At 41.7% G+C, this 68,352-nt stretch overlaps 3 protein-coding genes and 1 pseudogene across 4 annotated transcripts; 2 read left to right on the top strand and 2 right to left on the bottom strand.

Annotated features, from left to right (window-relative positions):
• Positions 1-7,758: 7,758 nt before the first annotated feature.
• Positions 7,759-8,083, bottom strand: LOC127185584 (60S ribosomal protein L37-like; annotated as a pseudogene).
• Positions 8,084-9,158: 1,075 nt separating this feature from the next.
• Positions 9,159-45,294, top strand: LOC127185950 (A-kinase anchor protein 17B-like). 2 transcript variants are annotated; one of them, XM_051142595.1, is made up of 8 exons: positions 9,159-9,504; positions 14,162-14,230; positions 16,649-16,749; positions 29,351-30,119; positions 35,201-35,331; positions 40,736-40,970; positions 41,344-41,412; positions 42,908-45,294. In XM_051142595.1, exons 4-8 carry the CDS (start codon positions 29,367-29,369, stop codon positions 44,534-44,536), a joined length of 2,817 nt encoding a protein of 938 aa, XP_050998552.1. In that variant the 5' UTR covers positions 9,159-9,504; positions 14,162-14,230; positions 16,649-16,749; positions 29,351-29,366; the 3' UTR covers positions 44,537-45,294. The 2 variants fall into 2 exon arrangements, with proteins under 2 accessions (XP_050998552.1, XP_050998553.1); XM_051142596.1 differs by lacking the exons at positions 9,159-9,504; positions 14,162-14,230; positions 16,649-16,749 and adding an exon at positions 17,508-17,848.
• Positions 16,698-24,367, top strand: LOC127185403 (NADH dehydrogenase [ubiquinone] 1 beta subcomplex subunit 2, mitochondrial-like). The gene is made up of 2 exons (XM_051141875.1): positions 16,698-16,749; positions 23,945-24,367. Exons 1-2 carry the CDS (start codon positions 16,698-16,700, stop codon positions 24,274-24,276), a joined length of 384 nt encoding a protein of 127 aa, XP_050997832.1. The 3' UTR covers positions 24,277-24,367.
• Positions 45,295-50,732: 5,438 nt separating the features above from the next.
• Pgrmc1 (progesterone receptor membrane component 1) lies at positions 50,733-58,214 on the bottom strand. Its single transcript, XM_051141075.1, has 3 exons — positions 57,772-58,214; positions 54,508-54,663; positions 50,733-51,986 (listed from the first exon to the last, which is right to left on the bottom strand). Exons 1-3 carry the CDS (start codon positions 58,097-58,099, stop codon positions 51,883-51,885), a joined length of 588 nt encoding a protein of 195 aa, XP_050997032.1. The 5' UTR covers positions 58,100-58,214; the 3' UTR covers positions 50,733-51,882.
• Between the last annotated feature and the right edge of the window lie 10,138 nt (positions 58,215-68,352).

The raw sequence follows: 68,352 nt of genomic DNA, 5'->3' as shown, positions 1-68,352 counted from the left end.
TTTACCAGGGAATACACTCTTAGCGAAAATGGTCTCTCTCTTTCCCAGCAGCTAACAATTGTAACTAGCACCACAGTCAGGGATGGCTTATGTGCCCAACTTCCCCTCTCCATGCTGACATTTGGTCAGGCTTGAGCTTGGAAAAGTTTTGTGCATACTGTTGAAAATGTTGTGAGACCATAGGTGCAACTGCCCTTGCTGCGTCCAGGAGACAGTTTTGTTTTGTTTTTTTACCCCCAGGAGACAATTTTTTCGTAGTCATCCACCACCTCTGTCTCTTGCACTCTTTCTGCCTCTGTTCTGCAATGATCCTGAGCCTTGGGAGGGAAGGTATATATACATATATATGTATGTATGTACGTATGTATATGTATATGTATATGTGTACACACACACTTCCTTTAGGAATGAAGATTCTTACAGTCTCTTATACATACACTCACCTTGTCCAGTTACAGGCCTCTGTGCTCATCACTGTCTACTGCAAATAGAAACTTCTCTGATGACGTTTGAGAGATGTATTAGCTTATAGGTATAATGATAAGTTATTAGGAGTCAGTTTAATATTACATTAATTTAGCATCATAATAGGATGTTCTCTCATAGGGCCTATGACCTCTCTAGCTATATAAATGCTTGGCCCAATAATGGTGCCAGCTATAGATTTTATCTTGTGGAGTAGAATTCAATCAAATTAGAAATTGGATTTCTAATGGTTGGTTACTCCCATGATGCTCATGCCACTATTTCACCAGTGGGTATGTCCTGCCAGGCCAGTCATTAGTATAGCTTGAAGGGTTCACAGCTGGGTATAACTGATAATTACTTTTCTTCTCCAGTAGCTTGCATAGCACCTCCAGCACTATGAAAGCTAACCAGTAGGGATGAAGTTTCCAGGTCTGTAACACCTTGATTTCTCCATGTTCTATGATTCAAGTATGTGGTGTCTTTAGTACTAGGGTCATATTGTCAAGTTCTAGAGTGTAACCAAGAGTATTGGCAATAGCAGCTAATGTTGGGGTATCACTCTACTTCCTTTTCTTATATAATTAAATTAAAATAAAATTTATGAAAATATATCAGTATATACATGATGTGTGTATGTGTTCTGATTAGTAACCAGATACATGCCCATTACATTTTGTTTTATTTATCTGTTTATTTGTGACAAGATCTTGCAGTGTTGCTCAGACTGGCCTCAAATTTCTTGGCTCATTCGATTCTCCTGCCTCAGTTTCCTGGGTACCTGGGACAACAGGCGCTCACCACTAGTTTCCCTTAATGTATATGTTTGAAAAGCTAAAGCAAAGGGGACAGTCTACTATCTAGACACCAGTACTATTGACATTTTGGGTATAGTCATCCCAATTTTGGTATATGTTAAAGCCTCCTCTAAATTATATATTTCTTTCTACCCAGTATAATGTCATTTTCTTTAAAAAAAAAAAAAAACACCCAAAAGCAAACAACCAACTTTTCCCAGTCTTCTTATAAATAGCGATAGTGTTCCTGGAGTTGGTAATGAAGATCTCTGACCCATTTTACAGAAGAGACAGTTTAATGAGATCCTTGGAAAACAAAAGCACAGGAGAATGGATGGGAATGAGGAAGTGTGGACTTGCAACGATAAACAGTGCCTTCTGTTTCCTCGTTAATGAACACACATCTAACCCCATTTGCTTTCCCTTCTTTTGTATCTTCATTACACTGTGTCCTGTTGTCTGCAAAGATTTTTGGAGGGATAGGTAGGAGAGCAGTAGACTCTCTGTGAGACTGGCCCAAGCTGGGCTCCTGAATGTTCCCACCACACCTAACTTGCCAGTGTGCTCTGTTCTTCATTTGATAGTTTTGCTGAGGTCAGTATGTTTAACTGACTGTGTGGGGAATGACAAGACACTCTGGAAGAAATTCAGGAATCCACGGTTTGGGGCACTAGGAAGTATTCTGGCAGTTTTCATCTCCTGAAAAGTGTAAGATGATGGTGAGGTCTAGTGTGTTCAAATGCTAGACTCAAAAGTATCCAGTGGGTCTTAACCTTCCTGATGCTGTGACCCCTTAATACAGCTCCTTATGTTGGGGAGACCTTCCACCGTATTTTTGTTGCTACTTCATAACTGTAATTTTGTGGCTGTTATGAATCATAATATAAATATCTGATAAGCAGGTAGTCTTAGACAACCGTGTGCAAAGGTCCTTTGACCCCCAAATGGGTTGCAACCCACAGATTGAGAACCATGGTTGTAGTTCCAATTCTTCCTCGTTTTTCAGTTGGGGAATCACTGTAGGTTCCACAGCCTCTGCAGGCAGAACCTGAAGTAAAATGTGACTCTCCAGAGTTCTAGGCCACGGTTAGAAGAGTCGTAAAACCCTTCATATTAATTAATTCTTGTAAAAACTCAGTGAAATAGGTTAGCATTATTTGCTCTGACTTCGGAGTCATTTACTGCAAAGTGATTAAGTGTGTGTAAAGCAGAACTGATTCCAGTATAATTAAATGTTTTTAATCACTCTCAAAAGAACAGGCTAGTAAGTAGGGCTATTATTTCAGGAATCAGCTTTCGGTTTCTGGTCCAGCCAGTTTGAAGATCACTTCTCACCGGGTATCATGGATTCCTTTTATATTAGGCATAAAGCCCGTGTTTTCTTAGTAAGATTAAGCAAACACATCGTGCTAGATTAGCTGACTCTTTGGGCTCCTACAACCTTCTCAATAAATGAATGAATGTGGAGGAAGAAGTGCTTGTCACCTGGAGACTTATATAAAGTAATGTTGACCTACTGATATTACTTCCAGATGAAGACTTTAGCCGGAAATACCTTCTTCTTAAAAAAATAAAAACAAACCAACCTCTCTCTCTCTCTCTCTCTCTCTCTCTCTCTCTCTCTCTCTGTGTGTGTGTGTGTGTGTGTATGTGTGTGTTTGTAGGTCAAATGACAGCTCATGGGAATGGGTTCTGTCCTTCCACTATGTAAGCCGTAGGACAGACCTCAGGTCTTCAGGCTTGAGGGAGCAAGCATCTTTATCCACTGAACCATCTTACCGGCCACTTAGGCCCCAATTTCTTAACTGTCCTCATTCCTACACAGACTATTCAGGGGGTGCTTGATAGATAACTAAATATAATTTGTTTTGGTTACTATTATCTGAATATGATCAAATAGTTTCTAAAGCAGTCCTTAATCCAAGTTTGCTTAGACAGCAAAGCACACAAGTTACAGGTTTTTTGTTCATATCTGCAGCGGGACAGGTGAGTTTTGAGTTCAGAACTTCTTGTCTGAGATTCCTAGTTTCTTTCCTTTTGCTTTTCACTGCTTCTCTGACATCTGCATTGGCATTCTACCAGAACGTGTCCTATCTAGAAGTACTGCTGCTACCAGAGTGATTTCCTGTCTCCAGTGAAATGCCTAATCACCCCCGTGCCCTGCATCTCTATCTCAGGAAGCAGGAGCAAACGGATCCTCGCAGAGACACTATATCCTATAATGGCATTGTCACACTTCCGAAGGTTAATGGTAGAAGATTAGTTCAAATACCCTAAAGTGGTTTAACTTACACATTTTACATTCCCCCCAGTAAAATGAAAAGTAAGGCATTTACTGAGGTTATTAAGTGACATATGTAAAGAACACTAATATTAATCGCGAGGTTATTATGCTGAGAGAAGGGAAACCACTTAGAAAATTGTGATTTGGTACAAGTCCCTTTAATTTTTTCCCATGAAGCAATGCTTCTTTCCTTATGCTAGATGTTAATAATTAACAAATGTAGTAAGTAATTCTTAGTCTAAGTGGGATTTGCACCTGGAAAAGGGACATATGGAGAAGCAAAGAATGGACAAAGGAACATCTGGGGCACCCTACAAATTACTTCAGATGTGGTGAACTCAGCTGTGTAGGCTCCACTTGTTTTAACAGTAACAACAAAGCATGCTTTTAGAGGCCAAGGAGCTAAGAACTTTGTAAGACACACGAGAATCTGCCCACACAGTGGTCGTTCAAGCATCTAACGCTTGATAAAATTCATCGTAAAATCCTGTTTAATCCCAAACCTCTGTGAGTTCAAGATTGCAATCGACTCATTTTGACAATGTACATTCCTGCTCATGTGCTTGCTCTTTGGACCATTAGCAGCTACAGCATGCTATCAATTTCTTATTTGATCTGATACACAAAAAGGGCGGGGGGGGGGGAGGAAGAAACAAAAACATTTTAGTAACATGGGTTTTAAAATTGAAACTGAAGCTGGGCGTGGTGGCGCACGCCTTTAATCCTAGCACTCGGGAGGCAGAGGCAGGCGGATCGCTGTGAGTTCGAGGCCAGCCTGGTCTACAAAGTGAGTCCAGGATGGTCAAGGCTACACAGAGAAACCCTGTCTCGAAAAACCAAAAAAAAAAAAAAAAAAAAAGTAATAATAAAATAAATAAATAAAAATAAAATTGAAACTGAATATAAAAGAAAAAGACCATAATTTCCAGCCCCCAAATCACTAAACTTCATGTTTAAATATTATTCAGTGATATTCACCTCAGTGAAGGAGACAGAAAAGCTGGTTCCTTTTTCCGAACTCGTCATTCATTTGGTCATATCTGAACTCCGAAACAGTCTTTCCAGTTAGCTGAGTGTGTGTGTGTGTGTGTGTGTGTGTGTGTGTGTTTGTAATTGGGTGGTTGACTGGCAATTTTGAATCCAGCCCCTCACCAATCAAAAAAACAATTAGCACCCTTGATGTCTGTTTGCCAATGCTAATGAAGCAGGATTATTACTTACTCCCTACTCAAGAGCTCCTGCCAGAGTCACCCACTCTTTCACGTTTGTATTTTTATTTTACAAGAAAATCAACACACAGAATGTACTACATGCCTAAGCTATCAAAGTATTCAACGCTAAACCTTATACGTTATTTTAATCGTGTACACATTTTTACCCCCCCCCCCCACCGAGGATTTAACACATAGTGAGCGTGCATCTCACATATTTGCGTGTGTGTGTGTGCATGTATTTGCACAGGGATCACAAAGACACATCCATGAGTTGTAGGTCAGGCAGAGGAGGATGGGGATCAAGTTATTCTCGGTTTTGAATAAAAGGCCCGAGAGAGAACACAGCTCACCAGAGAAGCAACAGGAATTTCTGTTTATTTGAAGTTTAGCCTGTTCTGAGACGGCAGGAGACTAGCTAGAGTTGAGCAGCTGAGGGCAGATTACCAAGGGTTTTACATGCAGTGCAGTGGGTTGGGACCTTATTCTAAGAGCAGTGGTGGGGCGGGGGTGGGGGGGGGGGGGGGGGGGATGGGAATGGGGGGGGAAATGGGAGAACATTAGCAGCTGTGGTGGGCCTTTAAGTTGGGTTACAATGTGGAGACCCTATTATATTCTAGAACAAGAGCTGTGGCTTCTGCTGTGAAATGGACAAGAAAAGGCGTGTTGGGAGCCTTCCCAGCCAGGAGCATATAAGTGTGGAGGTGGGTTGGCCAGGTAAGGGGCCCTGTGACAATTGTGTAAAGAGGATCAGAGTGTGAACGTGAAGGCGAGGTGAAGATTTATTTCCGGACAGAGTGAGCAGCAGGGGGCTTGACAGAAGTGATCGAAATGCACATTAACCTCCACACCAGGAAATCAAGCAAAACACAGCCCATGGCAGCTGCTACCGTGAGACAACCAACCCCCTCCTCCCCCCCAGGGAAGGAAGTAAATCTAATAAGTGTCAGCTCTGTGATTTGTCATTTGAGAAAATGAATTCTACCTTGGGGAAGTCAAAGAAAAGGTCCTCCAGGCAAGGGTTGTGGCCATTCTGGCCTTCTCGGAGCTTGGGGCTAAGGAGGGAGGGCCAATCAGTTCCTGATGTCTGTTTTCAAAAGATTTTAGGCACTTTGGCTTACATTCAGAGAAGACTCTCAATCTGTGTCTTTGAAGAAGAGAGCCTGGAACAGTGGGAGAGGAGAACAGTCTTCAAGTTGTTTGATCACTTCCCTTTGGTGGAGGAGGCACTCAGAGGAAGGGGAAACAGGCTGTCAGGATGAGCCCTGATAGGCTGCGGTGAGCCGGTGGGGGAGGAGGTGCCCTACTATCAGAGGTCTAGGGGAGGGGGGGAAGAGGGAGGACGAGGGAGGGAGGGTGAGAATGGGTTAGCAAGGGGCTAACACTTGGGATGTGATATGAATAAACTACTATAAATTAAAATTTAGCCAGGCAGAGGCAAGAGGATCTCTGTGAGTTTGAAGCCAGCCTGGTCTACAGAGAGAGTTCCAGGACAGCTAGAGCTGTTGTTACACAGAGAAATCCTGTCTTGACAAACAAAACAAACAAAAAATTAAAAATTAAAAAATTAAAGAGATGGGACAATGTAAAACAAACAAAAAACAAAAACAAAACAAAAAACCCAACAACAACAACAAACAAAAAACAAAAAACAAAAACAAAAACGCTAGCTAACCACAAAGAAGGAAAGGCCAGAGACTCAAGTGACCGTCACAAAGTGAGGGAGTCTTGGTGGCTGGTCCCTGAAAGTTTCGCACCTTACAAGGTCTGGGCTCCTGTACTGGGATAATGGACAACAAGAAGGAAAAAAAAAATTTTTTTTTTCTGGAAAGATCTGGTCAACCGAGTGGCTATGATGGTGGGTACATGTCTCTCCATGCTGTTTTCTCTCTCTCTCTTTAAAGTGTGTGTGTGTGTGTGTGTGTGTGTGCGCGCGCGCGCACGCGCGTGTGTATGTGTGTGTGTGTGTGTGTGTGTGTGTGTACATGTGTATAGGCCAGAGGTCTAAATCAACTTTCTTCCTCATTTGCTCTGTTCCTTCTTTTGTGGGAAAGGGTCTCTCACTGAACCTGAAACTCACCAGTTGGCTAGCCTGGCTGGCCAGTAATGGTCCACAAAGCCACCTTCTTCCACCTCCTGCCCTATCCATTCTCCCTGCTACATCTCGGCTTTCTGTTTTTATTTATTTATTTATTTTAAGTTTTGGTTTTTCGAGACAGGGTCTCTCTGTGTTAGCCCTGGCTGTCTTGGACTCACTTTGTAGACCAGGCTGGCCTCGAACTCCCAGCAATCCACCTGCCTCTGCCTCCTTCCCCAGTGCTGGGATTATAGGTGTGCATTACCAGGCCCGGCTTTGCAGCTTAGCTTTTACATCTGTGCTAGGATCTGATCTGGGTCTTTATGCTTGCATCTCCCCAGTCTTAGCTAGTTTTCTTTCTTTCTTTCTTTCTTTCTTTCTTTCTTTCTTTCTTTCTTTCTTTCTTTCTTTCTTTCTTTCTTCTTTTTCTTTCTTTCTTTCTTTCTTTCTTTCTTTCTTTCTTTCTTTCTTTCTTTCTTTCTTTCTTTCTTTCTTTCTGAGACAGAGTTTCTCTGTGTTATAGCCCTGGCTGTGGTGGCACTCTCTTTGTAGACCAGGCTGGCCTCGAACTCACAGAGATCTGCCTGCCTCTGACTCCCAAGTGCTGGTATTAAAGGTGTGTGCCACCACGTCTGGCTAATTAAAAAAATTTTTTTTAATTAAAAATTTATTTTTATGTATTTATGCATTTATTTTATATTTTTTATGTATGTATATATTTATGTATTTATTTATTTTTTGGTTTTCCAAGATAGGGTTTCTCTGTTACACAGAGCACTGGCTGTGGTAGCACTCTTTTTGTAGACCAGGCTGGCCTCGAACTCAGAGAGATCTGCCTGCCTCTGCCTCCCAAGTGCTGGTATTAAAGGCATGTGCCACAACACCTGGCTAATTAAAAAAAATGTTTTTTTGAAACCAGAGCATTTATTTTATGACTGCTTGAAATCTTCAAGATGAACTGGCGGCTGCAACAGCTGCCCTCTTGGGTTTAGGTGTTGTTCCTTCACAGAATCCATGTCTGAATCTCCGGTAGACAATTTTTAGGTGTCTCATCCGCCCGGTCCCGGTTGTATTTCGCCTCTTAGCCTTGGCACTCCAGTTATACTTTCTCTTGCGCTTGGCAGGGTAGCCACCACATTTGCCTGCCACAGATCGACTTCTGAAGGTGGTAGGCCTTAGAGCCACAGCGGCGGCACAACGTGTGCGTCTTATTGCGACGCTTCCCAAAGGATGAAGTCCCTTACGTCATCTTGCTTCTGCTGCCGAGGCCAAAGAGCAAAAAAAAAAAAATTTTTTTTTAAGTTTAAATTTAAATTTAATTTTTATGTATTGGCTAGTTAAATTTTTTTGAATTTCAATTTAAAATTTATTTTTATGTATTTATGTATTTATTTTATATTTGTTATGTATTTGTTTACTTATTTATTTATTTTGGTTTTCCAAGATAGAGTTTCTCTGTTACACAGAGCACTGGCTGTTGTGGCACTCTTTGTAGACCAGGCTGGCCTCGAACTAACTACCGCCCCCCCCCCCCCCCCCCTTTCTGTGACAGGGTTTCTCCTCTGTGTCTGGTCTAGCTTTCTCGCCTTTCTTCAATTTTTTTTTCTTTGTTTGTTTGTTTTTTTTTTTTTGTATATTTTTCTTTGTGTAGTCCTGGTTGTTCAGGAAGGCACTCTGTCGGCCAGGCTGGCCTCGAACTCAGCGATCCATTGGCTGGGATTAAACGGTGTGTGCCGCCAGCCTCGCTTGGCTAGCTTTGTTTAACTAGTTTCTTTGAAAGAAATAACCCTGTAGGACGGCGGCGAGGGTGGTAGTGGCGTCTGCAGTCTTTAAATTACATAATTGGGCTTGAGGCGCTGGGGGGGGAGGGGCGGGCGTCGCGGGGCGGGGACAGTGAGTAACTTGGACAAAACCTGGCTGGTCAAAACCTTACTAAGGCATTAACTTTGGCCCTAGCTTTGCAGCACGGGAGGGGCGGGGCTAGTTTAATTTTTGTTCATGGGAAGGCGGTTGGCTCTGGGGAACCCCCAAGGGGGCGGGGCTATTCGGGTTGCTATTGGTTCTGGCGGCAAGTTGAGGGAAAGGTGGTGAAGGGGGCGGGGCTATTCGTGTTGCTATTGGTTCTGGCGGCAAGTTGAGGGAAAGGTAGTGAAGGGGGCGGGGCTATTCGTGTTGCTATTGGTTCTGGCGGCAAGTTGAGGGAAAGGTGGTGAAGGGGGCGGGGCTATTCGTGTTGCTATTGGTTCTGGCGGCAAGTTGAGGGAAAGGCAGCGAAGGGGGCGGAGCTCACGAGGTGGGGGGAGGAGACAGTTCGTTCCGCTAGAGCCCGCTGAGGGAAAGGAGCTGCCTTGGCGCGCGCGCTCCTGTAGCCCGGCAGCCCTCAGCCGGGATCCAGGAAGCGGCGACCAGGAAGCTTACGGGGGCCCTCGGGAGGCGAGGGGCGCACGGGGCGTTGGCACAGGCGCGCGCGTGCTTGCGTCGCCGCGCGCCTCAGTGTCGCGACCTGAGCCATTCAACAGCTGGCCTCGCCCGTGGCGGTCGCAGGGAGCGACGGGGGAGTGTTGGCGCTTTGACACTGCGGCGGTCGGGAGGCGGCGGCCGGAGCTGTGGCGGTTTCGTTCTCCCAGCGGAGCCCTAGCGTGGAAGTTCGGCGGTTTGCTGAAGCGCCCGGTAAATGTCCCCGTCTCTGTCAGGCGACCCGGCGGCCGCGTCCTTCTGCCTCGCGGTTAGCCGGCCGCTCCGGGCCTCGGCGGCCTACGGGAGTGAGGAGTGCGGGACGGGCAAGGCCGCCATGGACCCGTGTGAGGACTGGGGATGGGTTTTCCCTGAGGACCCGGGTGGCCAGGCCTGCAGTAGCTCGAGGCGGTTTTCCAGAGATGCCAGGAGGCTTTTCCCCCCTCAGATCCCTCTGGGCTGCTCTCTCTCGGCTCTGGGCGCCGCACTAGGGGGCGCTGTGGCCGCTACTGCAGCCCAAGTCACTGGATGCTTTTCCTTAGGGTACCCTAAGATTGCGGGGGGGGGGGGGAAGCTGAAGGATGGCCTCCCCGCCGGAGGCAAAAGCCGAGAACTCTGCTTCTCAGCCTGCTCCCGCGGCGACATTCACCCAGTTAACCACTAGCTTGCAAGGCTCTGTCGCCTCGGGCCCGTGGGTGACCGCGATGGCCTTGTGCGGGTCCTAGGGTGGGTGGAATTAAACTGCTTCTAATTTAACCGAGAAAGCACGGGTCAGCCTCAAAGCCTTTGGAATGCATAGTCTTTGAGTTTGGGTTAGAAGGACAGAGGTGTCAGGGAAGGAAGCAAGTTGGGGAGGACTCATGCTGTGCCTACTGCTGGCCCCCAGCATCTTGGTCACTGGGACTAGTGGCTGTTTTACATTTCTCACCTGCTCATTGTGATTTTATTTGAAGCCAGTCACTGCCTGAGCACTTTGCAATGCCACTAACTCTAAACTTGTGTTGAATGGAACCCTGGATTCAAGCATGGGGACAACCTGGGCCTTTTATTTGTCACAGTGTCTCAAAGATGTTGCCTGGGGTTCTTCCTGTCTCAGCTCTAACTTTGAAACCTCATATGGTTGAAATAGTGTAGGATTGTGCACTGTAATTGATAGGGATGGCGTGTTGGGTTCGCTCAAATTCGGTTTTTATAAGTTTTTTTTTTTTTGGTTTTTGTTTGTTGTTGTTTTTTTTTTTTAAAGCATGTGAGGTTCTAGTAGCCACATTTTTCTGGGTTCTTTTTTTTATTCCTCTCTGTGTGTGGAGTATGTCCTTTCAAAAGTATGGATAACTTCCACGAAAGTATTTTTTTTACTTCAGTTCTTGTAAAGCACACAGAGAAGTGGAATAAGCCTCCAGGCACTGGTGTCCAGGGAATGCCAGCTGCTACACACACATCAGAGGATGGATGGGGCTGACTTGAAGAAGCATCATAAGGTAGAGGGTAGAGTGTGCAGAGACCATCTCTGCAGATGGTGAACCCAAGGTTTTCCATTTATTCTTAGCCAAAGAACACACCCAAAATGTAGCCCATTTGACTATTTTCGATATCATACATTCAGGTAAAGTGTAGCCTTTTACTGGCTTCCTGTGTCACCTCCAACATCAGAAGAAATGGTGAGGCTTGGAGCTTAGAGAATATGGATTTGAAGATCAGGTAATACAAAATAGTGATGATGGTGATGGCGGTACTGCATTATTTTCCCAGCATGCCCCCTGCCTTTGGCAGAGAAAGGAATTTTTGTTTTTCAGGATGGAAAAGCGGTCTTACTTTAATTATAATTATAGAATCCTTCTAAAGAAATAATATTTCTATTAATCCTTTGAGAATTTCATGCATGCTTACAAAGTATTTTAATCATATTTTCCCCCATTCTTTAATTCTTCTCAGAGAACCCCACCCCCAACATCATGTCCTCTTTTTAAAAAAATAACCCATAGAGTCCAGTTTGTGCTGCCTCTGTGTTCATGGGTGGGGACTATCCACTGCAGCATGGTAGACCCTTAAAGAAAACTGTTTCTTCCTCTGTCAGAAGCCATTAACTATCAGTAGCTAAGAGAAGAGTTTTGTTGGTAGTAATAGTTTAAGAATTCTGATTCACTGTCCACTCAGGGATATATTTTTGTTTGTTTCCAACATACCCCTGCCTGGCCTTCTAAGAAGCTTAAAAGCTCAGTTGCAGGTGGAGGCAGGCTAATGCCTGGGTCACAGCTGGAGCAAACATGGACTGCATGGAATTCAGGGGTTATTTCTCAGAAGGGGGAGTATAAGAACTGGGACACATTAAGAAGGGCAAACAGTGAAAATTGAGTACCCATAGTAGTAATAAGGGCTTATATTAATTTGAATGCTTACTTGGGGCTAAGTACTTTATCACGTGAAGAATCATTTCATGTGATTCTTCAAAAATCACAGAGCCATACACTAACACACATGAGGAGAGACTGGCCATGGTGGCACATGCCTATTCAGCACAGAAGTCTTTAAGGACCCTCTTGACTGGATAGACTTAGAGGTTAGCCTGAGCTACATGACACCCTGTCTTATACACACATAAAAGATGAGAAAGAGGAAAGTCCCTGTAAAGTATGTACTAGTCACTATTAGGAGTTGAGTATTTCCAGTTCAATAATCTGAAATCTAAACCACTCCAAAATCTGAAGCCTTTTGAATACTGTCATAGTGCCACAAGTGGAAATGGCCACATATGCCCTCATGTGATGGGCTGCTGTAAAGTGAAGCAGCATTAAAAATACTGTATAAAATTACCTTGAGGTTATGCATAAAACATGCATGTGAAACACGAATGAGCCCAGTGTTTCTACTTGGGTCTTACCCTCAAGATAATATCCTTATATAGAGACACTTAGGATCTCAAACATTTTGGATAAGGGGCTACTCCACATGGATCTCCTATGGTAAAGCCAGTTGTCTAGTGTGACTTACCTGGGTCCCTGAGCCTATACTCCTCCTTTTTTCGAGGATCTTGTTCAGGTGTGAGTGTACTTAATTATTGTTTTTGATATTCCTAAACCCTTAGGGAGTACCAAATGCATGCAACTAAGTAGATTCTTGTGTCTGGTGGACAGAAAGAGGAAGCTGGGAGCCTTGAAAGCCAGCCCATAACGAGTAGGCTTTTAGCTCATATGATTTGATTTTTGTTTTTGTTTTATTTTTTTATTAATTTATTCTTGTTACATCTCAATGGTTATCCCATCCCTTGTATCCTCCCATTCCTCCCTCCCTCCCATTTTCCCCTTACTCCCCTCCCCTATGACTGTGCCTGAGGGGGACTTCCTCCCTATTTGTATGCTCATAGGGTATCAAGTCTCTTCTTGGTATTTTGTTTTATTTTTGAGATGGGACATTAACATGTAATCCAGGCTAGGCTTGAATTCACAAAGGGTGTGAGCTACCATGCCTAGCAGCATATACCATGTGAAAAAGTAATTGAATTAAGGGGAAGTCAGCATTGAAAAGCTGAAGATCTTAAAAAGAAAAAAAAAGATCTTTAGTTTATCTTGAAATTCTAGAAGGGGTCTGGGTTGTTTCACCCACACAAGACTGAGCTCTGCAGAATGGACTCCTTTAGATAGGGGAGCTGGGTGCTGTTTCTCTTGTCCAGTCTCTGTGCCTTACCTAGAAAATTCAAATTCTAGTCTCTCTTTTTGCCTTACTTTGTATTTGTAATCAAGAAATTGCCAGCCCACCTCCTACAGCACTATCTATGTGCATGCAAGGATGGAGCGGATCTCATTGTGGAGGAGTTGCCTAACCGCAACTGAGCACCATCCATAGGCAGCATCTTTCCTCAGGCCCAGGACGGAAAGCCTGCTATACTATGACACATTCTGTTGAATATTCTTTTCTTAGACTGCATTTTTTCTGTTGCATACTGAATGAATCTGGGTCAAAATGTTAAAAAAATAGTTCAGGGTAAAAACAGAAGAAAAACAATTAAAAATAGCATGCTAGTTTGGAGGGAGGAAAGGGAAGGAGGAATGATGTAATCATAGTATAATCTCAAAAAACCAAAAAATTTTTTAAAGAATAGCATGCTAAAAATTATTAACCTAGAACTCTTTGTAAGCATTTAAATCTTTTGTGTGTGAATGCATATGATGATATTCATGTGTGTGAGAAGAGAGTACATGCATGCCACAACACATATGTGGTAGTCAGAAGACAACCTTAGGTATCAGTCGTCAGCTCCTACCCTGTTTTAAGACAGTTTCATGTTATTTACTATTGCATTTGTCAGGCTAAGCTGGTCCTTGAGCTTCTGAGCAGTTTCTTGCCTCTATCTCCCATCTCACCATAGGCGAATTGGGGTTATAGATACATGGTACTATGTCCAGGTATACATGGGTTATGGGCATCTGAACACACATCCTTACACTTATGTTGTTGCCATTTGTGTGCCTTACCCATTGAACCATCTTCCTACCCCGAAAGCACTTTATGTTCTAGGTATGTATAAACCATTTCTCTATTGGCATTGGACAACGTTATACAAGTCTGTCCAGGAACTGCAAGGCATTTAGCATTTGTTGGTCCTCTGCTTGCCAAATAATGATGATGCTCCTTCCTAGGGCAATTGTCATGATAACTAAAATTATTCTTATGCACATATCATTGCTCTTGAAGCGAGCAATAGTGGCACATTTAAAACCTACAAAGCATATTCTCAAGAAGTCTAACATTCATTTCACGTGAACAGATGTTAACAGTAGCACTGCTAATCTCTGGTGCAGTGTTCTGGTCCTCTTTTCTCATTTTCTGCATCAGAGTCCAGTTACTTGTCCTAATTTCTATCTCTTTTTATACTCAGTTCTTCGAGGGTGAACTCATTTTAACACATCACTACAGCCTCCAAAGTGTCTGATGGAATAGGTGATTGGTAAGTACACCTGAATTACTCTCAATGTTCATTAGTGTTAATACCTCTAGTCTATCCACTGGGTGTAGCGTGGGTATATCACACCTGTAATCTCAGGGAGACAGAGGCAGGCGGACCTCTGTGAGTTCGAGGCCAGCCTGGTCTACAAAGTGAGTCCAGGAAAGTCAAGGCTACACAGAGAAACTTGTCTCAAAAAAATCTCTAGTCTAAAAGAACATGGTAGCCTGCATTACCATTGCACTCTTGGCCTTGAGATGCTGTTCAGCAATAGCATCTCTGAGGAGACGACACCGAAAAGCAAAGGAGCCAGGCAAAAGCCATAAGCAGTGTACTTAATGCACTTGTTTCCAGTAAAGAGGCCAATGGGACTGGGGTGGACAGGAAGTTCAGGAGGGACAAGGAGGTGAAATACATTGAAAGAAGCAGGCAGAAGCTTATTTCAAAGGAAAGAAGTTTAGATTTCCTTTAAAGCGTGGTTGGAAGCCACTGGAAGGTTTTGAGCAGATATCTAACATGATTTGGCTTAGGGTGTTTTAAGTTGGGCATGGTGGCACATACCTGTAACCCCAGCACTCAAGAGCCATTACTGTGAGCAGGAGGATTGCTGTGAATTTTGAGGCCACTCTGGGCTACGTTGTGTATGCCTGACTCAAAAAAAAAAAAAATGTGCAAAAGTTCTGTTTTAAATCACCTTGGCACTTATCTAGGATAAGGATGGAAGAAGAAAGGCTAGTTAGGGAGCTTCTAAAATGATTCAGTTAGGGTGATGAAGGATTAGACCTATCTAGGAGGTAGCAGCAAAGGGGAAATGCATTTGGAATATGTCTTAGAGGTGAGGGTAATGAAATGGAGAGGGAGGGAGGGATAACTTCTAGGTTTTCAGCTTGATCCCCGGGGTGGAGGTGCCTATACTTAGGGAAGTGAAAATTATTGGATGAAAAGAAGCTAGTGTGAAGTGGAGGGCAGGCTTGGGGGATGGGAATTAAGAATTCGGATGCACTTGTTTGGCTGAGATGCCAAGGAAAAATTCCACTGGAGACAATGAATAGGCAGTTAAATATGAATCTCAGGTTGGCACATCCTCAGCCTATATAAAATTAAATGCAAATTAAAGGTGCCTCAGGGTGCCAAAATACTCTAGCAATAGGCATCATACCTAAAATGATGATCCAGAGCAAGCAGGGTTGGAAGGAATCAGACACAGGGATTCTGCTGATGGCCTGCTTCTTTGACTTAATGTTGCAGGACACCAATTTGACAATAGCTAATGAGCTGCATACGATTATCCCTGACCTTTGATATAATGTGTGTATGTCTGTCTGTATGTATGTGTATATATATATTTTGGTTTTTCGAGACAGGGTTTCTCTGTGTAGCCTTGTCTGTCCTGGACTTGCTTTATAGACCAGGCTGGTCTCAAGCTCACAGTGATCTACCTGTCTCTGCCTCCTAAGTGCTGGGATTAAAGGCGCGCGCCACCACCGCCTGGCCTGATATAGTATATTTTGAAGAAACAAATTTTAAAAGCTTTATACAGAGCTTTTCATGCTAAGTGTTCATTCTTAAAATAATAGATATAATATAAATATAAATATAATATAAAAATAGAGTAACTCGGGGGTAGTGTGCTCTTTCAGAAAAAAAAAAAAGAGCCAAGCATAATATGATGGTTCTGGCCTATAATTCCAGTAAGAGGGTGAGGCAGGAGGATGGTGAGCTCAAAGCCAGCCAGGGTTGCATAGTGAATTCTAGGCTAACCAGGGGTAAAGAAAACACCAGGGGAAAAGGAAAACACACACAAATCTCTATAAAGAGAATGAATAGCTAACCTTTCTTGTTTCATTCTGTTACGTGATAAAACAGTATGACAAAAAGCAACTTAGGGGAGAAACAGGTTTATTTGGCTTGTACTGCCAGGTCACAATTTATTATTGAGAGAAATTAGGGTAGGAATCTGAAACAGAAACCATAAAGGGATATTGCTTGCTAACTCACTCACAAGCTCATGCTTTCATATATAGCCGAAGATCTATTGCCTAGGGATGGTGCTGCCTGCAATGGACTGGGACCTCCTGCATCAATTAATAATAAAGACAAACCCCCACAGACATACCAATAATCAATATAATCTAGGCAATTCCTCAATTGAGGCTTTCCTTTCAAATGACTCTAGGTTATAACAAGTTGACAGTCAAAGATAACTGGGACACTAACCAAAGCTATAATTATAATTTTTACAGTCAATATCTAGACTTGTTAATAAAGCAGGTGTAACTCTTGGAGAGTGGTGATGTGTAGATACAGCTATGTAAACCTTACAAGCTGTCCATGGTAAACATAGTAAATAATTGTGTTACTTATTTGTAAATCATGTCATTCATTCACTTTTGACTTTTTGTACCTGTTTCTCTCTGACAGTGTCCCTTCCTTAGGATGTCACAGCACAGTGGTACCATGAAGAGATCGCATGAACCGTGCCCTTTGTGATATTTTCTTCTTTGACACATTTTCTGCAAAAGGTATTGGGTAATATATCCTATCCCTTGAGACTTGGATTTGAGTAAGTTCACCTTGGGGTTTTAGAAAGGTTGGGAGACATGCTCTTGGTAACCCATGAGTACACACTGGTATAAAGGTCACTTTTCCCCTGTAGGTGGCGACTGGTAGAAAGGAATTTTGCTGGTGTGGTGGTGCAATCCTTTAATCCTCAGCACTCTGGAGGGAGCGCTGTGAGTTCGAGGCCAGCCTGGTCTACAAAGCGAGTCCGGGGCAGCCAAGGCTACACAGAGAGACCCTGACTTGAAAAACCAAAAAAAAAAAAAAGGAATTTTGCTGGTAATTTTCAGACTAAAGCTAGAAGCTACAAAATACTCCACTGTCGTGATAAGCATTTCCCATGAATAATACTCAGATTATTCAAGGAATGAAGTAAGAGTCTGCTAGATACTCAACCGCATTCCTTTAAACCCCTCATGGCCCCCCTTTTTTTATGTGAACAAGAGACATCAGTAAGTCTGCAGCATCTTGTTAAATTAATCCAAAGTAGACAGCAGCTTTCTTGGCTGGAGGTGTTGGAAAAAGCTGTTTCCTGAGAAAGCGCTAAAGAAGGGGGTCTGCCGGCTGCTTTGTGCATATAGTTTTTAACTAGCTTCCTCCCTTGCTATCATGGGTTCATACTTCTAACACAGTAGCATGCATTTATTAATTTTTGTTTGCTTATTCATTTATTTACTTATTTATTGTTTTTTTTGAAACATGTTGTCATGTATCCCAAGCTGGCCGCAAATGGCCTTAGATTTCTGTATATTTAAGGTTGACCTTGAACAGCCCTCATGTCTCTGCCTGCTGAATGCTGGTCTATGCCCACCGTGCTGGTTTATGTGGTGCTGGGGATGGGACCCAGGGCTTTGTACATAAGGGAAACAGGAAATTATTTGTACTGGGATAAATTAACAGGTCTGTTTTTCTCCCATCCTGGGTGCCCTCCCTTCCCATGCTCTCCTATTCCCTTTTGTTTGGGTTTTGGTTTTGATATAGAATCTTGGTCTTTATCCAATGCTGGCCTTGCTTGACCCAGAGATCCTTTTGTGTCTACCTCCACATCACTGAGATTGCATGGTGTGTGCCACTATGCCTGGTCAGTTTTGTTTGTTCAAAGATTACAGTTCCCCACACTGAACTCTGCCTTGCAGCTGGGTCTGGGTGGTGGTAGAAGAGATTCTCTCTTAGTGTTTCATTGTTGCAAATCTGTCATTCCTGAATGACTGTGGACTTTCTAAAATCCCTTTTCTGTCCAGAAAGCCCCAGTGTCTTATATGAATTCTTTCAAACCATCAGAATCTGGGAATTCCACAGAAGGTCCTAAATTGGTTTTTATTGCAAAACCGAGTGCTGCTTAAGTTTAATGATGTGATTTTGATATTATTCAAAGATCAGAGCATTCGAGCAGCCTCAGTTTAACAGTGTTTCCACATACATGAGCATCTTGCCTGAAGAGCTATGGAATATTTGGATTTGATCAAGACTTACTGGGGATTCTGCATTTGCCAGAAGATTGGAGATTGGCGGGGTTGGTTTGACCCAAATAAATGTTGGCTGCCCTGCTGGCTTCTATAATGTGTTGGTAGAATTTTATATGTCTTAGATGCTTTCAAAATGACAACATTAAGGCTCAAAAGCCTGAAGAATAAAGGCATCAATTACTTTCAGAGAGGATTTGAGTTGTATAGATTGTCCTTTTTATCCCCTGCTGTTACTTTTTGCATGTCCTTCATTCAAATGTCCTTACTGATATTCTGACTGCAAATGACTGAGAGTGAAAAAATCAGTGAGTGGTTGTTGATGAATACTTTTTCTATGACACAAGTGCTTTTAACCTTTTAAAGTCAATTTCAATTAAAAAAGAATTCCATGAAGTAGCCAATGAATTTCTCTACTCTGTCCTGAAATGTGAGAAAGTATTGGGGTGACTTTGGATGCCAACTCTACAGAATATGTTGAGTTGGCCTTGCAATTTAAAAACCTGTTTTAGGCTTTGAACATCTCTAGTCTGTTTTCTTATCCTTAAGTTCTTATTCTGCTGTTATTTAGCCAGCTTTGCTACTAGGTAGAGAAGCAGGGAAGAGCAGATGGTGGAAGATCAGAAGGCTTGATGAATAGAGAAAGCTGCCTTGTTTCCTGGGAATGTCCTAGAAATGCTGTGACATTGGAAGCATGTTGTATGAAATATTCTAATAAAGATCTGGACACTAGATACTGGTATAGTGGCTGAGATGGCACTCGCCTTTAATCCCAGCACTTGTGAGGCAGAGGCAGAGGCAGACAGATCTGTGAGTTCAAGGCCAGCCTGGTCTATATTAGTAAATTCTAGGACAGCCAGGACTACATGGAGAAGCCTTGTCTCAAAAAATAAAACAAACAGCAACAACAACAATAGGATACTGGTATAATTCATGCTGTGTAAGCATTGTTGAGCAATCATAAGTTTTATTTTAGTAAATAAAATCATTTCATTCTAATTAGCTCCCAAATGAAAACATTGCACAGCTGGTTTAAGTTCCTGCCCTGACTCTGCTCAGTGATGGATTGTGACTGGGAAGTGTCAGCTCAGTAAACCCTTTTCTCCACAAGTTGTTTTTGGTCAGTGATTTATCACAGCAACAGGAAAATAAGCCAGAACAGACATTAGTACCAGGAGTTGTGCTGTATTCATTATGAGCCTGACCATATGGCTTTTTATGCCTTCGGACTATTTTGGTAGAGGATTGAGGAGGATTTAGGCACTTCAACCTGAAAGAAATATTGAGTACTCAGAGATTAATGGGCAATTTTAATGGGAGCTTGGAAGATAGAGATATGTAGACAATAGAGGCTTGGATTATGAAGTTTCAGAAGGAAGCAAAGGCTATTGAGGCCATTTGTGTGATATTTTGGATTAAAAATCTGTTATCACTGGTCAGCTGAAGCTGAGGAGTCAGCTGTGACCAAGAGACCAGCATCACTAAGGTGAAACCTTGTGTTTCACTGAGATAGTGGATGTTAGCTGGGCCTGAGGAATCATTGTGGTTAATAAGAAATAGCATACTTGAGGTGAAATCTTCTGGGAAGTATTTTCTCACAGTCACAACACAAAAACTGTGAGTCAAGGAGCCAAGTTGGCATCTCAGTCTGGCAGTTGAACTTTTCAATGTGTAAAAATTAGCTGTGTAGTTCTGGTTCGACCGCTGAATGGCCCATGGAGAGTAGCAGAGGCTTGGTGTCTTGTGGCAAGTTTGCAGTTCCTCCAGAAAGGCTCTAAGAGGCCACTGGTGAAGGGGAAGCCTCAGATGCGGTGGAGACCCCAGGTTATTAGAGATTCCAGAATTGTGGGGTGTCCACCAAGGACAGTGGAAGGTGTGCAGTGGAGCCTGTCTAAGCATATGAGTCAAGGCGTGTGTTCTGAAGATAGCAGAGCTGAAGTGGGTTACCCAAGCCCTTTGAAGCCCAGAAGATGGCGTCCCAGATGTCAGATGTTGAGCTACACTGTGGCTTCTGGTCTTGCTTAAGTATGATTGCTCCCAGGCACTGGTTTTTCCTTTTTGGATCAAGCTTGGTTTTTGTTTGTTTTGTCTTCCAGACAGGGTTTCTCTGTGTAGCCTTGACTGTCCTGGACTCACTTTGTAGACCAGGCTGGCCTCGAACTCACAGAGATCCACCTGCCTCTGCCTCCCAAATAGTGGGATTACAGGAGTGTACCACCTCACACAGCTTGGAGTAAGTTTTTAACTTGTCTTTAATTTTATGAGAGCCGACAGAAAAGAGACTTTGAACTTGTAAAGCATGGGTTTTTTAAAGGTTAGAGGACTTTTAAAGTTGCACTGTATTTTATATTAGGATAGTAACATGAGATCTTGGAGACAAAAAAGGAAATGCTATGGTCTAACGGTGATATGCTCATGTGTCAAACTGAATAAGGAATAGAGTATCCTGAGTGCTTTTTGAGTTACCTGGAAAGACAGAACCTCCATTAAAGAATTGCCTTGGTGGGGCTGGCCCATGCTTTTGTCTGTGGGAGCATTGTCTTGATAACTAGTTACTGTAGGAGGGCGCAGTCCTCTGTACATGGTACTGTTTCCCAGGCAGGTGGTCCTAGGCTATGTAAAAATCCTAGCTGAGTATAAGCAAATGAGCTAGCCAGTAAGCAGCATTATCCTATGGTTTCTGGTTGAGTTTTTGCTGGAGTTCCTGCCCTGACTTCCCTCAATGATGTGCCATTACCTGGAAGTAGAAGCCAAATAAACCCCTTCCATCTACTCACAGTATTTTATCATAACAGCAGAAAAGCGAATTAGAACAATGAAAGTAGTTTAACGATTTAAAAATTTGAACTTTTGGTAATTCATGGAGACTCTAATTACAACATTCTTTGCATGAGGATGTGGTTTAAACTAGAGTCTTAAACCTGTTTTGAGTAAATTGGTTTATAAATATGACCGTGATTGATGAAAATGATGAGACTAGTGTTAATTCTATTGTCAGTTGAAGCAAGGCTTCTTTTTTCGGTTCAACAAATTTATTTATTTTTAAATTTAATTTTTATGATTAAAAAAAGATCATCAAATCCACCCCCATCCTTCATTCCTTTCCTCTCTGATTTCTTCCCCCCTAAACTCCCACCAATATACCCTCCCAACTTCATGTGTTTTTTAATAAACCATCTAACCAACTGAGTCTCCTTAATGCTGCCAGTATGTGCATGGGTATAGGACCATTTATTGGGACATGAGTAGCCCCCCACCCAGGAGCCACATCTCTTAAGGAAACTCACTACCATCTCCTAGTAGCTATCAGTTGCTATTATGCCCTTAGCTAACAGAGTTCATGAGAGCTTACTGACCACCTCCGAACTCCATGCTAGGATTTTGTCTGGCTTGATCTTGTGCACGTTTTGTATGTGCTGTCACATGGCTGTAAGTTCATGTGTGCAATAAAGCTGTCATGTACACTGTAGACATCCACTACATCTAACTCCTACAGTCTTTCCACTTCGTTTCCATGGTGATTCCTGAGCCTTGAGAGAAGGGGGTGTGGTATAGATATGCCATTTAGAACTGAACACACCAGTTTTTCCCCTGCATGTTAACTACTTTTGGGTCTCTGCATTAATCACCATCTACTAATGAGGGCTGAGAGATGCACTAATCTATGGATATAAAGATAAGAACTTTGGAGGCAGTTTATTACTATGGTTATTTAGCAAACAGTAGTAAGTCCTCCCCCAAGGACTGTAATCTTTCCAGCTACAGTTTCTTAGCCCAGTTAACACTATCAAGCATGGAATTTATCGTATTGAGCCAACCTTAAATACAATTTGGGAGTGGTCAGTTAATTTTAGAATATTCAGAAGCAGGACCTGCTTAAACACAAAATTGGAAGGCAAATTTGGCCTTTAGAGTCAATTTTAAGCCATAGCCAAATAACTTGATCTCAGAAATTCCCCTTGTCTTGGTGTCTATCTGTATTTTGGTTAATATGTAAACAACTCTCTCATATGTATGTGTATATGTGTGTGTGTGTGTGTGTGTCTGCACACACATATATTTCTTAGATATGTTGATTTGATTTAAACAAGGTTTAAAAATAGAGAACATTAAATTGGGTGTGGTGGCCTTTGATCTCAGCACTTGAGAGGCAGAGACAGGTGGTAGATACTTGAGTTCCAAGCCAGCCTGGTATACAGGGCAAGTTTCAGTACAGGTAGGGTTATACAGAGAAACCCTGTCTTAAAAAAAAACCTCACAAAAATAGAGATTAAAAAGAAAAACAGAGGCCATGTGGGGAGAAAAACAAAAAATGCTTTTAGACCTATTTTTAAGAATGAAGTAGTGCTCTCAATTAAATAAGGATTGGCACATCAATCTTAGAGCTGAGAAAGGATTCTGGTTTAGAGGAAAGCATCTGTTAGTTTAGTAATATATAAGTATCTCTTAGAATTATCTGTTATTAAATACTTTGCAAATAGATGAGTAATTGCCAAAGGCAGGAGGATTACATAGAGGCACAAGAAAGTTTGTGAAAATACTGGTTATTTCCACTATATTGATCATGGTGATACTTTTTCTGCAGGTGTGTATACATGTGTCAAGAGTTATCAAAATGTGCACTGTTGACATTTGTTCAGTTTATGTTATAAAGTGGATATTATAGATCAATCATGTCTCAATAAAGCAGTTTTTTATGTTTTTGTGGTACTGGGGACAGAAGCCGGGGCCGCCTACATGCTACACAAGCTTTCTACCACTGTGTCACTTCCCATCCCCAATTAATAAAGCAGTTTTCTAAAAATCACCTCTGCGACCTGTGATATAGCTAGCACCATAGTTGCCAAGTGAGCCTCTGTTTCTCAGAATTTTATCCAAATCTCTCAGGCTTCAGTCATGACTCATATAACCTTCAATTATGACGTCAGCTGCTAGGGGTGGCACATAGAAGGCTGTATGGGTGGTGCAAGGGAACTATTGTATTAATTTATTGTGACCCTTTCCTAGACAGGTTTGTGTCAGTAGTTGTCAATTGCTTTTTGGCAATAGCTCTGTGAGAGTTTGCTTGCTTATCATGTATGAGGTTCTGGGTTCTATTCTTAGCCCAAATAAATGAGCAAACAAATAATAAGTAGATAGAGTATGTAAGGCAAAAAGGGGAAGTTATTCTTTACTTTCAGTGCACATCATAGAGGAAATATTGTTAACAGTCTGATGTACAAGTTTTCAGACTTTTAAGTATGTGTATGTTTGTAGGCATACATATGTCTACATTGTTTACATTATTTTTATGAGTTTATTATCTTGCTTTTATGAAAATACGATTTATTCTGCAAATTTTTTTCCTCTAAAAACTATCATGTCAGGCAGGGCGATGGTGGCACACGACTTTAATCCCAACACTCCGAAGGCAGAGACAGGCGGATCGCTGTGAGTTTGAGGCCAGCCTGGTCTACAGAGTGAGCTCCAGGACAGCCAAGGCTATTATACAGAGAAACCCTGTCTCGAAAAACCAAAAACCAAAACCAAAACCAAAAACCTATCATGTCTACTCCATCTTATCACCAAGTACACCTCCCTTCCTTCCTTTCCTCCCTTCCTCATTTTTTCATTCCATCTTACCCTTGTTCTCTTTCTTCCCCCTCCTTTTTTGTTTTTCCATAGTTTTTTAAAAATTAAAAATCCTTTCATGCAGGGAAAGCTGGGGAACCGCTCTCTGCCCGGCTGGCACCTTTAGGTCACGTCCGAGGCCGCCTGCTCCGGCGTTGTGGCGTGGGGGCTGCTGGAGACGGTGGAGTCCGGCATGCTGGCGGTGATGTGTATATTCAACCTCGGTACAAGGAGTTTCCCCAGCTTACCCGGTCCCAGGTGATCCAGGGCGAGTTCTTACGCTCACTCAGGTGGTTCTGGATTCTCTGGAGCTTTTGGCATGACTCGGATGCTGTGCTGGGTCACTTTTCATATCCGGATCCTTCACAGTGGACAGATGAAGAATTGGGGATCCCTCCTGATGATGAGGAGGACTAAGAGTATAAACTCAGCTCTGTACAAGAGCAGGGTGAGATGTTCCAAGAAACCACAGACTTCATATTTAAAGTTGTTGATTAAAGTGCCTTGCCAAAAAAACCCCAAACCAAACCAAACCAAAAAACCTTTCATGCAATATAATTTGATTATGTTTCCCTTTTTTCCTAACCACCCAACTTTATGATATCTCCCCCGCCCCCGTGTGTGTGTGTGTGTGTGTGTGTGTGTGTGTGTGTGTGTCCATCCGTCTCTGTGTCTATCTGTCTCCCTGCCTCTGTTTCTGTGTGTTTCTTGTCTCTTTCTCCATACTCCCTCTATCATGTCTGAAGCATCCATAAGGAACAGGTGCCACAATGGAGTTGTTTGCAGCTACATGCCAGGTGTTACAATAATTTCCCATGGCGTTGCTAAAGCACTGAAACTATGATAGATACAAAAATCCAATTACTTGGTATGCACTAGGTCCTTGACAGTTTTTGAAATAAGAATAGAAAATTAGCCCTCTATTCCCGGAAAGTAATTGAAAATGAAATATCCACATGTGTTTAATTTTAAGATCTAAAGACTGTGACGAACTAGAGAAGGTGGAAGAACCAACTGTTTTGTTATTGCTGCCATAGGAAAATTGGAATTTGAAAATCTGAATTGTGATGGTTTGAAAGGAGTAATTAAAAATTAAAATTTTTAATTGGCACATAGTTTTAAAACTAAAAGGTGCTTGACATTGTAATATATGTATGCAATGTATAATGGTCAAATCAGAATATGATTTGTCCATCTCCTTAGACATGCATCATTTCTTTGGGTGGAGAATATTTAAAACCTGGCCTACTGGGTATTTTGAAATATACAGTTAATTTTTCTTCTCTATAGATGTCCTAGTGTTCTGTAGAACAGTAGCAATTATCTTGCTTAGCTGACTGTACTATATGCACACTAACCAGATTCTCTCTAGTCCCTCTTCTTTTATTCTTCTCAGCCTGTGCTAACTACCATTCAACACTCTTTCTTTTCTTTCCTCTTTTTTGAGACAGGGTTTCTCTGTGTAGCCTTGGATGTCATGAACTCACTTTGTAGGCCAGGCTGGCCTTGAACTCAGAGATTGGCCTGTCTCTGCCTCCCTAGTGCTGGGATTAAAGGTGTGAACCAATGTGTCTGGCTCTACCCTCTATTTCTATGAAAGCAGGTATTTTAGCTTCTTTGTATTCCTGACTTCTTTAATTTAACATAATGCCTCTTACTCTATCTATATTGTGGAAGTGACAGGATTTCGTTCATTTTAGGGCTTGATAATATTCCATTGTGCTTATATACTGCACATTCTTTATCTACCCACTCATCTATGAGCACCCTAGTTAATACCATACCTTGACTATTGTGAATAATGCTGCAGTAAGCATGAGGGTGCTGATGTCTTTTTGACATACTGACTTCATTTCCTTTGGACATATGCTCAGTTAGAAAACTTCTGGGTCATATTCTAGCCCTAGTTCTATTTCAAGTGTTTTGAGGAGCCTACATGCTGTTTTGCCTAAACCAGTACCCTGAAGTGTTTTCCCCTATGATTTCTTCCAGTAGTTTCATGCCTTACATGTAAGTCTTCATTGTATTTAAAGTTGATTTTTATATATGGTCTGGTTTCAGGTGTGTGTGTGTGTGTGTGTGTGTGTGTGTGTGTGTGTGTATAAAATTAGTTATTTCTGGGTTATTTATTCTGCTGCATTGGTCAGTGTGTCTGTTTTTATGCTAGTACCATGCTACTTTGACTACAGTAGTTTTATATAGCAGGTTTTGAAGTCAGATATTATTACTCCAGCTTTGTTATGTTAGCTTTTGCTCAGAATTGTTTTAGCTGTTCAAATTTTTTTGAGAAGCCTTGGCTGTCCTAGAACTCACTCTCTAGACAAAGCTGGCTTTGAACTCACAGAGATTAGCCTGCCTCTGCCTCCCTGGGTGCGTGGATTATAGGCGTGTGCCACTGCACCCAGGTTTTTGTTTTTTGTTTTTTTTTTAATTGTTGTTGTTGTTTGAAGTTTTAAGAGTGTTTTCTCTTGTTTCTGTGAAGGATGTCGTTGGTATTTTGGTGGATGCTGCATTGAATCTATAGATTACATTGAGTATAGCTATGTCAACAACATGAATTATTTCAGTCCAGGAGCATGAGGCATTATTCCATGCTGTCATTGTCTGTCTCTTTCTCTTTGTGTGTATTTGTGTGTGTGTGTTAATTTATTTCATCAATGTTTTATAGATTTTATTGTAGGGTTCTTTAAGCTTTATAATTAAATTGATTTCTAGGTATGTTTTATAGGGGTTGCAAATGAAGTCATCTTCTTGATTTCTTTTTCAGTTAGTTCATTGTTGTATAGGAATGTTAAGTCAGATGTGTTGGTGTATGTTTTTAATCCCAGCACTCAGAAGGCAGGGACATGTGGATCTCTGTGAGTTCAAGGCTAGCCTGGTGTACACAATGAGTTCCAGGTCAGCCTGGCCTACACAGTGAGCCCTTCTTTCAAAAAAAAAAAAAAAAAAAAAGAAGATTTGTCTTTATTTTTCTTTTATGTGTGTGAGTGTTTGCCTGCATGTAAGTCTCTGTACCGCATGCATGCCTGGTGTTAGTGGAGACCAGAAAAGGGCACCAGATCACCTGTTACTGGAGTTGCAGATGGTGAGCTGCCACATGGGTGCTGAGAACTAAGCCCCTGGTCTTTCACAAGAGCAGCAAGTGTTCTGAATTGCTGAGACGCCTCTTTTGCCCTCAGTAATAACTTTTGTATGTTGATTTTGTATTCTGTAACTTGTCTATCGATTCTAACATATCTTTGGCAGAATCTTTAGGTTTTTTTTTAATATAAGATAATGTGATCTGCCAATGGGTGATTTGACTTCCTCTTTTCCCACTGGATGCTTATCTCCTCTTGCTTCATTGGTTTAGCTGAGATTTTCAGAGGTCCTTTAAAAAGTGACTGACAGAGCTGGAGAAAGGGCTGCTCTTCCAGAGGACCCAGGTTTGATTCTCTGGACCTACATGGTGGCTCATAACTGTTTGAAACTCCAGTTGCAGGGGATCTAATGCAGGGGATCCATGCGCACTGCGTAATATGGTACAGTAGATATACAGGCAGAATGCCCATATGCATAAAGTAATGAAGTAAAATTTAAAAGATTTATTGATAATGAAGTCTTTTTGGAAAAATCAGGTTGTCCTTTATAATCATTCATTTCCCCCCCACCAAAGGCATTCTTGATTCTACATTTTAATGATTTCTGAATATCAAAGTACTAGTTTAGCATTTGCAAGGGCTTGGGTTTATTTCCCAGCGCCACAAACAAAGAGCTGTATTAAAGGAATTTAGAAATTAATCTCCATTCAGATATTTAGAAGAATATAACCTAGACTTTTAAATTAATCTATGAGAGACTATTTAAAATTCTTTTCTCCATCAGTATAATTTTGGAGAGATGTCTATTAAGATCTTTTGTCCATTTTTCTGTTGTTGGGATCAAATTTAGGATCATACACACGGTTGGAAAATGTTCTATCTCTCAGCACATCCCTAAGCCTGTTTGGCTGGTCCATTTAAAAATTGCCATTAGTTATGTGTGTGCATGTGTGGGGATATGTATACATGAGTTCAATTACCCGTGGAGGCCAAAGGGGGTGTAATATCCCCTGTAGTTGGAGTTACAGGTCATTTTGAGCCAACTGAACTGGGTGCTGGGAACCAAACTTAGGTCCTCTGCAAGAACAGTGCATGCTCTTACTATCTGAACCATCTCTCCAGTCCAGTTTGGCCCATATTTAGAAGTTTGTATGTCTATTGTTCCAGTACTGGTCATTGAAAAGATTATCTTGATTAATTTTTTCACACACTCATAAATTATATGTGAGTCTATTTGTTAGTTTTCTATCCTGTTCCATAAATCTATTTGTTTTTTCTTTGATGTGTACCATCTTATCTTAAATTATTATCTTATCTTATTATATAACTTTTGAACTTAGAAAGTGTCACTTAACAATATCCCTCCTAGTCTTCAATACTGAGTTGGTTATTTTGGATCTTTTTTTAAAATATAAGCTTTAGAATTTTTATTTTTGAGACAGGGTCTCATTATATAACCCTAGCTGGCCTAGAACCTCTGTGTAAACCAGGCTTGCCTTGAACTCACAGAGTTCTGCTTGCTTCTGCATCCAGATTGCTGGGATTAAAGGCATGTGCCACCATTTGAGGGCCTTAGTATTTAAATTTATCCAGAAAATAACTTGTTGAGATTTCTATTGAAATTATGTCTAGTATACATATCTAGCTGGAAAGAACTGACATATTGAACCTTCTTGTTGATTTACTGCACATAGTTCTTTTATATTTTTCACTAGAGTTTTACAGTTTTTTAATATATCTCTTATGCATATTTTTGTTAGATTTCTACCTAAACATTTCATTGATTTGGTGCTAATATAAATGCATCATGGATTTTGTTTTTGTTGTTGTTAGGGGAAGGGGGAAGTTAAGTCAGTGTCTCATTCTGTAGTTCAGGATGATCTGGAACTATTTAGGTCAAGATGGATACAAAGTCATAGCAATCCTGTGCCTTTGTTTCCTGAGTACTGGAACTGTAGGCATGAGCTATCATACTTGGATTGGCATCATGTTTTAAGATTTATTTATTATTATGTATACAGTGTTCTGCCTTCATGTACACCTGTAGGCCAGAGGCTATCAGACCACATTACAGTTGGTTGTGAGCCACCATGTGGTTGCTGGGGATTGAACTCAGGACCTTAACCACTGAGCCATCTCTCCAGCCCGGCATCATGCTTTAAATCTCTAATTCAATATGTTTGTTGCTGGCATATAGGCATGGCATTGGCTGTTTTAATTAACCTTATATCCTCCAACCCTACTATAATTGCTTATTAGTTTCAAGAGCTATAAGATACCATTTTAATTCTACTTACAGTATATTTTCCCTCTATCAGTTGGATCTAAGTCTAGTAATGATAACACCGGTTCACAGTCCAAATCTGTGTTTTGCTCCAACCATATTAAATTTTTCTCTTTTGTCCTCTAAGGTGGTGTGAGGACACCATGACAGTCACAGTGGTTTATGATAACTCTGAGGCAACAGAGCTCTGTGCTGCTCAGCACCTCTACCTCAAGCCTATAGCAAAATTAATGATCAACGTATTGCTTCCAGAATGTATAGAACCTGTGAGGCCCTTCTCTAACTGGGAAGTTCTTGACCAACTGAAAAGTCTGATTTGCCCTGACCAGTTTACCACAGTGCGACTCTCCAAGAGTACAAAAGACTTTATCCGATTTGAGGGTGAAGCTGAAACCCGAAGTTTGGTTCAGATCCTGAAAGCAAAGTTACATGGGAAGATCATCAAGCTAAATGGTTTGAAAACTGACTTAAAAGTAGTAGCTACAGATGCCCAGGGAGAGTGGGAACACTTCCCCAAGGAGAAAGAGGCCTCAGTGATTGAGGGAGCTGAAGAGCAAGACCATGATAAGAGTCCAGATGCCATCTATTTTGAAGGCTTGCCCTGTAAGTGGTTCGCACCTAAAGGTTCCAGTGGGGAGAAGCCCTGTGAAGAGATCCTTCGAGTAGTCTTTGAGAGTTTTGGGAAGATCAAGAATGTGGATATCCCCATGCTTGACCCCTACAGAGAAGTCATGACAGGTGGGAGCTTTGGGGGTTTTAACTTTGGCTTGCAAACATTTGAAGCCTTTATACAGTACCAGGAGTCAACTGACTTTATAAAGGCCATGGAATCCCTTCGAGGAATGAAGCTGATGCTTAAAGGAGATGATGGCAAAGCTCTGGCATGTAACATTAAGGTAAGAAGGATCAAGACTTCAGTTTTCACTGTTCCAGTAACCCTGAGCCTGAGTTGGAAAGAAGCATCTAAATTAAATGTATTTAGATTCCACTAGGCTCTGCTCCATCAGTGATGCAGAGATGCATGCTATCATTTATACATGTATGTTTAGGAAGAAAAAAAATCTTAATATGAACACCCAAGCTTCTGAAATCAGGTAGGCCACCTTTTGTGATGTTAAAGTGGTGGTTCTTACCATTTGGGTTTCTGCCCAGGCTTTGTGAGGGTGCTAAAGGATTATTCATGCCTCCCACGGAACTATTTCATATGCTTACTGTACTTGGCAAGTGACTGTGAGAGGGAGTCATGACGTCTGAAAGCCCAAGTTCTCTCCCTCATTCCCTTGAATCAGAATCCTAAAGGCTTTTGTGCTTTGCTTTCAAACTCAGCCTGTATATCTAGGCATGTCACTTCATTCATGTCTGGGATTGCTTTGGTCATCTTCCTGTTTTGTTTTCACTCATCAAGATTCATTTCAAGGCCTGGAAACCTTTGCACTTCTCAAAATGGAACTATTGTAATTTTTTATAATATATAAGCACAATATAAAAACTTTGAAAGTGTATGCAATTAGCCAATACCTAAATGATATAATTTTTAAAAACGAAATGCCTACTTAACAGAATATGTTGCCAATAAAATATCAAAACACTGGAGCTGGAGACACATCTTCTCAGCAGTTAAGAGCACTGACTGCTCTTGTACAGGACCGAGGACCCAGGTTTGCTTCCCAGCACCCACATGGTGGCTCCACAAGTGTCTGTAATAAAGTTCCAGGGGATCTGAAGCTCTCTTCTTGCCTCCGTGGTTACCAGGCATGCAGATGGTACACAGACATACATACAAGCAAAATACACATGTAATAAAATACTAAGAGTGCCACACGCTAAATGAGAACATAGTAACAAGCATAAAACCCTTAACCATCCTGGGTTTGGTTTCTAACTTTGTCACACAAAGCCACTAATAGTTGAGCCTTCTTTTAGATGTGGGATTTATAACATTAAATACTATATTTTCAGCTAGGAATGGCAGAGTGTGTCTTTTATCTCAGCATTTAGGGTCTGAAAGCAGGAGGATCAGGAATTCAAGAACAGTTTGGACTTTATGAGACTGAGACTCAAGTCTCCAATAGTAGCTGGTGATGTGGATGAAACTGAGCTCGTGGAGCGCTTGCCTGGCATCCAGAAACCCCTAGGTTGTTCCATGGAGAATTTTGGGTGGATTGTTATACTTTTTGGTGTATGAACTTATGATAATGCACTTTGTTGTTTTTTTCATTTCTTTTATATTTAGAATACATAGATACAAAACCAAACATGTAATATATATATGTATGTGTATATATACACATAAACTTTGACTATGTGTGTATATGTATATGTGTGTGTGTGTGTGTGTGTGTGTGTGTATAAATCCACCCAAATTTCTCTGTGACTTCATTCCTTTTTTCTGACAGTTTTAATATTCTACAGACTGTATAAATTCTTATTTCTACAGTAACTATAATTTTTTTCCTGCATCTCAGAAGTGATTTATATTGAGGTATCTTTTAAAATTATATTCTATATACTTCATTCTCTCTCTCTCCCCTCCCATTCTGCCTCTTCACCAGAAAATCTGTTGCTGAAATAAGCAAGAATATAGGAAACCATTTGATGCCACCCAGAGCAATCTGTAATCAAAGTTCCTAAATATTCCAAGCTTTTAACTTTCTGTATATACAAACCAAAGGACCAAATTCACTAAAAAATATAATTAGTAGGAGGAAAACCACAAGATATTTAACTAAAACTTTATATTTCAAGATACAAAAAATGTCTATGGTCTAGCATTGAATTATATTGGGCGTATACAGCCTGGATAGCTTAGGGTTGCTCTCAAACATGATCATAAAAACTAACCTTCTAATTGTTTCATAGTTTGATTGGTTATTAGTATTTTCAGGGGAGAAATAAGTACTTTGTGTTAAGAAACTGGTACATACAAATGGATGGCTGTTTCATTTATGTGTATGTACATGCAAGCAAAATGTCCATACACATACAGTAAAATTAAATATATGTTGCATCATATTATATGTGATTAAAAGCATACTTTTATTTAACTTTAATTTTATTTATTTTGTTTTGAGATGGGCTCATCTGAAAATTACTCTGTTGTAGCTCAAGTCTAGCCTTAAGCTTGTGATCTCCTGCCTCAGTCTCCTAAATGCTTGGCTTTCAGGCATGTGCCACCACGCCCGGCTTGTGTACTCATTTAAGTCCTGCAGAACCCTAAGAATGCAATAAAGGTACACACTTAGTCACGATTCCTATTGTGATGGAATAGAACAGTATAGATGCGGTCTCTTACATGTACAATTGCAAGCCACTTATAATGGGAAAAACTGACAGTTCAAGGACAAGAACAATATTGAAGGAAAAGAATATCTACTGTCTTGAAGGAGAAAGACGTATTATAAAGCACAGAACCAAGATCTGCCGAACAGAAAAGCACCATCTTAAACAAACAAAAAAACCCTGATAGGCAGAGGGAATCTAGGCCACTTGGAATTGAGGACGCACTACCCAGACACAGAGACAGTACAGGGAATTGCCTTCACATGGGAAATCAGTAAAACAAAATTCATAAAAGTCCTCATGCCTGCAATTATATAATAATGTACAAGATAGTGAAAATTATAGATAGCCTTAGTTTTTCTCCTTAGGCTTAGAATGAATTATCAAACTTCTCTTAGTACTTTACTTTTCAGACTCTCTCTGTCCAGTTGCATATGCTATACAACTACATACATGCTGGTATTGCACCATGAGAATTTTGGTTCTTGTCTCAAATCACTGATGTGGTTTTTGTATATATCATCTTATTTCCATTATAATGCACTTAATATATTTCTAGTGATTCTTTTTAACCAACTTACTGCATTAAAAGCCTCTTAATTTTAAATGACTATTTTAGTGCTATACTAGCATGCATCAAACTTAGCAACTGAAGCACAGTAGAGTAACTGCATCATATTGTTTAATTCACAGCTATAGAAAAATGTTTGCCTTTTTAAAATCCAATCAAGATGAGACTACATAGCTTACGAACAGTGAAATACTAGGAAACAGTGGATGAAGAAATAAGGTCACTTTTTATCCATGGTTATTCACAATTTTGTCTTTTAGAAACATGGAAGAAATGTTCATCTTTGAGTTGTAAATATTCTGGTAAATCTAGTCATTTAGTTGTTTCTTCAGTCTCTCAAGTTACTGAAATAAGTGGTGCTAAAGAATCAAAGGTCTTTTCTGGGCCAAGGTAGGCAACAATGGCCACATTGAGGATTTCCTCATAAAAGTCCTCTTTGAAGGTGTGCATGGTATGTGCTTTTATGGACGTTTTCACATTCTTGCGCCATGGGTTCCAGCCTTGTGTTCACCACCATCTTCTGGGCATTCACATGTTCAACACCAGAGGGACCATAATAAGCACCAGCGGACCACATAAACTGGAAATTTGTTCTGGAAAAAATAGCTGTGGTGACACCCAGCTGCTTAGAGCTACAGCTGAAACCTTGGATCACTTGGCCTAGGCAGAAGTACAGAAGCCTTTAGACATTCAGCAGATTTCCAGTAGGTTTTTTGTAAACCCTCCACTGGGAACAAGGACTGTGGCCTGATCTATACATCCCATGGAACCAATGAGCTCAGTCTCCTGGACCCAGCTGGGATACTCAAGCAAGAACTCTACATTTCTGGGTTGGCTGTACACTAACCCAGCAGCACAGGCATCAGCACATGCTGCCTGAGTAACTTTCTCTAGGAGGTCCATCGATTATCATCCTGAAGGCCTAACCTAGCAATGGAAAAGACACAGCTAAATCATTCTGCTCTGAAAACAGTCTTGGCATGAATTTGTAGTTTCAGTTTCACGAGTGAGAGAGAGGGGGAGGGAGGGAGAGAGAGGAGCAACTTGTGTTGAAAGGAACCACGACTGTGAATTTATTGATTTCATATTTACTAATTTACTTTTTGCAACACTGGGGTTGCCAATGTTGGATTTTGCTAATGCCGAGCAAGTACTCTATCACTGAGCTACATCTCCAATCCTTTTGCGTATATTTCAGTACCTAGTTCTCCTCTTTATTTGTATTTTTTGTTGTGTTGGGGATCATACTGGAGACCTCCTATATACCGATAAGCTAACACAGCATCTGCCTCTTTTTTAGTCTATGAGCATATCTATTTAACCTACTTATCCATTTTATTTCAAGATATGAAATATAGTTTGATAATCTGATATCTCATTGGGTTAGTTTTTGTCTCTTTTCTACCCACCCCATTCCTTGCTATACTTATTATTTTTATCTCTGCTGACTTAAAAACCCACCAATAGCACATCGATCTGGTTGACTTTTAAGACTTACTAGACATAATCTGTTTCTTCCCTGTGCGTAGAGTGCCCCCTGATGCTACCCATGGCCATATGCAAAGTAAGTTCCTGCACAAAAAAGAAAAGAAAACAGCCATAAACATGAAAATACGAGGGGCACGAGTTGCAAACGGAGAGGTATTAAGAGAGGCTAAACAGCCGGGTGTGGTGGCGCATGCCTTTAATTCCAGCACTCGGGAGGCAGAGGCAGGCGGATCGCTGTGAGTACGAGGCCAGCCTGGTCTACATTGTGAGTCCAGGACAGCCTATCTCATAAAACAAAACAAAACAAAAAAAAGGGTAAACAGGTGACTATATTCACAGTGTAGTATAAATATGTATAAAATTGTCCAAAATTATATGAAAATATTTGATATGGATAAGTTTAATTGTATAAAATTAAGATGGTAATTTGATATACTATTTCAAAGGTTTTACCAGCATCATAGTATCCGCAAGTGCCTTTCAGCTCTTGGCTCATCAGGAGCGGAACAGCATGGCCAGGATTCAAAGAGGGCATTCGTAATTTATTTGGTTTTGAGTTTGTTTCCTCTCTCTGGTCTGGGATCCAGCCAGTCCATTGTCGAGTCTTTCTAAGACATCTTTAATTTGTTTTGGGGGCAGGTTATGTTTGATACAACCAAACATTTCAGTGAAGGAGCTATACAGAGGAGGAATCAGGAAAGGCTAAAATTACAAGAGCTGGAGGAAGAGAGGAAAAAAGAAAAGAAGAGAGAAGAGGAAGTAGCTGAAAGGTAAGTAGATGGGTTGTTAACAATAAAGAGGTTTCTCCAGAATTTTGGACTTACTCATTTGGGTGAATAGCTAGATTTGATAGATAATATGGAGGTGGGAGCAGGCTTTGGCACAGATGGAAAACTTTACCAAAGACAGTCTTAGAAAGTACAGGTGGCAAAATAGATGAAAGCAAGAAACCACAAAGGCATGCCTGGAAGTGAGAACAAGTAATAAATGATAATTGGACTAACCAGATTAAGAAGTTTGGGGGAGTTCATGGCCAGTATGATCTACAAAGCGAGTCCAGACAGCCAAGGCTACAAAGAAACCCTGTCTTGAAAAATCAAAAGAAAAGAAGTAGTAGTCCAGGGGAAAGAGATTTTAAAAGAGAATGAGGAACTTTTGTTTTTGCAGTGCTGGAGTTTGAACCCAGGGCCTTGTACTTGCTAAGCAAGCATCCCACCTTTTGTCTATAGTCAGGAGCTGAAAGCTATGGTGATCACCCTGACCTACTAAATTAGAAATTTTATTCGCCAATATTATCTAGCCTACCGATTTAAAAAAAAAAAAGTTTGGAAAAGCTTTTCTACTCTAAAATGATCAAGAATCAAAATAACAGAGTCATGGATTTGTTGGGACCATTTTTTTTGGCTAGAATTCTTACCATGAATTTGCCAAGAAAGGATAAGATAGCAGCTGTATAGGGCTCTGGTAATCCAGTTTGTACCTCCTGGTCCCTCCTCTTTTATGTAAACCATACGATTTTCCAAAAAAGTAAGGACACTGTTCCATATGTCCCTCACTCTTTTGGCTGGTCACATTTAGGAAATTTGTCCAGAGCTTGAACCAATTCAAGGTACTTTCTCAAATTCCAGGCTGAACATCCCATTTAGATAATCCTTTGTCTTTTTAAAGGTATTTTTCTCTATTTATTCACTTTACATCCTGATTACATCCCCCTCTCCAGCCCCCACCCCCACCCCTCCTTCATTCACTTCTCTTCTTTTCCTCATGGGTACCAACCCACCCTGGCACATTAAGTTGCTGCAGGACTAGGCACATTCTCTCCTACTGAGGCCAGACAAGGCAGCCAAGTTAAGGGAAGAGGATCCAAAGGGGAGGCCTCAGAATCATAGAGTGCCCCTACTTTAATTGCTGGGAAGCCCCTGTGAAGACCAAGCTGCATATCTGCTTAGGGGGCTTAGGACTAGTCCATGATTGGTGGTTCATACTCTATGAGCCCCCATGAGCCCAGGTTAGTTGACTCTGTAGATAATCCTTTGTCCTCTGGCTAAATCCTGATCCAGGTAATAGCCTTTTATTTCTTCCCACATTTTCATGAGGCTGTAACTGAACTTATGGGATTCCTTTAGCTCTGTAGCCTTTCTAGCATTTGTTGTTATTTATTTTTTTAGAATAGTCATTCTGACAGAAGGGAAATGGAGTCTTAGTTGTGTTTTAAACATTTTAAATATTTAAACATTTTTATGTGTATATTTTGACTACATGCATGTATATGTACTATGTGTGTGCCTGTGGATGCCAAAAAGGATGTCAGATACTCTTAAGCTGGAGTTACAGGCAGTTATGAGCTGCCATGTGAACACTGGGAACTGAACCTGGGTCCTCTGCAACAGCCAGGCAGTACTCTTAACTTCAAAGCCATCTTTTTATCCCACTTTTAGTGTGGTTTTGATTTGCAAGATGATGGCTATTGGACAATGCTTCATATACTTATTTTCCATTTGCACTCCTTTTGAGAACTGTCTATTAATTCATTTGTCCATTTATTAATTGCATAATTTGATTTTTGATGGTTAGTTTTTAAAGTTCTTTATATATTTATATATTATTAACTCCTTCAGATACATAGCTGGAAAAGCTTTTCTTCTATAGGATCTCTTTTAATTGAGGAAACACACACACAGACACACACACACACAGACACAATCTTAGAGTTAAAAAAGGAAAACACAAAGGACAAAAAGTTAAATTTTAAAACGAGGAGGCTGGAGAGATGACTCAGAGGTTAAGAGCACTGTCTGCTCTTCCAAAGGTCCTAGATTCAATTCCCAGCAACCACATGGTGGCTCACAACCATTTATAATGTGATCTGGTGCCCTCTTCTGGAGTGCAGGTGTACATGTAGGCAAAACACTGTATACATAATAATAAATAAAATCTTTAAAAATAAAAAAGAATGCTGGCTCCTCTGTTCTGGGTTTAAGTCCCAGGACCCATGTGGCAGCTCATAACTGTAGTGAGATTTTTTGGAATTTTAGTTTCTTTTAAAAAACACAGAAATATTATAAAATTATGTTCTCATTTTAATCCCAGGTGTGGGGCTATGTGGCTGCTTCAGACTGTCTGTAGCAGCTGACTGTGATTTGTCTCATGCTCTAACAGAGGTATGGTTTTGCTAGCTGCGGATAGGTTCTGCAGTGTGTGATGTTCGTAATTCCAGGAACTTTTCAGGGGATATATAAATGTTAGGACTCTGAGAGGTGGGGTTGATGATTGTCAGTCATCATGCTCAAAAAAGAAACAACAAGAAGAAATTAGATCCAGGTATCTCTCTCCCTTTCCCTCTCCCTTCCCCTCCCTCCCTCCCTCCCGCTTCCTTCCCCTTCCCCCTGCCTCTCTCCCTCTCTCGCCATCTCTCCATCTCTCCTTTCTCTCCTATCTAGTGATATGGGGTCAACCCAGGGGTGGGGATAAATGGTGGGGAAAAGAAGTACCCACAAAGTAGCAAAGACTAGCTACATATAACTGTAACTCTAGTCCCAGGGAATATGACATCCTCTTCTGGCCTTCAAAGGCACCAGGCAGACACATGCTGCACAGACATGCAGACAAAACAACCATACACATTAAATAAGTGAGTAACTAATTATAACCTATTAGGTCAGCTTCTTTCTGGGTCCTCTTATATCAGTTTGCTAGGTGGAAGAGAGTGGTTAGTTAAAGTTGAAGTCTCCTGTCTTCATACTGTCCAAACGAGTTGAACCCAGACCTGTCAAAGCGCAGTTCTTCATTGGATCCACATTGACTTCAGGAGCTTCCCTTTTTTGCATACTCAGAGCCATTTCTGTCAACTTTGCAGCCTGTGTGCTAGGAAGATCCCCACTTGTTTTGGAAACTACTATTTGGTTTTTGTTTGTTGTTTTTTACCATTATTTATTTAATCACTTTGCAGCCTTATCCCAGTCCCACCCTCACACTCCCTCTCCCATTCAGGGGAGGTCCCCATAAGTACCAACCCACCCTGGCACCTCAAGTCACAGAAGGACTAAGGGCATTATCTCCCACTGGGGCCTGACAAGGCAGCCCAGCTTGGGGAAAGGAACCCAAAGGCAGGCAAGAGAGTCAGAGACAGCCCCTGCTCCTATTGTTAAGGGACCCACATGATGACCAAGCTGCACATCTGCTATATATGTGTAGGGGGCCTCGGTCCAACCCATGCAAGCTCTTTGGTTGGTGGTTCCGTCTCTGTGAGCCCCCATGGGTTAGTTGATTCTGTAGGTCTTCTTATGGTATCCTTGGCCTCTCTGGCTCCTTCAGTCATTCCCCCCCCCCTCTTCTACAGGATTTCCCATGATCTGCCTAAAGTTTGGCTGTGAGTCTCTGCATCTGTTTCCATTAGCTGCTAGGTGGAACCTCTCAGAGGACAGTTATGCTAGGCTCCTGTCTGCAAGCATAGTAGAGTGTTGGGTGGGCTCTCGCATGGGATGGGTCTCAAGTTGGGCCAGTCATTGGTTTGCCATTCCCTCAATCTCTGCTCCAACTGAATCCCTCCTATTTGAGTACCCTGAGAGGGTAATATCCAAACCAAGGAATGTCTTCTGAGTGTGTAGCCGAGCAGGGAAGCAAGCAGACTGCTGAGATCCTTACTGAAATACGTATGGGTCTCTGTGCTTTCAAACCTTGTACAGCATTAAATGTCCTATAGGAGAAAGGATGCTGTGGAAATTGAGGCAGGCCCACTAGACCTGAGCTTCAGAGTTCTAAGTCCTACCAACTGAAACCATGGGTGAGAGAGGTAGCCACCCACTGACCTGAGCCTTGAGTATCCATGGAGTCTACCCTTTGCCAAAAATGGTGGGGCCCACCCATCACTATGTTTTTTCCCAGTCTGAGCCTTGTGCTGCATGAACTTCTCAGCATGGCATGTATAGTCTCAAATGGTAGGCCTCCGCTCAAGATGATGCCTGACTACAGCTTTCCAAAGTATGCAACATGGCAATATAGATTTTGTCTTTAATGTAGATCTAGCATGTAGGATGATTCACTGTCACACATACTCCTCCACCTGGATTTAAGGCTTATGAGAACTGGAGCTGCCTTCTGTGGTTGTGACTACAATCCCTGTTTTACCAGGGCACACTATGTCTGAGACCCCAGGCTCCCTTCCCCTGCCAGGGATCTGGGTAGACTGGTTTCATGGCCTGTTTGTTTTTCTGGGATTTTCAGCTATTCTAGAATTACTTTTCTGATTTCAGACCATAGCCCATTTTTTTCTGCCTTCAGAATAGAATCTTTTGTTCATCTTATTGCCTGTTCTCCTTCATGACATCACATAAAAGTATCAAAGCTGAGCCAGGCAGTAATGGCACATGTCTGTAATCCCAGCACTCTGGGAGGCAGAGGCAGCGGGATCTCTGTGAGTTTGAGGCCAGTCTGGTCTACAAAGTGAGTCCAGGACAGCCAAGGCTACACAGAGAAACTCTGTCTCAGAAAAACAAACAAACAAATTTTTTAAAAAGTGCCAAAGCTGTCTTTCCTTCCCTTCTTTTTGTTCTTCTTTCTGTGTCCATAAGGTATCCTTTACACATATGTATTTACCACAAAATTGTTTTCCCTTGCCTGATGGTTTTTGGATTTTAGGGGGCATGTGTTTTCTTCCTTTTATATGCATGTCTTGTGTGTGTATATGCTTGTGTGTGTGTGTGTGTGTGTGTGTGTGCGCGCGCGCGTGCCTGTGTGTATGTGTTTAGACCAGAGGACCTCAGGTGTCATTCCTCTGATGCTGTCCACCTGTTTTTTATTTTGTTTTGTTTGAGAAAGGATCTTTTACTTGCATGTAACTTGCCAAATACTCCAGGCTATCTGGTCAGTGTGTCCCAGGGATCTACCTGTCACCACCTCTCCAACCCTGGGATTAAAGGTATGCATACTATGCCAACTCAATTCCTTGTATGCACAAGACAGTCACATGACTGATTGAGCTATCTCTCCAACCCCTGGTGGTGGTGGTTGTTGTTGTTATTTATTATTATTTACCATGAGTTGTCAATTCTAGGTCCTGAGGTTATCAGTCATAGGTTTATGGAAGCCTAAATGATTATTAGTTTTCCAGGGAGGGAGGATGAATGTGAGACTAAATGGCTAATAATTATTGCTTGAATTTTAACCATTGTCCAGAAAAAGAAAAGACGAAGTGAGGAAAGCCCAAGAAAAGAAAAAAAAGGCCAGAGAGAGGAGGCGAGCTCTGAAGGAAAGAGACAGACACAGGCAAAGAAAGGAGAAGGTGAAAGCTAAGGCTGAGGCTCAGCAGGAGCTGGACTCTTCGGAAGAGTGGGAGGAGCGGAAGTACTTGCTGGCTCAGAGGCGGGTTGAGGCCCTTCGTTTGCTCCGGGTACTCCTGAAGAAGATTGCGGTAAAGCTTTTCCCCAAGTATTCCCTTCAGTTTGGATAGGTACTAGCCTTTCTGAGGCTCAGCCTTTGGCTTTAAGGACTGTCCCACCAACCATACATGGCAGACTCGTGGCATTCATAGGGGTTCTCTTTAATTGATTGCTCTCTCATAACCCCAACCATGGATTTCCAAATCCAGTCTGTAAAGCAGTCCTGTCTCAATTCTGCCCTCATTTCATCTTTCTAAACTTCAGAACACTTGAGCTATTACTTCTTTTCTGAGTTCCTAATGGATATGACAGAAAAGTGTCAGGGGGGAATCAAAGGGTGGCTGTGGTACAGGTGTTAGCTCTGTAACCTTCTACTAACTGTATTCATCCATCTATCTATAACAGGTTTGGATAAAAAAGGAGAAGAACCTTGAGCCTTGTCAAGCTCATATTAGCCTTCTCTTGAACTATCTGGTAAGGACTTTATTAACTTCACAGATTTTCATTTCTCCAAGATACTTCTCTCCCTTTATGGGCTCCTACAGATAGGCAGAATCACAGATACTTTGGAATAATAGAGATATTTCTAAAATATTCATTTAAAAGTCCATATGCAATGTTTTTAAATAGGAAGAATGATTGCTGCTGCTATTCTATCAAGTGAACTTCATGTCTATTTGCCATGTTGATCTCTTGTGCATTACTATAGATAGCTAAACATGGTGAAAGCAGAATCAGAAAAAATAATTTCACACTTGGATTATTAATAGCAAGCCCAACTAGATTGGTTTTTGTTTGTTTGTTTTGTTTTGTTTTTGAGACAGGGTTTCTCTGTATAGCCTTGGCTGTCCTGGACTTGCTTTGTAGACCAGGTTGGCCTTGAACTCACAGTGGCCTACCTGCCTCTGCCTCCTGAGTGCTGGGATTACAGGCATGTGCCATCATGCCCAGCACTAGATTGGTTTTTAATTTACCTAAATGATGTCCAAGTGTGGTTCTTTTTGCAGAATCTACCTCTTTAAATGGATATGGAGCATAATGCAGAAACCAATTAATGCTCCACCGATTACAAGTTACTGTGGAAGTACTGTGCCCTGGTGTGTGACAGACATCAGTGCTGTGCCCTGGTGTATGACATCAGTAGGAATACACAGCAAACCTTCCTGGGTATGGGTGTGGAGGCATCTTCTTTCCCTTACTCTGCAGCTGGACAGAACAGGTTGCTGCAAACTTGACCACAGGCAAATCCATGTGAACAGTTCTGATTTCTACTTGGTGTTTCGCTTTTCTTTTCTGACTTTGTAAGTGCATCTCTGTTCCTCCTGTGTTCCATTTTAACAAGGCAGGTCAGACAACTCAAATCTGAGACATCCTCAACTTGCAATCCATAGAAAAAGATTGGAATATGAAATAGAGGGACAGTTTATTTTTATTAAGCCAGTTGATCTTGTTGGATATATTTCACCCACATGCCTTTTCTGGTTCTAGGGTTTCCTGTGTGGGCTATAGACGATTCCTCATTCCTCTTTCTTTCTCTAGCACCGCTTGTAAGCCTTAAAACAGTAGGCTTGTCAGTTTTTTAACAAATAAAAAGATCAAGGCACTTTAAATGCCATGGCATACGAATAGTGACAAGTTTAATAAAAACAGCTCATAGTAGATCAGAACATTTAATTTAGTACTATTTCCTAAGGACAGTATTGTTCCTAATTTGGACCTATCTTGTTTATTTATCTATTTGTTTGTTTAATTTTTGTATGTGTGGGGGATGGGGGCTCATACCATAGTGTGAGTATATTGTGGCGGTCAGAGGACAACTTGCTGAGGTCAGGTCTCTCCTCTTATATATGTGTCACTGGGTTGGAACTCAGATTATCAGGCTTAGATGCAGGCACCTTTATCTGCTGAGCCATCTTACAGGCCCCATTTGGGCTTTCATGAGAGATCATGACATCTTTTTTCTTTAAAGGGATCTACACAGTGTAACCCACAGGAGCTTGATCTTATGACGCTTGAAGCTCATAACATCCCAGGGACCACATTGAAATCTCCAGAGGAAGAGGAATCAAACACTCAGCATCTTCTAGATCGAGAAGAAATGCCAAACAATCAGGTTTCCAAGTCTGACACTAAACAAAAACAAAAAGCTAAGAAGAAAAGAAGTAAGGCCCAGTTACAGAAATCTTCACACAGCCCTGGGGTGAAACAAATAAGATACTCTACTGGACAAAAGGAAACTGGAAAAGTGTTATCTGATGGATGTGATTACAGTTTGGTCTCTGAGCAAAATCCTTTGGAGAGTACAATGATTCTGGATCAATCTCTTAAAAAAGAAGACCACAAGAGCTCTAGTGAATCACAGTCTTCTAGACAAGCTGTGATAAACCATGGCAGGAAACAGAAGATCTATGAAACAGATGAATTTATTAACTATTTGTTAAACTATTATCAGACTCCGGAGTACGCCAGGTTCTCTCTTGAAACAAATCACCTAACACGCACATGTCAGTGGCAGAGAACTGTCTATGCTAAGGGGAATGGGTTTCAGATCAACTTAAAACATAGGTGCCATTCAAACAGTCTGAGTGAAGTGGAGAGCCTGGAAGTGGAAGAGAAAGACCAGTTGAAGGTGTATATGGCAGATCCTGAGAGTACATCACATAAGGCAGGCGAGGTCAGTTATACCAAAGAATTCACTAAGAAACTAAGAAACCATGCTAAGCACCTACCAAGTGAAAGTGACAGTCACCTGTCCCCAAGTGATGAAGAGAGCTATCCTGTGGAAAAGATTCACAGCCCTGAAGTTGAAGATTCTCAACACACAAGAAAAAGTCCAGTTTCATCGTTAAGATCAGTAGATGTAGGTTTGTCATTGGCAGACTTCTTGGAGGAAATTAGTAGTGATTCTGAATGCTTCAGTGAAACTCTTAGCATAAACGAAGAGGAGAGAGAAAGCTCTGAGACTGTCTCTACTAGCTCCCCGGACAAAAGACTGCTTGATACTGACAAAATTATTACTTGCAAACAGAAAACTAAGTCAAGTCAGCAGACCTTGTATTCTGAGGGGAAAGATGACCATGAGGAGAGATCCTCTAAACAGAAAGTTAGGGCACGAAGTAAAAGGTCCAAATATGGATTGAGCTATTCTTCACTTGAGGATGACTGTGATTCCACTAGAGTTGACAACATGAGCAACACTAGGGAAAACCTAGGCCCTAGATCCATGATTGATGAAGGCTACTACCATGAATCCACCTCCAGTGATGAGTTAGAGAGTACCCTGAGAAAGAGGAGGAGAGTTACCAGCAATACATTTGGCCAGAATGTGAAATACAGGCCCCTTCATATGCCATTAATGCCGCCAAAACATGCTGGAGCTTTCTATTTGGGCTATTTCTCCAGAAAAAGGCAGAATCCTTGGAAGCCAGAAGAATATAACCAGGATCTAAGAAGATTCAAAAGATATGAAAGGTCTGAAGATTACATGCTCAATTCTGATAATTATTATATCAGTCATGATGACAACCAGGAGCATATTGAGTATGGAAGCTACTTAGGAGGCAGCTACTCCAACTCTTTGTATTTCAAAATGTTCTGATGGCCACTTTGATCAGAAACACCCTTATTTACAAGAAACAGTTGATGAAAAGAAAAACTTCAAACCAAATATAGCTATGTTGTTAACAACCACTGAGCAAGGACTAGAAAAGAGGGTCAAGTGCAAAAGCTCTTTCCTTTTGCCAAAGTTTAAAGTGTGGATCAAAATGACTGCAGGTATGTCAACAAGCTTTGGAAATAGAAAACTGGTACATTCTGAAGCTTGCTGAAACAATGGAATTGCAAAACTTCACAATCCAAGGACAGATTTTATTTTAAGCTTTAATTTGGTGCCAGTAAAGGAGCAGATTAGCAGTAAGAAAGCTGACAGCCTTCTATGCCTCCTTTGCTGTCATAACACCATCATCATCTTCAAAGAGGACAAATAGTGGAACACGTTGTTAAAGTGTTCGTAGATTTGGTCAGAAGCACTATGTATAGTAACAAACTTTGCTAAATTTTACTTCATCATAATTCTAGATAAAGAAGAGATCCAGAGGTTAGAATGGATAATAGATTTCATGACTTTAGAATTTCATGAAGACCCACCAGAAGGAAATGACTATATTCTTAATACTCAGAGTCATTCATTTACACACAGTTTTAGAAGAAGAATATAAAAGGGGCTGGTTGTCCTTTGATGGTTAAGTAGACGGGACTGTTAGAATTTTTCTTGTTTTGTGAACCCCATATCTTTCCATCAAAGCACCAGGATTGAACTTACAAACCAGAGGGATTTGCAAAAGGAAATATCAAAATAAAATCCTGATGCATCAATAATGGCACTTGGGAAGAAAAGTTGTGACAGTATTCTTTTTCAGGCTATGTAATCCTTTCACTCAGGGTTGGGTGACATCAATTTGTAAAAGTTACTGAAATCCCCCCGAACTGACTTTTATAAAACAGTAACAAGTGCCTCCTCGGTCCTTAGTAATGCCATGGAGTTAGGAAGAGTTCAAAGAAAAGTCCACAGTTTTGTAGCTGTGGAAAAATTGTATGTGTGCAGAATTTGTAAACGATGTTAAATAAGTGGTTTCTCTTTTGCCGACTCGTTCTGGACCTCTTAAATATGTTTTGAGATGTTTGTAGATTCCTGAAGACTTACCCCTTAGTGCTGTGAGTGTTCTGTAGAAAGCTTGGCCAACTCTGCCTTACACTGGATTCAGGACCTCAGGGCAGTTAGTTGACCTTCATTTTCCCAACAGAGCTATACCTGGGCTGGCAGTTGGGGATTAGTGAAGTCAGAGACCATCTGCAACAGGAAGAGTTGTTTAGAATCTCCAGAACCGGTGAAGAGCAGCATTTTCATGACAATTTCATTTTCGTCTCTATTTGACATTCTGCAGGAAAGCATGTGCTAGTGGAGGCAGGTAGGAGGCCAATCCATGGGCTTCCTTCATATTATGCCCCCTGTTATGTGTCCATAAACTGCCTCTTGAGCAACCTGGCATCAGCAGTGCTTACAACATCTTATGATTTACCTGAAGCAAAAGCCACAGGTTGTTTTCATATCCGGAGAGAGATACGTACAATGGCTTAGAAGTTCAGAAAGGAATGTAACACATCCACTTGTATTACTAAGATAGAAAAAAATGCATAGTATGCTGCTTCTCATGTTCAACCCCACTTTCAAGGCAGAGGCTGGTTTCATCGTTAAGATTATATTTGACCTGTTGAATCCGAGAGACTGTTCATGTGGTGAGAGTGCCTTTTTGTTTTGTTTTTGAGGACTCAAAAGTGACTATTCATGTTCAACGTACTGTTGCCCAAAGTAGCCTTCAAATTTACTAACAGCTCATATTTTGTCAGAGAGTTTTCTGGCAAAGTATTGTTTTCCTCCAATAAAAATCTGCCTCCTTTCCCTCCACTACATTTTATTCCACAGAAACAATAAATATGGGTTTGTAGTAGAAAGCAGCTGATTGTTCTGAAGTAAACAACAACAACAAACCCACTCAGTTTCTTCCCTCATTTGATAATTTTTCTTGAGAGACTGTAGACATTTTTGCTCAGTGAAAAAAATAAAATTACAGATTTCAGCTGCATGTGCAAAGTTTTATTTTTAATTTCTTTTCCTGTAATAGGCATGGTGCTAAGTCATTTTGATGCAGCACTTTTGTCCTATTTGATTTGTTTGCTAAATGCTCTCCTGGGGCCTATAAGTCAAAATACTGCTTTTGGTGAACCCTGGACTTTTGTACCTGTCTGTGGTAATGCATTGTAGATTTGTGTCAACCCCTTTTTGGTTGACATGCGAGAAAGATAATAGCTTACTCTGTGTTTATCACTCAGCAGCTTAGTAAAGAATGTAATGCAACAAACTGTTACGGCCACTTTTGTTCTTGATACTGTTATTTAAGTTGTGAAAAGTATTTTTTGTATCTTCTTTTTGTCTTATTAAACAAGGACCTGAACTTGTTTTATTTAAATAGAGGTTTTTTTGTATGTTTTCCTTGGATGTGCTGCTAATCCTGTAAAGGAAAAGTCTGTTAATGTACGTTGTTCATTTGTTTGAATTTCTCAGGTAGAAAGCCATGTAACTTAGGCATTTTGAAAACACAACCAAATTAATGGTTTTTGTTGTAAAGCTGTTTAATGTGTTAATTTTAAAATAAATGTTTATTGATTCCACTTTGGGGGGAAGTTTCTATCTATAGTATGATATGTTGCACTACTGTTGCTCTTTTTGCTTATTTGCATTGTTAGAGAAGTGATGCATATTTAATTTTCATATATTTAAAAATAAAATTATTAATGGTTAAAATAGTGACTGATCATTGTACTGGGTAGATCAATATACACCCATAACATTTCCAACTCATTTCAATATTTTAATTCTACTTCTCCTTTAAGAGAGGAACTGACTCAGAGTTAAAAGAACTGAAAGCAGCAAGGCGGTGGTGACGCACTCCTTTAATCCCAGCACTTGGGAGGCAGAGGCAGGTGGATCGCTGTGAGTTCGAGGCCAGCCTGGTCTACAAAAGTGAGTCCAGAACAATCAAGGCTACACAGAGAAAAAACCCTGTCTTGAAAAAACAAAAACATGACACTAGTCCAAGGGATACGTCCCATGAAAAACTTTACTTACCAGGAAAGTGGGTCAGAGGGGAGGACATCCTATTGAGACTTTAGGTGAGAGTAGCATGGAAGAATGGGGAAATAGAAGGATCCAGAGGGTCCTGGAAACCTACAAGAAGAACTTTGACAGGCGGATCTGGGTCCTCGGGTCCTCCTCAAACTAAGGCACCAGCCAAGGAAAATACAGGCAGTAAACTTCAAAACCCTACCCAGACCTAGCCGATGAATAGGATATTCTCCACCGTTGAGTGCAGAGTGGGGTCTGACTTTCACAGGAACTCTGGTGCCCCATATTTGACCACGTCCCCTGGATGGGGAGGCCTGGTGGCACTCAGAGGAAGGATAGCAGGCTACCAAGAAGAGACTCAATACCCTATGAGCATATATAGGAGGAGAAGGTTTCCCTCAGTCACAGACATAGGGGAGGGGAGAAGGGGGGAAGTGGGAGGGAAGGAGGAATAGGAGGATACAAGGGAAGGGCTAACAATTGAGATGTGATATGAATAAATTAATAAAAAAAGAAAAAAACAAAAAAAGAACCAAAAGCTAGTTTGTTTTTCATTTAGGATAAACTAAAATCACTTAATAGACACACAAGCACCCTTCTTTTGATACTCTTAAGTATTATTTTTTGGAATTTCATACAGGTATATAATGAAGTATGGTCTTATATGCCCCCTACTTCTCTTTTCCATCTCTCCTTGTTGTTATTTATTTATTTATTTATTTATTTATTTATTTATTTTGGAGACAGTTTCTCTGTGTAGCCCTGGCTGTCCTAGGCTCTGTAGATCAGGCTGGCCTCGAGCTCACAGAGGTCTGCCTACCAAGTACTGGGATTAAAGGTGTGTGCCAACACTGCTCAGCTAATTATTTATTTTTATTTTATGTACATTGGTGTCTTGCCTGCATGTGTGAATGAGTCAGATCTGGAATAGGAATTAAAGACCATTGTGAGCTGCCATGTGGGTGCTGGGAATTGAACCATGGTCCTGTGGAAGAGTAGCCAGTGCTCTTAACCTCTGAGCTATCTCTCCAGCCTCTCCCCTTATATTCCTAACACACACCCCCTCCAACTTAATGTCTTTTTTCTGATAACTCACTAAGTCTAGTTAGTGCTGCCCATCTATATGTACATGTGTGTGTGTCCCTCCAATGGGGCATGGGAAATCTATCAATGACCATACCCTCAAAGAATAATTCACCCTCCCCAAGCAACTGTCTCTGCCAATAGCTCCTCAGCATAGGCGGGGGCCTGGAGATCATTTACACCATTTATACTAGGGTTTTGGCTGGCTTGAACTTGGGCAGGTGACTACAGCTGCTGTGAACGCATGTGATAGCCAAGTCATGTCCAGAAGACAGCATGTCACAGCCTTCTTGCCTATCCTCTGGCTTTTATGTTTTCTGCCTCCCCTTATGTGACAACCCCTGAACCTCAGTGGTAGTGGAGGGTGGGTGTTATTATAGATGTCCTGTTTAGGGCTAAACACTCAGTCCATCTTTTTGAAGAGATCCTCTTGCCTCTGCATCCCAAGGGCTGGGATTACAGATGTATGCCACCATGTTTGGCACAGTATGTTTATTAAGTGCTATTAAGTGCTAGCAAAATTGACTCTGGAACTTCATTTCATCTCCTCTCAGTTGTGTATGAGACTTAAAATTTATAGATGTCCAACACACACACACACGGAATGGGGAGTCTAATCCAAGGAGTTTAGGACCATAATTTGTCTTTGATCATTTAAGAGTTAACTGTATTTGTACATAAAATAAGTAGCAAACTGTTTCAAAGTATTATATAATGAAGATAGATTGTGCCTTTTAACTCTGGGCACTTTTTAGGATCCACAAGCTCTTTCTGAAACACTAAAGAATGTATGGATGCTTGTTTGGAGTCAAAGAACAAACACCCCAGGCCTGGAGAGATGGCTCAAAGGATAAGAACACTGGCTGGCTGCTCTTCCAAAGGTCCTGAGTTCAATTCCCAGCAACCACATGGTGGCTCACAACTATCTATAAAGTGATCTGGTGCCCTTTTCAGGCCTGCAGACACAGGAGGGCAGAATACTGTATAAATAATTCTTTTTGAAAAACATAAAAAGCCAAACACCCCATGTCCCCTGGTAGGTTTACCACACTCTAGTGGATGGCCTCCTGCCTATGAGTGTATGGACAGCATTAAATTGAACTTGGTTATGAAGAAAGAGGACATATTGTTGGGAAGGGATAGGAATGAATCTGAGAGGAGTTAGGGGTAATGATGTGTGTCTGTAGTTGATTAAAACACATTGCATGTATTAATTTCTCAAATAGGGAAATAAAAGCCAAACCTTCCTCCTCCTATAACCCCCCCAAACTTCCTTAACACTTGGTAACCCTTCAGTAGTGGCATGGCTTCTTCATGACAATGTTACAGACTTCAGTTTAGAAAGCTGACTCAGGCAGTTTGACAAGTCTCATGTAGTACTTAAGCTAACTATTTCTCAACTTGTTTCCTTTCTAATTCCCTCCTCCTCACTGTGTAGCTCAGGCAGGCCTTTTAACTTATCTTCCTGCCTCGGTTTCTCACTACTAGGATTACATGGTGGCTCTCTTAGCATACATAGAAGACTAATACCTAAGTTAAACTCAATTTTAAGCTAAAGTCTTGACTAAATCTGATTCAATTGGTAAAAACATTCTTTTAAGAATTTTCCACATGTATACCATGTATTATGATCATAGCTAAACTTGAAGTCTCCTGGACCCTCCCCAACATGTCCCCACTAGTCTTTAAAAGAAAATACCCATTACATCTAGTTAGCACTGCCTGTATGTGCATATGGGTATAAGGTACTGAAGCATGAGCAACCTATTAGAGGCCACACCTTCAAAGAAAATTGACTTATCCCCACCTTCGTGTTACCAATAGCTCCTCAGTGGGGTGGGGTGGGATCATGAACTCCTTTTCAAATGGTGTTTGAATTTTTGGCTGGCTAGATCTTGAGGTAGCCACAGCTGCTGTGAGACCATGACTACAGTAGCCATGTCAGGTCCAGGAGACAGCCATTGCATAGCACTATTTCCATCCTCCAGCCCTTAGGTTTAAAAAATTAAAACAAGCTAGCTGCACTATATTGGGTAAAACCTTTTTATTAACTGACCCGAGCTCTTCATTTTTTTCCTGATTTGAGGTAAAACCATTAAACACAGCTCACGAGAAAATACAATGACTATTTAACTACAATTACAAGAGTCTGAAACCTCACTAGTTCATACAATACTTTTATAAATGTATACAACTGTAGAGTCTACTTAAGCAAGGTTTAGTATTAACCAAAAGTATTATCCAAGACCTAGACACTTGACTACTACTTTTGAAGTGACTATAAGTCTGTAACAACAGAAAGATCTAACTTTTACCTTAGGAATGCATTTTCTTTTCAAAATCATTCAGTTAGTGCCACTGTAGTGTTTTCTCATTCTTCAGCGACGACAGTGAAAGCTTTTTGAAAAGCACACACCTGTTCCTGCCCTGTGACCCTCTCGAATTTTATTTCGTCAATAACCACATAAGCATTGCCTTGCTATAAGCAACAGATTATTTTTTTTTGCAAAGCCTTACTTCAAATTTTCAGATGCCATTTTAGTTCCAACTGTGAATTACTGTGTATGAGAGAGTGCCTGTATGTGGGAGTTGTGTCCACATGAGGATAAGGGTGATAAATCAACCCACGAACACAGGCAATGTGTTTGCCCCAAATGAGCCCACTATTGAGGTTTTGTTTTGTTACTGAACTTCTCTTGAATCAATACCATAGATTTTGGAACACTGCAGATTTGCTTTAGAGGTAGATAAAACAAAAATGCAGTTAAGTCAGTTGAGTAAAATGGGCTTGTCTTCAGAGAATAGCATAGCTAGAAGTTGAGCCTTCTTTCCTAGTGCATTTACCATTTTGACCAGTTTGTGGAAATACCCAAGTTTTTGCTTGCTCTCAGAAAAATCAAATTACAATTCAGCTTGTTCTAACTACAGATAGAAGAAAAACAGCTTTAACATTTGCATTACAGCACTCCAGTTGACTTTCGGGATTTGTGACACACAAACATATCATGCGTTCTAAGACAAGTTGATTTTTATCAGTGTCACTAGTGATGTTAATTTAAAAAATTTACAGCAAGTTTAAAACTTTTCTAAATTGTGAAATCACCATGTTTTAAGGACAGACTGGAATGTTACAAATGATTTTGCAAAATACAAAAATAGATATGCTTCCACTGAATGCTTTAATCATTTTTCCGAGCATTCTCATCTTTTGGTTCTTCATCATCTGAGTACACAGTAGGCTCCTCCCCTTCCTTCAGCAGTTTGCCCACGTGATGGTACTTGACTGGGGGTAAAGAAAAAAACCGCAAATGGTCATTCGCATGCTTTACAAAAAAAAAAAATCACATTTCATTTTAAAACCTTTATGAGAGGTCCACACAATATAGTCTGCAATGTGTTAAGTTTCTTGAAGGGTATAAAAGGATTATACCATACTCTTTGCCAAAAAATGGAATTAAGAGTTTTGTTCAAAAGACAGACATTAAAGCAGCAATGTAAGGTGGTTTCAAAATGAACCGAGTACTCTGAGTATTTATAATAAGACCTCGCTATGAAATAGGGGGTTGTAGAGCACTTCATGGAAGAAAGATATGCTTTGGGAAACATATGCACAGACAGACTTGGGGTGAGAAACACTTCCAGAAAGGTGACAACACATTCAGAGGTACACAGGCAAGACTGGGCCTATCTGGGAAACAGTAAGAACGTCATTAGGAGGAGAATTGGCATTTGGAAATAGTAGGAGAAAAGTCTGGCTAATCAGCATGGGGGAATATTATGAAAGACCCGAGGAGCCAGCCCGAGAAATCTGAACCTCACCTATACGTGGCAAAGGTACTGAAAGTTTATGAGAGAAAGAATGACACGGCAAAATAGTACTCTGGCAACGTTATCACCGAGGTATGTAGGGCAGATTTCCGTAAGAGCAGTTGAGCAGAGTGATCCGGAGGCTGGTATGCAGAGCCAGGTCTGAAGAACAGAGCGAGGAGTAGGGTAAGGTCTTTAGGAAGTAAAGAAAAGGATATGAGATAGCTTCGAAGAAAGCTCGAACCATCCGTTAATGACTCGGCAACTGGACAGCCTGTGAACCAAGGTGAGGACTGCAAAAAGGGAGCCACATGACAGGAGACCCACAGCAGGGTTGAGCAATTAGTACCAGGTAAGAATCAGGTCCAATTCAGCTGTGCATAGGTTACTATAGGAGGAAGCTCTTGAAGCACTGCTTGGGGCAACTTGGAGAGTGTGTTAAGACAGTGATGGGGTGGAATAATAGTTAAACAAATAAGCAGGACAGCAGGGTGGGCAGCTATGGGTAATGGCGAGGGACTAGGAAGGGATTGAAGATGTCAGAGCCAAGAGGTTTAGGTGTGAAATAGATTTAGCAAACTCCATTAAAACCAAGTGACTACAGGGTTAATGCATATTTCCGTTCTGAAATGGGGAGGAATGAGAGGAGTAACTAACCTGTCTAAACAGGTAACTAAAGCTGCTTTTATGTGAAATAATCGTTGGGAACAACCGAAACTTCCCTATTTGAACAGGGCATAAAGGTGGGGGAGGGTGGCTTGGAACAGTGCAAGATAAATAAAAGCCAAGTGGCACCTGGGAAACCTGCTTAAGGGTAATCCACAATGACTTTTGAGTGTAGCTGAGGTGTCACTATGGGTTGGGTGAGTCCTAGGTGAAAGGGGTGGTGGGTAAAAGAAAACAATCACTTGTTTCCTACCGGTGTCAGAAAGCTCTAAAACAGAGCTTTGCGGGCTATAAATTATAACTCATTAATTTCATATAGAAGACTATGACCACAAAGGTATCTTGGGATGCAAATATTAGTGACTATGTTAGTCAGATGAACTGTCCTCAAAGTCCAAAGATTTGTGTCCGGACTTGAAAGCTATACTTGGTCTGTTCGAGATCCAAACTCAAAAGGTAGTGTCACATCTGGCTAATTATTAACAAGAACTCTCTCGGGTTATTCTTAAAAAGATAGTTGGATATAGCCAAAAGGACATTTACTATTTAACTGACTGTGGGGATCAATAAATAAAAAAGCTTCCCCTATACCCCAAAACATCTTCCTCAAACTAAGTGGTCATGGTCTTCGCAAACATTTCATAAAATCTGGAAGAGACTATTATAGTTTAAATCTCTGCCAGGGACGTATTAAAATGATCATTTAACCCTTAGGTTTGACCGACGCATTCTCATGATCTGAATTTCACCCCTCATTTCTACCTCAACTCTACATATAGCATAAGCCTGAAACAAGTGTTTGTTTGTTTCTTTCTTTCTTTCTTTTAAGACAACGCAGACACCATTGTTGCTGGGCAGATTATAAACAGCATTTACAGATGAGGCCTAATTTACAGTTAGGCTAAGTGAAGGGTCAATGAGAAGCTGTTTGGCAGAACACAAGTCCCCCATTCCTCCACAGAGCTGTGGGCTACTGTTAACCAGTAAGTGCTACAAGAGGGTCTTGTGAAAATCCCTCTTCCTGTAGGCAAGAGGGCCACTGTCCTTTTCCCCTACACACCCAAATGCTAGGGTGGAGTCTATATACCTTTATGCGTAAAAATCAGAAGCCCAAGTTTCTGCAGAGGGCAAGCTAACAATTGGTGTGCCCGTATAGCAAGTGACTCAGCACCGGAACCATTGCTTTATGCCATGACCTCGATCCATCCGAGATTCAGGAGCAGATCAAAATGCATGCAAGTTTCAGGGTGCTTAGTAATAAGTCTTGTTTGATCATAAGGCTGCATTACTGGAAGAAATTTGACCCAGGCAAAATAAAAAGAAATGCTTACAAGTGAACTGAGAGTCCCAGTCACTCAGGGTCTCCTGCTGGGCAGGAGTGAGGTCAGAAAGGTCATCATACTCATCCTTCAGTGCTTCTTTGTCCAGGCAAAATGTAGCAAGGCCCCTGGATGCATCTCTTCCGGCAAAGACCCCATAGGGCCCCTCTTTAAAATACAAAATGAAAGCAAAGACAGATTCTTTACTAGATAATACACTTCCTAGTGGCTCACACAGAGATGGCTTCATTGCTTTCCAACTCTGAAACCCTTTGAAATGTCAAATTCCATTTCTCTGTCTCTCTGTCTCTGTCTCTGTCTCTCCTCCAGGGTTTCTCTGTGTAGCCTTGGCTGCCCTGGATGAGGCTGGTCTCGAACTCACAGTGATCCACCTGCCTCTGCCTCCCTGAGTGCTGGGATTAAAGGCGTGCGCCACCACTGCTTGACTTCAAATTCTATTCTTAAGCTACATGTATACTGGCACTTTGGTCATTGCATAAGGGACACTGAAAGACTGTCACTTCAATAAGTAAAATGGCATAAAAATGTCATTTGCAATCTCCTATGACCTGCACATGGCTAATATAAGCGTAAGCAATTCTTTTGGAGGTGGCCTTGGTAGAAAATGACTGACTATACAGTCCATGGGTTAGAATTCAGCTCCAACAACTTTGTATTTACAAGTTGGCTCTATTTTCGGTGCTTCAGCCAAGCCAGTTGGCTTTGGTTTCTTAGCCACTAAGGTGCAAATAAAAACATTTCCTTACCAACGTATTCTGATATGTTTTAAATGATCTTTGGTTGCAAGACTTGAGCCATATAAACATATTCTGATATATTTTAAATGATCTTTGGTTCTAAGACAAGAACCCTAAGGCATCTGCAGGAGAAGACATTTTACAAATATCAGTGGTTCAAAACCGATCCACGTGTTATATAACCTCCACTGTCAACAAATAAGATCTAACAACAAAGGAGGTCAGTGTTGGGACTGTTTTTAAGTATAAGAATAAAGATGAGCATAAATAGTTGTGAAAACACTAAAATTTTCACCAAAAAAAAAAAAAAAAAAAAAAAAAAAAGGCTGCAACGAGTGCCTTCAAATAACCCCATAAAACCTGGAAAATGATACTATGTATGTGTAACATCATAATTGTCTGACAGCAGCGGGTCATTCTGTATTCACTTAAAGTGGTTATTTAGTTATTTAAATATTGCACAAGCAAATGAAAAGAATTCAGTGTACTTTAAACAATGCCTTGTTTTCCTAAAAGTAGGCTGGATAGCTACTCTGACATTAAAATAATTATACCAACTAGGAGAATGGATTGTATTTCATCGCAGAGTGGTCATCTGAAGCTTCAATCGACGCAACGGTTTCTCTTTCTTACATACATTTCTTAAATAACATTTTATGCTCCGTGTTTTGTAGGACTGGGGCTTTGCTTATTCTAGGTAAGCACTCTATTGCTGAGATATGCTTCAAGGCCTTAGGATCAACCTGTAAATGCTGGGCAGTGACAACAGCTAGGCTAGAATGTAGGTTGACTTCTGGTTGTAGTTATTCCTATATATACAACGATATTCCTCAGGATGATTCTGCAAACTAGAACCTACCTGGTTTTAGAGTGGGGCTTGACCCCACTTGTGCTCTCTGAAAAGCACCCGGAGGAGCCATGTGATGACTCTGCAAACTACAACCATACTGATAAAGCCGCGTGCATTTGTTCTGACTACCTTATGGTTCAGCTCAGTAATTATGGGTAGTTACATGATTGTTTATAGATAATGTGATACTGTAGTAAACAAATAATATGTAGATTTCACGTTATTTTGCAGTTACATGCTGACGGAAAATAGATTTGTCTAAAATGTCTGAAAGCAAAAACGAAGGGTGAGAGTTGGTAAAAAAAAAAAAACTCTTGCACATGTGATTTTGATTGGCTGGTTTCGGGAGTGGGTATGTCTGGTTTGGATTACTGCTGGCTGTTCTTCCCTCTCAGCCCAATGAGCATGCGAACACACCCCCGACTTCCTAGTGCTTAGAGGAATCCATATTGGCAGCACGAAAACCTCTTCTTCCTCTCCAAATGTTCTAGAAAGCAGGGCTTTCCAAATCTGGCTGATTCCCAATTTCGACTACAGGAGAGTTTATTAAAATGTAGATTTTTTTGGTCCTTCCCCTCGCCCCCCCTCCCGCCGGAGATTAAGTGTCGCTATGGCTGGTCAGGCCAGGAATCCGTATTTTTCACAAGCATCAGGTGATTCTGATAGGCAATCCGATTTGGAAAAACCTCATCTCTAGGGACCCTTCCCAACAGTTCAGCAGCCGTTCATCTCTTGTTTTCTCTCTAGCTGGTTTTTCCTGAAATTCCGCCCCCCCCCATCGGGCTTCACAGCCTTACCCTATTGTTTCTCAGGACCCTCCCACTTCTCCTTCCTACCCCGGCTTCATTTAATTTTATTTTTTTAAAGTTCTTTTTTAGCCTCCCAGTCCCCCCACCCCACTATACACTAAATATGGTGTTTCTGACCGTCTCACCACCTTCCCATAGTCCACACTCGTTTACTGCACCCTTAACTAGTCTCCTTCCCTCGATCTTGTTCGCTTGTTCATCTTCCAGCTTCTCAGTCCACCCCATACAGCACGCACATACACATACCAAACACATACCTGACACATGTCACATTCCAACCGCCCCCCCCAAGACAAACGGTGCCCAGCAAACACGCACTCACCGCGCATGCACAGTGTACAACACACACACACACACACACACACACCACACACATACACACACCTACCTCCACCAGGAACAATGCTGCTTCTACCTTATACTAATCCCCTTTCTCCACTTTCTCCGCACACCCTTACATTCCACCATGGCTCCTCCAGCGTCCTCGGCCTCCACGCGCGTCTTCTCAGGAGTTTGGGCCTCTCTGGAGACACCTTCATTTCTTTTTCTCAAATCCGAAGTCCCTCTCCCTGTTTTCAGGACCCCCACCCCAAAGCCCGCTACCTTGAAAACTTCTCCAACATCCACGACTTCCAAGCTTCAGTCTCCTTCAGGCACCCATCCCCCAGGCTGGTACGCAGCCCTCCTATCCCCCCCCCCCCGGCCCCAGCGCCTTTTGCCCCTGGCCAGCCCGGGGAGCCGCCCGCCTTCCCTCCCACTCTTCCTTTGGGGCGCCCACCTCCCCCGGCCTCTCTCCCGCCCCGCTCCAGGCCAGGGTCCCCTCTTTTGTCTCCGGTGCCCCCTGGCCCTGCCTCCGTACCCGGGCCGTAGAACTTGCGGCCTTTGGTCACATCGAACACCTTGCCATTGATGGCCATAAGAATGCGCGGGTCCTGGACGCCGTCGAAACGCCGCAGTTCAGCAGGGGTGAAGTCGCGCCGCTTGAGGCGGGGCAGCGGGGGCGGCTCGTCGTCGTCGTTGTCGCCACCAGCCCCGGGCTGGTCCCCGCGTACGATCTTGTAGAGCAGAAAGATGCAGAGGCCGAGGAGCAGCAGGTTGAGAGGCGAGGTGAAGATCTCATGCAGCAGCCCGCCGCCCTCCAGCTCGCTTGGGTCGGCGCCAGTCGCCACCACATCCTCGGCAGCCATGATCTTTGGAGCAAAGGTTGGGCTCGGCTAGGCAGAGCTCCGGAACACTGGGCTTTCTCCACCCTCTGTGCGAACAGTGAGTGGCCTGCAGCGCTCCGTGTCGGAGGAAGAAAAGCCTTGCGAGTAGGTGGAGCTGCGAGCGGGTGGAGCTGCGAGTGGGTGGAGCTGCGAGGGGCGGACCCTTCGGGCCACGCCCTTCGCGGCGGCCACCTAAGCACCCCGCCTAGCTCGGCTAGGCTTGGCCTCCATCTAGGCCCCCTGTGTACCCTCAGGGTCTTGGCTTCCCTCCCCCAGCGGCTCTGGCATTCCAGAGCCCAGACCAGTTCTCAGTTCTACCTCCTGGGCCTCTGCTTCAGTTTCATGGCTCCCTTGGAGCTTAGTGCAGCTCACTGCCACACAGCGCAGTCTCTTGGGTACCGTGGGTAGCTTCCCGCCGACCTGCCCGCCCGCTTGCTTCTCGCAGCAAATGATGTCTGTTAAAATAGGGTTGCATTTCTCTTCTTGTTTCTCTCCCATTTTAAAGTCCCTCATACACCTTCCCCTGGCCGTATCCTCAGGACCACGAAGCTGTCTTAAGATTCTGAAAAATCATGCCTTCAACTCCTTTTCACCTTACAGACATAGACTACTCGCTTTCAACTTGATCACATCGACTTTGGAATGGTTTTCCTCCAATTCTTGCCCCCAAACTGCTGCATTGACACCCGAAGGATAGCCAGTCAGGTCACAGGCCTGTCAACTCTTCAAAATCTGGGGCTCAGATCACCAGAGTTTGCATTTGTTCTTAATTTCTTTTATCCTTTTGAAATCATCGATTATGCTTAGTCACAAGGCATCAGCAAATGACATTCTCTTGGTGAGCTTTTTTTTCCCCCTGTAAAAATACCAGAATAACGTTCAAAGTTTCTTTGCTTGGCAACATTCTTCTATTTGAAGTCTGTGGAAGGTACCCTTGGCAGTCATGGTAACCTTGATTATAGTCGCTGACAAATGCTGGCGTTTGCAAGGATTCTTCCTAGGTTTTATCATCTTAGCTATCGAGGCCTCTGATGTGCTAACAGGCTACGTGGGAGCAGGCCTCTGTGAAACAAGGGCTGCCCCTACTCTTCAGAGACCTAATCTGGCGGCCCTTTTTTTATTGTTACTGGGAGAGGGTAACAGAAGAAAGAGGAGAAAAATAATTAAAGCCAAGCTATGCACACACATCTGCAGACCAAAGCAGTACTTTTCCATAGAATCCTGTTTGCTTGTACATATTTTGCCCCCACCACTGACATGCAAGAGATTTGTGCAGAGAATTGGCTAAATTCTGAAAAAAAAATCAGAGGAAGGATAGCAGGCTACCAAGAAGAGACTTGATAACCTATGAGCATATACATGGGGAGGAAGTCCCCCTTAGTCACAGTCATAGGGGAGGGGAGTAAGGGGAAAATGGGAGGGAGGGAGGAATGGGGGGATACAAGGGAGGGGATAACCATTGAGATGTAATATGAATAAATTAATAACTACATTAAAAAAAGGAGGTCCCCCTCAGGCACAGTCATAGAGGAGGGGAGTAAGGAGAAAATGGGAGAGAGGGAGGAATGGGAGGATACAAGGGATGGGATAACAAATTAGATGTAATATGAATAAATTAATAAAGTATATTAAAATTTTATTGGCAAAGACTGCTTTAATCCCTGCTGCCCCTCCATCTTCTTGAAATGTAATGGGCCAAACAATCTTTATATCCAGCCCACACATTTTTTCCCCAGAGCTAAATTTAGGATTAACTGAACCGGCTCCTCCAGATCTTTTGTCCAAACTCTTCAACTTAATCATCGAGCTACAGTCAGAATCCAATTATCCCCTTTGAAAAGTACCCTGAGCCACGAAGACATTTCTAAAAGAAACAACAAACTTGTGAAAACTATTTTCATTTGAAACTAATATGGTAAAAATTTTTTTCTTTAAGTGTTCCTTTTAATTGGTAAAAAAAATCTTTAAGCTGCTGAGGAAATGGCCCAGTAAGTAGGCAGAACAAGTTGCCATGCAAATGTGGGGACCAGATTTCCAACCCCCAGCGCCCATATAAAAGCCAGGATGAGTTGGGAGTGGTGGCTCACACCTGTAATCCCAGCACTCAGGAGGCAGAGGCAGGTGGATCGCTGTGAGTTCAATGTCAGCATGGTCTACAGAGTGAGTCCAGGACTGCTAAGATAACATAGAGAAATCCTGTCTCGAGGAAAAAAAAAAAAGGGGAAAAAAGAAAAGAAAAGAAAAGAAAAAAATCCAGGATGGTTTGGGATTTGGCCTTTAATGCCAGAGCTGGGGGGTGGGAGAGACAGGCTAGTTAGACTATCCTTTGCCAGATAGCTAAGGAGGGAGTAATCAAGGAAGACACTAGACTTCTGGCATCCACACAAATGCACCCCCACACACATGGATGCACACTCAATACCATACTCTCATATGTGTAAGGGGCGGGGGCTGGCCAGGAAGAAAGAAAAAAATTATTAGTCAAATTCTCTAGTCAAAATAAAGAAAACAAGGACGTGTACATGGTGAAGAAGCATGTAAAAATGTTCAGTTTGTCCAGGACAGCCAAGACTACACAGAGAAACCCTGTCTCAAAAAACAAACAAACAAACAAACAAAAAAAAGTTCAATTTTTGCTGGGTGGTGGCAGCATACGCCTTTAATCCCAGCACTCAGGAGGCAGAGGTAGGCAGTTCTCTGTGAGTTCAAGGCCAGCCAAGGCTACCCAGAGAAACTCTGTCTCGGAAAAAAAAGTTCATTTTCTCTAGTAATTAAAAAAAACTACATGGAAATAATATTGTCATCTGCCCTTTTCCTATAGGAAGAGTGTTGAGAGCAGAAAAAGGCTAACATGCTGGGAAAAAAAGTGGAGGGCACTCCCATACACCAGTAAGGGAGTGAGTAGACATTGGCATCAGCTTTGCTTATCCATAAGAATTTTCTATGCATGGAATCTGCTTCTAGAAATAGAATTTTTAACCCAGTAATCCAACTTCTAGGAATTCATCTGGCTCAGAATGAGGACAAACATTTCATTAGGAAAATGTATACCACATATTCATTTTTAATATGGAAACTCTGGAAACAACTCAAAGGTCCAAGTTCAAATACAGTGGCTAATTAATTCACTTTATATTGTGATAAGATCATAGTTGGACCATTCAAACATCATCACATTATGGGAAAGTATTTACATTTTAGTCTTGTTTGTTTGTTTGTTTGTTTTTCAAGACAGGGTTTCTCTGTGTAGCCCTGGTTATCCTGGTACTCGATTTGTAGACCAAGCTGGCCTTGAACTCATAGAGATCCATTTGCCTCTGCCTTCTGAGTGCTGGGATCATAGGCATGCACTGCCACTACCCGGCTGCAAGAGTCACTTTAAGCATTAGGGGAAATGATTTATTTAAAAACAATAAAAAAGAATGCTTATACATGTTCACTATTACAAACGTAAGAAGTATCTAAATATATACAATAAAAACAATAACAAAAATGAAACTCAGGCACACATAAATTTTATTTTATCATATTAGAAGTAATTTCAAATAACAAAATATTAGACTACTCTCTTCTAGTACAATTTTTTTTAAAAAAGAGGAAGTCGTTAGGTCCCACAGAGAACTCCTGATCAAACATTTTGAAGTTATATTTGTTCATGGCCCAAGCCTGTAATCCTAGCACTCTAGGAGGTAGAGGCAGGCAGATCTCTGTGAGGCCAGCCTGGTCTACAAAGGGAGTTCATGACGGCCAGGGCTACACAGAGAAATTCTTTCTAGAAAAAAAAAAGCAAAATAAATAAATTAAATAAAAAGCAAAATGATGATGATGATGAGAATAATAAAAATAAATAAATAATGGACCAGTTTCAGTGGCACAAGCCTTTAATCCCAGCAGTATTTAGGTAGAAACAGGAGGATCTGAGTTCAAGACAAGTCTGGGAAGTATATAGCAAGACTGTTAAAGTTCAAATTATGGATAAACATAGAAGAAAATTAAATTCTCTCTCTTCACTCTTCATTCTTCTTCCTCCAAGGTGTAGGAACTGTTTACATGGCGGGCCAGCCATTGGCTATTCAGCCCAATGTCCTTCTGGGAGGGGAATGGATTAGAGAAAGGAGAAACCCTGTCTTGAAAAACCAAAATAAATAAATAAATAAATAAAAATACTTAATTCTTTTATTTTATGTGTATGAATATTTTGTACATATTTATGTATGCGCACCATATGGATGCCTTGAACCTACAGAAACCAGTAGATGGCGTTGGATCCCCTGGCACTGGAATTACAGACTGATGTGAGTCACCATGTGGGTGTTGGGAATTGAACCAGGGTCCTCTGGAAGAACAAGTGCTCTTAACTGTGCAGCCATCTTTCCAGACCTGGGAAAGAAGTTTTTCTTTATGTGGAGAGTGGAAAATCTGCATTCTAAAACCTGGAACACTGAGATTGTTCAAGAGCATCCCACCTTTCTCGCTTTTGCTAGAATCTGTGCTGGGTGGACAGACGTCATCCAGGGTAGCAGTTCTCAAGTTACCTAGAAGTAGCCAAGGGGCTTGTTATGAAAAATCCCTCCGCATAACATCAGACTTTCACTGTACGTGCTTATGGCTGGAAAACAAGCCCTAGATCCTATGTACTTGACCCCAGACACACATTCAGTCTTTTACCCATTTCAAACTGCCTTCTTTAAATAATCTTCCATGGATCTAAAGAGCTTTTGAAATAATGTGACCACAGTGCTAATTGAATCCAAAGGAATAGTGTATCAGTTTTCATTGTTGAAACTAGTGGTGCATTCTTTTTCCCTCCCCTTGGAGTTTTTAAAAGTGGAACTACTTGGAGTTGGCAGTCATAAACATGACAACAAGTATTCTGACCCATGCTGGCAAGAAGGAAATTGCTAGAATACAAGATTCATTTTGTTCACTAGCTTATTTCAAGTCCCTAGACCATGTCTGATACATAGTAAGCTCTCAAATATTTATTGAACTGACATATGTTGTAACTGGGTATAGGCTTTCTAAAAAAAGAAAAAGAAAAAAAGAAAAAAAAACCCTGGGCAATATGCAATAACTACCTTAAATTATTCCTAACATTTATTTTATAAAGATGGTAACTTCTAGGAATTTTCTTAGGGACATGTTCCAAAATCTGGACACAGATTGATGTAGGAAAATTACAAAGCATGACACATAATAGGAAAAACATGGAAATCACCTAAACATCCCCAAATGTTCATCTCATAGTAAACACAAACAGCCTTGACAGTATACTGCAAGGCTCAGGAGAATCTGCTCTGTCCCACCCACTCTTACCTTTAGAACCTTAGATCCTCCCTTACCACTGCCTCCCCTGATGCTTGTGCTTAAGCTGCAGTGGCTTCCCCAATAACCATTCAGCAACTAGGCACATTTTCAAGTCAGAATTCCTACTTATGATTCTTTTGGCCAGATTCCTTCATAGGTCACACCCTCCTTCTCCACTCTTGAAATAGTCCCTTCCACTCCTCATCTCCTGTCTCTATCCACCAATTAATTAATGAATTTTGGGACAGAGTGGCCTATGTGGCCAAGGCTAGCCTGGAACTCATTATGTAATGCAAACTGACCTTGCACTCTTTACTCTTCTGCGTAGCCTCTAAAGTGCTGGATTTGGAAACGTCCTCCATCTCTCCTGGCTTCCAGTTTCCTTTTCCTCGTCACATTTACTGCTTCCTAATGATATACATGTCATTTCTAATTTTTGCTAATTTCTTTGACTTTAATATAAGTTATACAAAGAACAGATATTGTGTCTATTTTCTTCATTGCTGTGTCTCTTGTGTTTAGAACAGTATTTGAAGACTGAACAGATGGCTCAGTGGTTAAAAGTGCTGGTTGCTCTACCAGACAACCCGGGTGGATTCCCAGAACCCACATCATAACCAGTGCCCTTGTCTGGCCTCCTCCTGCACCAGGGATACAATTGGTGCACAGAAATACATACAGGCAATACACCTATGCACAAAAATAAGCAACACTTAGAAATCAAAACAGTACCTGAAATACAGTAGGCACTCAGTACTATTTGTGGAATTGAATTTATCTGACTGTGGACCTGCATTATGCTAAGTCCACATGCATAAGAGGAAAAGGCTGAAGGAGATACACCTAAAAGTTAATAATAGTTATCTTTGAATATGAGATTGTGGTCATTTTTGCTTTCTTCTTTGTGAGTGAGCATGAATTATGTTTATTATCGTAAAAAAAAAAAGCAGAAGAAATGTTTAAAATGCAAAACACAGAAAACAAAATGGCATAGCTGCTAACTAGGTATTAAGTCTCTAGACAGGAACAGTAATTGCTGCCTCTGTGATGGAGACCCAAAAGCATCTGCCCAACTCTTTCCAAGTGGGTCACCATCTTCTGCTTCAGTTCCTGCTGGCAGGTCCATGCTTTGAGTTCTTGTCCCATCTTCCCTTTGGGAAGTGGTAAGATGAAATAATCCCTTCCCTTGAGTTGATTTTGGTCAATGCTTTATCACAGCAACAGATAAGCAAACTGTGGCAGCCTGGGACTCTTGCATCTTTAATAGTAGCTAACATTATCTGAGCATGGATTATGTGCAGATACTTGGTTATATTCTCTATCTCCATTTCACAACTGAGGAAACGTAGGTAGAGAGGAAAGGAGGGACTTCCTTAATGTTATTCAGCAGTAAAGAATCGGGTCAGAGCTCACATCAGCCTGGATCTAAATGTTGGCTGTTTACCATTGAGCCATGGTATCTCCATTCTAACAATTGCACAAACATCCCCACATGATTCCAAATTGGTTCCGAAGAAATCAAGTAGAAGACGCTACATGAGTGAAGGCGTAGAGATATGACATAGCTTTTCCCTATTCTGGAAAAACCTTTTAATTGCTCCCTGTTGACAGTGAAAGTAAGTCCAAAGTCTGAAGCAAGGTTTACCTAACTGGTGCGCTATTCGAATTTCACCTTCAACCTCGTCAGGATCCAAGCACTCAGACTCTGGTTGCTCAACCTCTCCAAGTGTTGGCAGCTGAGAGTTTGGAAGTAGATCCTTAGAGCTTGCCCTGGGTTGAACAGACCTTCCTACCCAAGTCATACCTCCTTATCAGTGCAGCCTGCAGGCAGTAAATGTTTAATACAGAGATATAAAGCTCTTTCTCTTGCCCCACTCCCTGAGAGATGAGTGGAAGCTTGCCTAAGAACACGTGGCAGGCTAGCTTCCGCTGCTGCTTTATATTTCCTTTCCTTTCCCTTTGGGTATAGATGCCCAAAGCACTTATCAGTAAACTTCCTATGTGCTGCTTTCCATCAGTTTCCCAGGAAACCCAGCCTTTCCTGATCTGGCCTGTTTGCTTCTCTCTTCTACTTCCTCTTTGCATTCAACACTCCAACCATGCTGCAGCTGGGAATGACCCAACATTTCAGAGAGTATGTAGTTATTGAGTGCCGTAAGTATTCAAGTACTCTATTTCTCTAATCCCCTCTCACCAGCTAGGTTACAGTATCAGTTTGTTCTGTATAAGTAAGAAAACTATACAAGGAGAAGTTTCTTGCCCCAAATCACATAGCTAGTGAGAGGTTGCAGTGGGATTGAATTCTAGCACTCTGGACTCCGAGCCTGTGCTCACTCTGTGAGCTCATTTTTTCTTTTTGGAAGTATCATGCTGGCAAGAGCATTATGGCTGAAATCAGCAAGTTGGAAAGTGAACAATGGTATTAGTGGAAAGTCTTACCGGAGGAGGAAATTGGCGGGCGGGGGGGGGGGGCAGGGGGGTTGTCTCGCAACAAGGTTGTGAGAGTGAAGGTCTATATTCCAAGATAGCTAAGGTACATGTTACAGACCTGGGTAGAGTAGACGGGACTTAGAAAATACATGAAGAGAAGAGTAAAATTGCAGAAAACACTCTATGTTTAAGCCGAGCCATGTCTCAAAGGATGGTACCTGGACCGCCAATGGCTTTGGCTTTACATGGGAGCTCTCTAGAGATGCAAGGCCTTGGTGTAGTATATCTAACATACTGGCTCAGGATCCCCATTTGAACCAGGTGAGGTGATGAATCACATGCAAACTCGTGCTTTAACAAACACAGATAGCAGGCGCATCCTGGTGAAGACATCCAGTCATGTTCCCAGGCAGATATTTGGGTTTGTGTCTCAGGTACAGGTCTGTCTTGGAGAAACAAAGACAGGTGCTAGGCGCCTGTGTAGGTGGTAGTTGAAATCAATGGTGTTGAACTAGATCACTAAGAGAACACAGGGCAGAGGTCTCTCCAAGGCTCATTGCACTCTGTGCTAAGTCAAGGGTGACAACTGTTGGCCTTGGTGATTAGGGCCAAATCAAACGCATGTTTATTTGACTTTGAAGTTCTTTTAATTTAAGAAAAGATTACAGTTAAAAGTAGGGGACAGAAAGATCCTCTATATACTTCTTCCTTAGCTCTTTTTATAGGCTTTTTAGCTGTATCTCAAGAAACTGATACAGAGCTGATTAAAAAGGAAAAGTGCAAAACTTTTATTTTTAAAAATTTTAGACTACTTTTTTATTTGTGTGTATGTGAGAGAGAGGTGTGTGTGTGAGAGAAGTGTGTGTGTGTGTGTGTGTGAGAGAGTGTGTGTGTATGAGAGAGAGAGCCGGGCGTGGTGGCGCACGCCTTTATTCCTAGCACTCGGGAGGCAGAGGCAGGCGGATCGCTGTGAGTTCGAGGCCAGCCTGGTCTACAAAGTGAGTCCAGGACAGCCAAGGCTACATAGAGAAACCCTGTCTCGAAAAACCAAAAAAAAAAAAAAAAAAAAAAAGAAAAAAGAAAAAAAAATGAGAGAGAGAGTATGTGTGTGTGTGTGTGTGTGTGTGTGTGTGTGTGTGTGTGAGAGAGAGAGAGAGAGAGTGTGTGTGTGAGAGAGAGTGTGTGTGTATGAGAGAGAGAGAGGTGTGTGTGAGAGTGTGTATGTGTGTGAGAGTGAGAGAGTAAGAGAGAGAGAGAGAGAGAGAGAGAGAGAGAGAGATCGAGCGAGCGCGGCGACGAGCGAGCGCGCGAGCGGACTTCCATGTGTGTAAAGGTGACCACAGGGACTGGAAGAGGTGCAGGTGGTTGTGAGTTACATGATGTGGGTGCTAGGAACTGCACTCTGGGTCCCTAGAAGAGCAGTAGCACTCATAATCTCCAAGGTATCTCTCCTGCCCAGTAACTTTTTTGTTTAATTTTAAGATGATAATTATAACACCTCTCCCTACCCTTTCCTGCCTCCAAACCCTCCCATATATCCACCCTCTATTACAAACTCATGGGCTGTTTATTTCCTAATTGTTATTGTATGCATATATGTATTTGTATGTGCATACATATACCTAAATATAACCTTCTCTGTCCATGTTACTTGTATGTATGTTTTCAAAGCTGACCATTTAGCACTGGACAAATAATTGGTGTGTTTTGCTCTGGGGCAGACCACTTCTGTTCCCAGCTTTACTTGGTTGCCTGTAGAGAAAATTTGTGTGGGCCTGAGGCCTTACAGGCTTTTACCAACCAGTTTGACCTGTCCATCAGTGTCATCTTTGTTCATCTCGTGAGTGGTTTGTAGATACATCTATTGGGACTGGGCTCAACAACTCTGCTTTTTTTTTTTTTTTTTTTTTTTTTTTGGTTTTTCGAGACGGGTTTCTCTGTGTAGCCTTGGCCATCCTGGACTCACTTTGTAGACCAGGCTGGCCCTCGAACGCACAGCGATCCGCCTGCCTCTGCCTCCCGAGTGCTGGGATTAAAGGCATGCGCCACCACGCCCGGCCAACTCTGCATTTTTTATTGTGGTTTTCTGTAGTGGTTTCTATCTGTTTTAAAGAGAAGTTTCCTCAATGAGGGGAGAAGACTATACTTATTTGTGGGTATAAGTATAAATACTTAGATTGTACTTAGGGGGTTTGCTGTATTTCTATCATGTATTAGAAAATGGAGCTGCAGCCAGGCAGTGGTGGTGCACGCCTTTAATCCCAGCACTCAGGAGGCAGAGGCAGGTGGATTGCTGTGAGTTTGAGGCCAGCCTGGTCTACAAAGTGAGTCCAGCACAGCTAAGGCTACACAGGAGAAACTCTGTCTAGAAAAACCAAAAAAAAAAAAAAAAAAAAAAAAAATGGAGCTGGGCTATACCTATAATTTCAGCATTTGGGCCACTGGGGCAGAGGATTGTTTATCGCTTGCTTGGACTACAACACAGCAAACCCCTGTCT

The sequence above is a fragment of the Acomys russatus genome, chromosome X (assembly GCF_903995435.1).
Source record: "Acomys russatus chromosome X, mAcoRus1.1, whole genome shotgun sequence".
NCBI lineage: Eukaryota > Metazoa > Chordata > Mammalia > Rodentia > Muridae > Acomys > Acomys russatus.
Note: the sequence above shows the minus strand (reverse complement) of the source record. Positions and strands in the feature narration are given on the sequence as shown.

Coding starts and splice junctions, on each gene's coding strand:
- Pgrmc1 (XM_051141075.1), bottom strand. CDS start 58,099: ATGGCTGCCGAGGATGTGGTGGCGACTGGCGCCGACCCAAGCGAGCTG. Junction 54,664..57,771: donor CCGCAAGTTCTACGGCCCGG/GTACGGAGGCAG, acceptor TGTATTTTAAAG/AGGGGCCCTATGGGGTCTTT. Junction 51,987..54,507: donor CTGGGACTCTCAGTTCACTT/GTAAGCATTTCT, acceptor CTTTACCCCCAG/TCAAGTACCATCACGTGGGC.
- LOC127185403 (XM_051141875.1), top strand. CDS start 16,698: ATGAACCGTGCCCTTTGTGATATTTTCTTCTTTGACACATTTTCTGCA. Junction 16,750..23,944: donor TGACACATTTTCTGCAAAAG/GTATTGGGTAAT, acceptor CCTTTCATGCAG/GGAAAGCTGGGGAACCGCTC.
- LOC127185950 (XM_051142595.1), top strand. CDS start 29,367: ATGACAGTCACAGTGGTTTATGATAACTCTGAGGCAACAGAGCTCTGT. Junction 40,971..41,343: donor TACTCCTGAAGAAGATTGCG/GTAAAGCTTTTC, acceptor TATCTATAACAG/GTTTGGATAAAAAAGGAGAA. Junction 41,413..42,907: donor GCCTTCTCTTGAACTATCTG/GTAAGGACTTTA, acceptor TTTTCTTTAAAG/GGATCTACACAGTGTAACCC.